Source organism: Balaenoptera acutorostrata, chromosome X, assembly GCF_949987535.1.
Source record: "Balaenoptera acutorostrata chromosome X, mBalAcu1.1, whole genome shotgun sequence".
In the NCBI taxonomy this organism is placed as follows: domain Eukaryota; kingdom Metazoa; phylum Chordata; class Mammalia; order Artiodactyla; family Balaenopteridae; genus Balaenoptera; species Balaenoptera acutorostrata.
This window is the reverse complement of record NC_080085.1, coordinates 117,097,430-117,169,518: the sequence shown is the minus strand read 5'-3', so window position 1 is coordinate 117,169,518 and position 72,089 is coordinate 117,097,430. Positions and strand designations below refer to the sequence as shown.

The 72,089-nt window shown below is 42.1% G+C and overlaps 1 protein-coding gene and 2 pseudogenes across 1 annotated transcript; 1 reads left to right on the top strand and 2 right to left on the bottom strand.

Annotated features, from left to right (window-relative positions):
- Positions 1 to 40,994: 40,994 nt before the first annotated feature.
- On the bottom strand, positions 40,995 to 43,347 carry LOC102997587 (transcription factor A, mitochondrial-like; annotated as a pseudogene).
- A 1,925-nt stretch (positions 43,348 to 45,272) lies between these two features.
- On the bottom strand, positions 45,273 to 46,332 carry LOC103011496 (protein N-terminal asparagine amidohydrolase-like; annotated as a pseudogene).
- Positions 46,333 to 50,157: 3,825 nt separating this feature from the next.
- MOSPD1 (motile sperm domain containing 1) lies at positions 50,158 to 71,167 on the top strand. The gene is made up of 6 exons (XM_007174507.2): positions 50,158 to 50,289; positions 61,917 to 62,171; positions 62,283 to 62,358; positions 63,829 to 64,046; positions 68,138 to 68,299; positions 70,731 to 71,167. Exons 2-6 carry the CDS (start codon positions 62,018 to 62,020, stop codon positions 70,760 to 70,762), a joined length of 642 nt encoding a protein of 213 aa, XP_007174569.1. The 5' UTR covers positions 50,158 to 50,289; positions 61,917 to 62,017; the 3' UTR covers positions 70,763 to 71,167.
- The last annotated feature ends 922 nt before the right edge of the window (positions 71,168 to 72,089 follow it).

The following is a 72,089-nucleotide window of genomic DNA, read 5'->3' as shown; positions in this document are numbered from 1 at the left end:
AATGTTTCTTTTCCATGAACCCATAACTTTGCCTTGACATTGCAGATCTGTCAAGAGGTGATCTGTTTCATTTTTCTTGAAGCTACCTTCTAACTTGCTTTGGTCAATGCGACATTGGCAAAAATAGTGCAGACAAAAGCTAGAAAAGTGCTTATGCATTGGGACCTGCACTCTTGCTAGTCTTGTAAACCTGCTGCCACCAGACTGGATGATGAGACACATGACCCAGTTATCCCTGTATCCCCAAATGGTAGCCAACCAACCCCTAGAAGTAGTGTCACCAACACTGCTAGCAGCAGTTGATGACAGACACATGAGAGTCCAGCTGACACAAGCAGAAGAATAGTTCAGCTGAGCCCAGCCCAAGTTGCCAACCCACAACAATTGTCCATTAAATAAATGGTGGTTGTTTTAAGGCTCTAAGTTTTGAGTGATTTGATCTTTGGTGGTAATTACTTGAATCATGGGGCCCCTAGGACTGAAAGAGAAGCATGACCCATTTAACCAAAAGAATTCTGGCAAACAGAAAGTTGGGTCACCATGATAGAGTGTCACAGCCCCTCAAGTTTTATATCCAGGGTCCCTAGGATGAAGGGGAGACTGGGAGCCTTGAGGAAGGATGCTATGGTAACACTGGCATTATGTACTGTAAATCTTCCTAGTTACCCCCCGAAGGACCCACAGCGGTTTCCCAAGGTAACTGTGCAGAGGAGAGATAAAAATCCCCACACTCTCCAGGGATTATTAGACAATGGCTCTGAGCCAACACTCATCCTGGGGATTCAGGGCACCACTGTTGCCCACAGTCAGAGTGAGGGCTAATGAATGTCAAGCGATAAGTGGAGTTCTGGCCTAAATCCAGCTCATGGTGGGCCAGGAGGGTATGCAAACCCACTCTCTGGTAATGTCCCCAGTTCCTGGGTTTAAAGTTGTAACAGGTAAAACCAGCAACTGGCAAAACACTTCTATTGGCTCCCTGACCTGTGGAGAAAGAATTTTTCTGTTAGGAAGAGCCAGGTGGAAACCTGGAACTTATCCTCCTTTCCAATTTTGTAGCAGTAACACCCAACATGAATATAGCACTTGTTACATGCCAGATACTCTTCCAAGCACTTTACATACATTAACACGTTATTCCTCAAAACAGCACTACAAAGTAGGTACTATCTTTTGTTTTGTTTTGTTTTTTAGGTATTATTTTTTTTATAATTTGTTTTTTTATTGAAGTATAGTTGATTTACAATATCGTGTTAGTTTCAAAGTAGGTACTATTATTGTACCCATTTTACAGAAAAGGAAATTAAGGCATTGAAAGCTTAAGTAGCTTGCCCAAGGTCACCAGTTAATAACTGGTAAACTGGAGCTTAAACCAGAAGCGGGCTCCAGAGTCCATGCTCTTAACCATTATATTGTACTGTCAAAATAGTAAACCAAAACCAATATTGCAGGCATGGGGGACTCACAGAAATTAGGACCACCATCAAGACTTTAAAATTCCAGGGTAGTGAACCCTATCACATCCCTGTTTGGCTAGTGAAGAATACAGAGGGCTCTTGAAATGGAAATGATATCTATGGATTGGCCTTGAACAGGTTCTGAAGGCACAAGTAAGGTACATGAGCAGTGGCTCATGCTTCCAGTGTGCCTACACCTGCCACTTTGCCTTCCCTTTGCCAATCCACACTTACGGTTTCATGGGGACCATTATGGACTAAATTGTGCCCCTCCCAAATTCATATGCTGAAGTCCTAACCCCCAGTATCACAGAATGTGACTGTACTTGGAGACAAGGCCTTTAAACAGGTAATTGAGGTTATACGAGGTCCTTGAGGTGGGCCCTAATCCAACATGACTGGTGTTCTTATAAGAAGAGGAGATTGGGACACAAATAGGCCCAGAGGGAAGACCATGTGAAGACACATTGAGAAGATGGCAGAAGAGAGGCCTTCAGAAGAAACCAACTCTGCTGATACCCTGATCTCTGACTTCTAGCCTCCAGAACTGTAAGGAAATAAATTTCTGTTGTTAAGGCCACCCAGTCTGTGGACAGAACCATTAGGACATATATAGATCTATATAAGAGAAGACTTATTATAGGAATTTTCTCACACAGTTATGGAGGCTGAGAAGTTCCACAGTCTGCTGTCAGTTAGCTGGAGAACCAGGAAAGCCAGTGGCAGAATTCAGTCCAAATCCAAAGGCCTGAGAACCAGGGGTGCTGGTGTGAATCCTGGAGTCCGAAGGCTAGGGACCAGCAGCTCCATCGAATGTTTGAGGGCAGGAAAAGATGGATGTCCCAGCTCAAGAAGAGAGATAATGCTCCCTTTGCCTTTTTGTTCCTTTCGGGCCCTCAAGGGATTGGCTGATGCCCACCCTCATTGGTGAGGGTGAATGTCTTTACTCAGTCAGGAATCTATTGAAGCACAGCTTTGCGTGACATAAGGGCATTAGCCGGAAGCATATTGCTGCGGCATCCCAGCCCCACACAGGAGTAGCCCAGAAAGACAGTGAAAAAGTAAAATCTTCCCTGAGAACATAATTTCAAGTGGTATATCTGGTTGTTCACTTTGCTTGGAAGGAGAAATTGCCTAAGGTATGGCTCTATACTGTCTGATGTTCAGGAACTTGGAAAGAAAAAAATTGTAGTACTGGTGACAAGAAGGTTTGGGAGAAGTCATATGTGGTTGGACCTCTAGGAATGGCCACAGAGTATGAATACATTTGTGTTCCATATAAATGCCCAACAGAGAACATCAACTGTGATGAAGGCTCCCAATAATCATGTGAACAAGATGACTTACCTAAGAATGTCAGCCAGCCCCACTCTGAAGCTTGCTCAGGGGCCCATGTGCGAAGTGGCCATGGTTGCAGGGACAGACGCTCTGCATGTCCCCTCACCAAGGCTGATGTAGCTATCAGAACTGTTGAATGTCCAACCCCGACCTGCCAATAGCAGAGGCCAATAACAAATTCCCAACACGCGCCATTTCCTTGGGGTGGGAGGGGACTCCAACCAGCCATCTGGTGGCAGGTTGATTACATTGGACCCCTTCCATCATGGAAGGGGCGGGAGTATGGACTTGCCTTCCCTAACTACAACACTTCAGCCAGAACCGCTTTCATGGGCATACTCACTATTATGATAGCCCACACACACTGCTTCTAAGGAACTCATTTTACAGCAAAAGGCAAGAAAGAGCTAAACAGAATTCACACTGGTCATACCTTATCCTCCATCATCTAGAATGGTGAATTGCCTATTCAGCGTCCATTTGCAAGTATTTTCTTCATGTCCCCTTGATTTTGGCCTCTGCTGATTTCAAGGTCTGATTATTAGTCTACCGGAAGAAACAACAATGATTCCATTGAATAGATTGTCGAGACCACAACCTAGCCATTTGAGCTACACGCGTCACCGGTCCAACAGGCAGAATATGGGTTTGATTGGTGTGATTGACCCTGATAATCAAGGGGATGTTTGGTTGCTCTTACACAATGCAGGCTGGGAGAATTAAGTCTGAGACTCTGGGGCTCCTCTTAACACTGCCATATTCAGTGGTCAAAGTTAATGAAAGATCACAGCAACATCACATAGGCAGGACCACTGAGGACTCAAACCTCTCAGTAATGAAACTTCACCTCAGCCTGCCAGGCAAAGAGAACTTGATAGCTGAGAAACTGGCTGAGGGCAAGAGAAAATGGAATGAGTAATGGAAGAAAGAAGTTACAAATACCAACTATGGCTTTGTGACTAGTTTCAGAAACAAAATGGAAGTAGCTGTTCATATTTTCTTTTTTCCTTATTTTTGGGTGTGTGTGTGTGTGTTTTGGTTATTACATGATTATGGTGAGCTTAAAGAGGAATGAACATGGGTCAACAATCCTAAATTTAGAGCTGGGTGTGGTAACTTGTAAGACTTTGGGCGTCCTCTTTAGGGGAGAAGTTGAGTGTGATTTGTTTTGTACAAGGCGTATGGAAATGGAATATCTTATTGTTGCTGTCGTTGTTATTTAGAACTTCAAGTGTGGAAAAAGATTGAATAGACACTCATCATTATTTAAGTCTAATCTGTTACTGAAAATATGTTGGATACCGCATTTTTGGATAGCAGAAGCCTATCTTTTATTAATTTAAGTGGGGAAAGTAATGTTTCTTAGCTCACCCAAACCAATTTTCCCAAATGTTACTAAAAGATTCTTTAAAAGTCTATATAATCCACCAAAGCTTTCTGTGTAATATGAAGCATTTATAACCCAACTATCTAGCTATTTAATATTTAAGGAACTCACTAGTTTATATGTTTGTGTGCAGTATGTGATGGATGATGCCATAAAGTATAGGATATGAATTACCCTCCGTTCCACATTGCAGGAAACACATTCTGTAATATAAAGAGAATCAAGTCTTATGCTTGCATTTTATCTATTTTACTTTTTAAATTATTACACTATAATGTTACAGTAATCAAACAGTGTGGTATTGAAGAAGAGATAAATACGCATATCAATGGAAGAGAAGAGAGCCCAGAAATAGGCCTACACACATACGGCTAACTGACTTTTACAAAGATGAAAAGGCAATTCAGTGGAGAAAGGACAACCTTTCAACAAATATGTTGAAACAATTGAACATCAATAGGCAAAATAAAAGAAAAATTGAATCTTGACTTAAAAATAATACTTTATTAAAAAAATAATCCAAACTGGATGATAAATCTAAATGTAAAACATAAAAGTATAAAAAATTTTAGAAGAAAGCACAGGAAAAAAATCTCTGTGACCTGGGATTAGGCAGAGAGTGATTAAGCATGACACAAAAGCACAGTCCATAAAACAATGGATGAATTGGACTTTATCAAAATTTAAAATGTGTGCTCTTTAAAAGTCACTGTTAAGGAAATGAAAAGACAAGGTACTGTCAAGAATTTGATAGGATATGAGATTTTACCATACTTAGAAGATAAAAAGTTAACCTGTTACAGTTTCGTGGATACTGGCAAAAGACTCCTGGGTTTGAGACAGGTGGCCTTATTACTCCTGGAAAAAGTCATAGGTAGAGGAGGTGATGCAAAGGCTCTGTCATGGATGTTGGGACACGCAGGGGGCTACGTTACAGGAGAGGGACAGTGGGCTTGGGGGATTCATTGCTTTTATAACAAGTAGAAACAAACCCTCTCTGTCTAGGGGAAGATGCCACCTCATTCCTCAAGGCTGTTTGCAGTGATGAAAACACAATCCCAAGAAATGGCCAGGTAAAGAGCAGTCAGGGTCTTCTAGTCTTGGCATGCCCATCAGAAAAATGTGCAAGGGCGTTAGTGGCCCATGGTGGTCCTCTCTCCCAACATTCCACCCTTCAGCCCAACACATTCTTGGCCAAATGTGAATTTTTGCATGAGTATGCCACTCTAATCTGACCCAGAGGGTCTGGGATCAAATCTGTTGAATTTGTCTCATAAACTATTTTCAAAAGAACTCCAAGCTGCAGGATGAGACCACCTCGCAGCAGTGACCTCATGCACCCCTCCCAGAGTCCCGGTCTCATCCAAATCTGAATAAGTCCTAGCGGGGAACACTAGGTCTTCTTTCAGACAGTAAGAATAGAGTCTCAGTCCAGACGATTATCCATAACACCCCACAAAAGGGAGTTTAGACATCCTGATGATCTTTGATATCATTGCCAATAATTATAAGGGGGAATAGATGGTCCAAAAAGCAGTCTCTATTCCCATTGGAGAGGGTCCATGGCTCATTTTCTCCCACATACAAACATATAACCCGAAGGAGAACAGTTCAGGATTTGTTGGCACCTTGACATTGGTTTGCTTACGCCACATGGGCAGCGTCACCAAGTATTTGCAGCCTCAGTCTTCATACATGGCATAACCCAAGGCCACTTGGATGTCAAGAGAAACATATGAATTGGAGCTAGATTGAAACAACATTGTACAGGATCATGTGTTTATACATGTTCACTTTCAGGCGCTGCCACTGATGGCATCAGGAATAACAAAATAGTTCTAGACCTGTCATAACCACGTGAGTTTTTCTGAATTCATAGCAGCTGCTGCCTGACTCAAGTGACAATGCTAGCTAGATCCAGGAGACAAAGACAACATTAATTGCCCTCCATCCTTGTACCCCCCAAGGTCTAAGGTGTTCTCTCCCAAAGTGCTGGGGATTGGTAATTTCCCTCCTCTGCCACATGATCGGCGTGTCCCATCCCAATACCTATAACTTCACCTTTTCTCCAATCACCCCTTGCTTGTATCCAGACCTTTCATCCTGATCATTGCACAGGAGGCAGTCAAGAGATCTCTTTCTGGGGATAGCTGCATTCAGTGACCAGACTGCCACACTAAGGTGTGTGGACCAAGCGGAAGTAGAGTCAGAAGTCGTTCCAATGCTTAACAATATCAGATACTAATGGATGGTAGGGTGTGTGGAATGTTCATCAAATACTTTGACTATTGGCCCATTACTCGGTAACATTTGAGAGAGAGAATAAAAAAGGATGCACCATTTGTCATGCTGCAGATGGGCTGGAGAACTGAAAACATGACACAGGTAAGACTCACAGAAGCCGTATGGTGTGGTTGGAGTCAGCTGATCAGACTGAAACAGCAACACATCAACTTAAAAAGTATCAAAAGTGCTGAGACCATTGGTAGCACTGAGGCGGACAGTCAAAGGTCTGAGGTAGACAATCTGTCAGGAGGGAGCAGGGCCAATGCCCCATGCCTTGGGGCCGCCATTGTTGCAAGACAAACAGGCCACCTGTTGGCAAGAGTCACAAGTCTGGCACATGGTAGTGGTTTCTGCAGCAGAAGCAGAGTCCTTTAGTTTGTGCCCAGTCCCCGATGCCAGATGTGTTACCATGTCTGGTGGCATTCTGGCAGTGCAGGCTTGATCAGCAGCTTGATTTTATTTAGTTGGTCTCTTCAAAGAACAGACTTTTACCGTGGGCGTCCCTGTGAGTGACCCAGGCAGTCCCATCAACACCCACAGTTTGTGTTTCCACAGTTTACGACCCCCAAAAGAGGGGGTAGTCTGCAGTCTTTCAACTGACAGATCCAATGGCCAGGCCATTGGCAACAGCCCCAGAGTCAGTAAAAGTATAACAAGTTTCATCAAGGGAAGGGTTGACCAGATTTATGAGAACAGCCTTGAATTCTGCCCATTGAGCACAAGTGTGATAGCACTGCAGTCAGGGCTGTTGATTTGGAGGAATTCTGACGTCATCTATACCGTAGAAACTTTGGACATCAGAGTATAAAGGCACTCACAGCAAATGCTGCACACACACACCCCCGCCGACACACACAGGTGTCAAACAGCAGGAGTTTGTCCCAGTAGCACCTTTCTACTTGTGTCAATGCCCTGAATGGAAGGAGCTCCTTTGAGTCTTTTTTTTTTGGCTGCCCCGCGCAGCATGTGGGATCTTAATTCCCCCACCAGGGATCAAACCCGCGCCCCCTACAGTGGAAGCACGGAGTCTTAACCACTGGACCGCCAGGGAGATAGGTCCCTCCTCTGACTCTATATGAGCATTTATTGTACAGTACAAGCATTTAACACATCAATTACCTTATACATTTTCTCATCAGTAGGTTGAATTGGCACAGAGGGCTCTAACTACAAGATCACTTGAACTGCTTTCCCTCGTCTAGAGTTTTACTCACGCTCTATCAGTTGAGTTTAGGTTCTTTTTGTTCACTCTGGGAGCACAGACCAGGTTGTTTAGCATCTGCACCGGGCAGCCCCAGGTGTGGGAGGAGGGAAGAGGGGGAGGGGATTGGAGGAGGCCAGCCTGAAGGGAATAGCTGGAGGTTTTTTCTCCTTTGCTTCCTAGTCCCAGGAGCTCTACCCTGGAGACCTCAAGGCCATTGGCCACCTGTGAGCCCAGCGCCCTCTCCAGCCGAAGGACTGGATAGGATGGTGACTTGGATGCTTGTTGCCAACAGTCATAAAAGTTTGAGTCCCTCCCCCTGCCAGTTCCCCTTTTTTGTTCTTTAAAGCAGCTGAAATCTGGGTAGAGGAGGAGGGAGGCGTCAGAGGGTGTGGAGGGAGAGAGCAGCTCTGCACCAGTGAACAAGGCTTTCCATTTCCTTTAATTTTGAGTAGCTGCCCACTTGGGCTCAACTGTTGAACCTTTAATGTTTTTCATCGCCTAACGCTGTACATCCTCATTTCTGACACTGTGTATTTCAGCCTCGGAGACCCTTTGACTCAGCAACCATATTCCCTTGAACTAGGGATCCAGGGCTGTCCCATTGTCATGATAATGTTATTGTCATGATAACAACCCTTCCTCTGCCCTCCCAGAGGAGAGGGATCAAGAACTGAGGTACCAAACTAGTAGAAGAGATTAGACTTGGGGTGGGGGGCGGGGGGCGGGGCCGTTGAAGGAAGGTGGTCGAAACGTACAAACTTGCAGTTATAAGATAAATAAGTACTAGGGATGTAATGTACAACATGATAAATAGAATCGACACTGCCGTACGTTATATATGAAAGTTGTTAAGACAGTAAATGTTAAGAGTTCTCACTACAAGGAAAAATATATTTTTTCTATTTCTTTAATTCTTGTATCTATATGAAATGACGGACGTTCGCTAAACTTATTGTGGTCATCATTTCATGACCTATGTAAGTCAAATCATTATGCTGTACACCTTAAACTTATACAGTGCTGTATGTCGATTATATCGCAATAAAACTGGGGGGAAAAAAGAACTAAGGTACCCAGCAGAGGAATTTTTGTGTTATAACTGAAAATGCCCTAGAGAATGGTGACTTCTGAAATGGATACTAAGTCACAAGAAAAGTAGGTGGTTGAGGGGAACTATTGCCTAGAAGCTAATAACCTGCATGTATGGATACCTTTCCCTTGAGATGGTAGCTATGGGGCCCCTGGCGGGGTAGGGGGTGGGGGAGGAAGAACTAAGGTACCAATCAGGTGGCTTGTTTCAATCTTGCCTCTCACCACTTAGTCTCTAATATCATTCATTAACTGGTAGGACAGTGAGGGATCCTTAACTCCTCACTTGCCCACCATTTGGGCAAGAGCATTCCCTACTGGATCTCAGGAAGTCTTCTCCTATTCTCTAGCCTGGCTTGTGTGGGCCCTTATCCTTTCTCTTCCGGAAATCCCTGTCTCTTTCAGCCTCCCCCCGCTTATCTCCAAAGCTGTCAAGCACTGTGCAGGATCTGAGGTTTTATCCTACTTACAAACCAACAAGTTAACCTGTTATTGTTTCATGGATGCTGGCAGAAGACACAAGGCTACAGAATCAGAGACAAGGCACATTATTATTCACTGTAAAAGTAGTAGCCAGAGTGTTTGTGTGATGCTTGTACCAGCCCCTTACACCCAAGTCCTGCGGTGCGATGTAAAGGGCCCATCATGGGTGCCTGCACACACAGTGGACTGTGTAACTGGAGGAGATGCTGAGTTTGGTGGACTCACTGCTTTCATAACAAGCAGAGGCGAGCCTGCTCTTCGCTGGGGTGACACAGCACACCCCTCAGGGTGAGAGATGGCTAGGGTAAAGCGTGGTTAGGGCCTCACCCAGCAAAGAATGTGCTGGGACACACAGGGCCTGTGGTGAATTGCCTCTCACAACAGATACAGACCAGGAGAAAATATTACAAATCACATATCTGGCAAAGGACTCATCCAGAATATTTATAAAGAACTCTCAAAACAACAGTACAATAACGCAATTTAAGCATGAGCAAAAGACTCAGATGCTTGACAAAAGGGAATATACAGATGGAAAATAAGCATGTGAAAAGATGTTCAACGTCTTTCCATGAGATGTTCAACAATTTCCATGCAAATTTAGACCACTATTAGACACCACTATGGAGAAGACGGTCGTCTTCTCATTGTAGCCTCACATGGCAGAGAGCAGAGAGGGAAAGCCAGGTCTCTCCTATCTTTTCTTATCATCTCATCAAGAGAGCTCCACTCTCATGACTTAATTACCCCCCAAAGGCCCCACCTCTTAATACCATACACAGGGGATTAGGGTTTCAACATGTACATTTTGGGGGGACACACACAGAGAAAAGTCCATAGCAGTACCTATTAGAGTGGCTAAAATTAAAAATACTGACACTACCAAATGCTGGTGAGGGTGTAGAACAACCAGAACTCTCATATATTGCTGGTGGGAATGCAAAATGGTACAGCCACTCTGGAAAACAGTTTGACAGTTTCTTATAGAGTTAACCATATACTTACCACATGACCCAGCAATCCCACTTCTAGGTATTTACCCAAGTGAATTGAAAACTTATGTTCCCACAAAAACTTGTACACAACACATATAGCAGCTCAATTCGTAATTGCCAGAAACAAGAAACAACCCAAATATCATTCAACCAGTAAATGGATAAGCAAACACTGGTATATTCATACACTGAAATACTAGTTAGCAATAAAAAGAAATGAACTATTGACATACTTAACAAGTTGGATGAACCTCAAAGGTGTGCTGAGTGAAAGAAACTAGTCCCAAAGGTTGCATACTATATGATTCCATTTGTATGACCTTCTTGAAAAGACAGAACTAGAGTTATGGAGAGATCAGTGGTTGCCAGAGTATAGTGGTGGGGGGAGGGTATCAGTATAAAGGGACTGCAGAAGGGAGTTTTTTGGGGAGTAATGGAACAATTGTGTAACAAGACTATTAAAATCCATAGAACTTTCTGCCCTCCTCCCCTTCTAAAGCCCCTACCTTTCCTAGCTTCCCTTGCTGCTAAGGCGTAGACATACAACTTAGCTTCTGCCAATCTGATGTCATTGTGTTCAGCTTTGATTGCTAAGTTGTCCCTTGCCTCTCCACTGGAGTTGGTCCAAGAAGACCAGCCTAGAGTCTGTTCCACTACCTTTTCCACAGATTTTCTAACATACCTAATACACCTATAATAAATTGTTGCTGATTTAAACTGGTTGAGTGGATTCTGTTGTGTAAAAGCAAGAATGCTAATTAACATATCTGTGTGTGACTGATGGTGCTATTCAATTCCAGACCAAGGCCTGCTTCTCGAACATACCATGTAACCATGATAATCAGTTACTAACCATGGCAAGCAACCATTTTCAGAGAGGAACAATTGGATGTCCTTTTAACATGGCCACAGGAGGAGCTGTGAGTCCTTCCATGGCCAAGTATTCCATAACAGTTCCTTGGCACTTGAAGTGGTAAAATACTGATTCTAAGTAGATTAGTCAATTGATTGCAAAAAAGGTCCCAACAATTCCTCCCATCACTAGATGTACAGCCCTTTGCACTGGGACTTTGCCAGTCTTTCCATCAAGAGGTGGAGTCTCTTTCTCCACCCTCTTGAGTCTGGGCTGGCCTGTGACTTGCTTTGACCTACAGAATGTGGTGGAGGGGATATTGTGGGATTTCTGAGCCTAGTCAAGGAGGCTCTTGGAACCTCGAGACCTCCGTATCTGGAGGCCTGGTAGCCTAAGTCTCCTGGGGAGCTCTGAAACATATAGACTCCTGAGCCACACTGCAGCCAGAGCTACTGAGCACGAAGTGAGGACAAGCATGTCCGCCCCTGCCCCTATCCCAAAAGTTAACCTGGAAAATATTGACTTGCTATCTGGATCTGACGCGAAGGACCGGTGGCTCTTGGCCAGAGCGAAGTCCCTGAGTGCCGTATCGGCATGTATTGGCAGTCCACAAGCCGTCCTCTGGACAGCAGGGCGCGGAGGTGGGTCTGGACTCTCTCCAACACACATCTCACAGGCTGCCCACTGCCATTTTCTGAATTCTTGCTCCCTGTCAAAGCTGTCTTGCAGGTTCATTCTCACCAGAACTCTGTTTTGTATGCGTGAGTAGACTAGAGCTGAGCGGAAAGGAAGAGTACACACGGTGAGCGGCCCAGGCCCTGCCCTCCCATCCCACAAGAGGCAGCCCCTCCCATCTCGGTCCACAAGATTCCCTCTGCTCTATCCTGTGGGCTTGTGATCGGCGTCACATCCCACTGAAGTCTCATGGTCTGCTGACAAAGGTTCTCTTCTTGACCATACTCTAGCCAGCCTCCTCTCAGGCTTCAACCTCGGTCTATAGAGACGTGAACAAACACTAACATAGTTTCTGATAGCTCAAGGTCTCCTCCCAACGATGACCTTAGTCCCCTTTAAAGTGTCTGTCTGAGAAAAGTCAAGGCTGCCAAAAGAATTTACTGTTTCTTCCAGGCAGCAACTGAGCATAGTGTCCCTGTCTCCCAGGCTCTGTGGGAGGGTAGGACCTAACGTTGACAGGCACCAGATAATAAACCCAGATGGGTTTCACACAGACCAACTACCCTCCCACAACTTCCCACGTTTTATAATTTTTTCTCTTCCCTGACTCTATTGAGCCTTCACTTACTCCCTTCCCTATTCCTTCATTTTCCTTTTAAAACACCCAATCACCTCCGTACAAATCAAAGTTCTTGCTGGACTATCTTCTCTGTTGCAATAGTATGTTACTGATTAAAATCTGTGCTAACCACTTTAGTGTCTGGGTTTGTTTATCTTTGACACTACCACCAACAACTACATGTACACAAATCTTCTAGACGGTACTGTGTCATTCAGATGGCATGTCCCAAAGGAAAAGGAGGAAAAATGACCGCACTTGCTGTATGAGTGGGGTGGGATTGTGGCCTCGTTTTCACTCCTCACCTTATACAACTATTTCCCTTGATGCCGCTTTGAAGCTGTTTTGCAGCAAATTAAAAAAATATATAGGTGTGAAAAAGCATGTCCTTCTCCACCAATACTTCCAGACCCAATACCCGTCTAGGGTGACAGAGCCTGTCCTAAACATGATGAATGTCGAAGGCGCTGTCTAGAAGATGGAGTTAACCCTACAGAGCTCACCTTGCCTCCTGCCTACTCAGGAATTCAGGGAAATAACAGTGACAGGAAAGGTTGTGGGCAAGGGATTTTGGAGGCCAAAGGCTTTCTCATTTCACGTTTTCCAAAATGAGACTGCGCACTGTCATTATAATTATAGATTTTCAGGCTTGAAGCCTCCTCCCTGTGACTCTGTGTAAGGATGATGGGAAGGTCCAGGGCTTCTGCTCAGGGACTTGGGATGATTGTTTCTGCCCTTATCATAAGTGATGGCTTACCTTGCTATACACGTGCGCACGCACGTGCACGTGTGCGTGTGTGTGTGTGTGTGTGTGAGCATGATGGGGAGAGCATGTGCCCATACTGGGCCTGCTGCATTGGTATCTGCTTTTGTGGTGAGATAGGGAACAGACAGGCCTCCTCCTAGTGCAAGGCTTTCTCAGCATTTCACAGTTGCCAGTCCAGAGAGAATGGCGGAGGCGTAGAGTTTGCTCTTTACAAGATGTAGGACATCGTCATTATGGCAGCAAGGAAAGGCAAGGGTTTCATCATGCAGATGGCCTCTTCTTCCTCTGGGGGATAGAGCGAGCCTATGGGACAGATTACCTTATTGGTGTTTGACCAGAAAATTACAGATAGGTTGATTAAGATTATATTTCTGGGAGAGGTTAAAACTACGATTCGATCAGGTATTAAATGTAGGTTTGGTATCATGAGCTTTTAGCATGAGTGATGCTGTTTGGGGCCTGTGGTTGTCTTTTTATCATCAGCTACCCTTTACCCCCAACCCCCCACCCCACCCCAGTTCACAAAAGAAGAAACGGTAGCTGATGAACATTTGGGGGGGGGGAAATGTTTAATTTCATCAGTAGCCAAAGAACATGCCCCTTACTGGCTATTACACACTGCCCTGTTTCTTTCCTCTCTGTAACACGTCATCCAACCCAGAACTGCTAGTTTATCAGTTTACTTTGTTCCTGGCATGCCCCATCTCCCTAGAACATGAGACTGGGGAGAGTGGAATGGTATCTGTCTTACTCCCTCCTGGGCTCTGAATGTACGGAATATGACAATGAATCAACGCTCAATAAATATTTCTTTTACGTTTGATTTTTGAAGAGGTACAATATAAAACAACTCAGAAGTAATATGTTGCCTGTCAAGTTGGCAAAGACTTCCAAAGATAGGAGCAGTGTTGCAAATGACAAGTCCAAAGCAGCATTCTCTGACACTTCCAGAGAGAGCGGACTTGTCTTTCTGGAAAGCAACTTGGCAATACGTATCCAAAACCTAAAAGGATTACATTGCTTTTGAGCCAGCAATTCCTCTTCTGGTCATTAAGCCCCTAAACTAAAGGGCTTATCTATGGTATTGAAGGGGAGCAGAGCTTGCCACCCCAAAATATGCCTCTTTGGCTTACTGATCATTTGGGGCTGATTATTTCTGAGAGGCTGCACAGAGAAGCTCTGAAAACCAAGTAGAAGTTACTCTTTTATAAGATACATTTACACTTCTAAGGGAAATCTCCATTTGTAAGGGTGTCTCCTGCTCTGTACCAGGAAGGGGTGGTGGTGAGGGGGGCAGGGATGACCTTATCCCCAGGAACTCTTATCAATGGAGAAAGCAGATTTAAATCTGCATCACAACCTTACCCTTGTTTACTGTGCTTTTCCTGGTCACTTCCCATAACTACCCCGACCCCCTAACATCTCCTTTTGTTTTTAGCTGGAGATGGTATTTAACGTGATAGCTTGGGCCGTTTGGGGGAGTTACTCAGTTTTCCTGGGTCTCTCCCCTGTATACAGGAGGTATCCATGTTATTGAACGTGTTTTTCTCCTGTGTATTTGTCTTTTATTACGGGGTTGGGTGGGGGAGGTCTCAGCCAAGAACCTAGACAGGTAGAGGGAAAATTATTGTTCCTCCCTTACTGTATGCACAGAAATTAAACCACAATGAAGTTTACTGTCCGTGTGTTTTGCAATATTTAAACATTAGAAAATAATGCCATAGAAGAATAAATAACACCTTGGAAAGATCTTTACGAGATTTTGTTACAAAGTAGAAACAAGATAGTATGTAGAGAAATACTACATTTAAAATTTATTTACATTTAAGTAGAGGGGAAAAATAATGTAAACAAAATGCCATCATGTTCTGAGGGATTATCTGATGTACAGGATATCAGATGATTTTTATTTTCTACTATTGATTTATCTGTATTTTCCAAATGTTCCCCACTTTTGTAATGAGGCAATTAGAATTTACTAGAGCATCTTTGCCCCCTGCTGGTTTATTCAGTAATGGCCCTTAGTCTGAGAGAGGATTGTCGTCCACTCAGATAGAAGAGCAGATACTACTGCAGGCTTTAATCCAAAGGCAGAACTTTCAATATTCCCAAATCCTTTGCTAGGACAAATGGTTGTGTCCTAGGGGAGCAATCTTGCGGAACTCTGCTACCTTTGACCATATGAGGACAATATGCTCTCTGCTGCCGTAAGACAGAGAAACAGCAACAGCAGGAAGAGGAAAATAGTTTCTGGGATCAGCAGGGCACTCGAGGCAGGGCCTCTGCCATCAGAGGGCTGAAGAGGGCAGGCGATTGGAGTTGGGGCGGCGGCCTTGGGGTTGGAGGAAAGAGGACCCACTGAAGTGGGAGTCCGGGGCAAAATGGATTTGGTGACTGTCTGCAGGGGATCAGTAAGAGGGTGGGCACGAAGAGCACACGGGGTGAGTGGGGGACGGTAGTGCAACCCCCAAGGGGACCAAAAGCAGCAAAGTACAGGGAAGGTAAGGAGCTCTGGTCTGGGCCAGTGGCTGCTGAATCCAGCCAGGCAGCCAAAGCCTTCTCCTAGACATGTCTTACCTCATCATGTTGTCAAGGGCCACCCACCACCCCCCCCTCCAAGTTCTTAGGGACCCATGGTTTCCTCTTTGAGGATCCCTGAGAGGCCCTAGAATTTTCCATAAATAGTGGTTTCCCAGTTGACCTGTCTTTATTCACTGAGTGTAACAGAGAATGGGCAGCACTGGGCCTGGGCTGGGCCTGGGGTTGAGACCGGGACTGCCCTTACCTTAGCTAGGAGGCTTGGATAGTTAGGGGTGTCAGGGGATAAATGCAAGGGCGGAAGGGGGAGAACCACTGACATAGGAGCACTTTCCCATGACTCGGGGTTTAATGTCCTGGCAAGGACCCACGGAGCCAGCGCTAACCTGCTGCTGGGATAGCTACTTGAGGCTGAGCGGGGGCACCAGCTTCTCTGGGAAGATCAACAGTGGTTGTCTTCTGTAGACCAGGATTGACAATAGGAGATGCTGTGGTAGAACTGGGCGCCCCAGTAGCAATGGAGATGATAGGATTTTGCGATGGCAGAAGGCAATGATGACGTTTAACTGACCTAGGCAAGACTGAAGTAATTACCATAATGGGCTGTGTTATCGTCTGAATTGTGTCCTCCCCCCTCAGATTCATATGTTGAAGCCTTAACCCTCAGTGTGATAGTATTTGGAGGTGGGGCCTTTGGGAGGTAATTAGGGTTAGATTAGGTCATGAAGGTAATGCCCTTATAAAAAGAGGAAGAGACAGGAGATTCCCCAGCTCCCTCAGCCAGGACCAAGAAAAGGCCATGGGAAGATATAAGGAGGGGGAGAGCCCTCACCAAGAACTTGGTTACGCCAGCACTCTGATCTTGGGCCTCCAGAACCATGAGAAATAAATGTTTGTTGCTTAAGTCACCCAGTCTTTGAGTCTGTTACAGCATCTTGGACTAAGACATATGTCAAAGACAGAAAGGTCATCACAAGTGAGTATCCAGAAGCCAGACATCCAGGTGAGGCAGTGTGTCAAAGTCAGTTAATCCCCAGGAGAGTAGAAGCAGACATAATTCCGGTCAATTTTGTTACCTAATAGTTGAAGCTCAACATATCCTTTTCTATCACCCATCTCTTGGTTCCCATCAATAGCAGAGTCCTGGACTGTACATACTTGAGTGTTGACCCCATTTGCGTTCCTTCTATTTTTACATGTTTTGGAATGAGGCTGTCTTCTAAGGTGACCCAACTAGCTAGAAAGCAGCATCATTTAATAAAACCACCTTGTTAATTTAAAATGCAAGGAGCTGGAGAAAACAGAGCACTTCAGAGGATTTGGATTGGCCAATATTTTCATCAAAGAAAAACAGATGATAAATAGCGGCTATACCATTTTTGCAAATTCATATCAACCTACCAAGGTTTCATTGTATTTCCTAACACCCACCTTTCAACACAGAAAAGCCTCAGGCCTAGTGAATCCTGAGGAGGCAATCTGAGCATTGCTTTAGCAGCACCCGTGAAACTGGACTGGATTAGAGGATGGTGTTGCTCCTGGTTTAAAATCTTCATAAATGAATGCTTGCTGTTTGCTGTTATTCATTACATGAATGCTCTTAAGAAAGGAATTTTAGTTTTGACATGAAGGGAATTCCTGTAGGTACCTTAGTAGCTCACAACCCATGCAGCAAGTATTTAGCAAGAAGCTAGGGTGGAGATTTCTTTCCCTGCTAGGGCTACAGTAACCATCTGTTTGAGATGATTGTTTTCTATCATTGAAGAAGAGGTTTTGTCCTGTACATAAACTGAGTAGCATATGATTGTTTTTAGCTGACCAGCTTATACTGAGTTATGCCCTCATACTGAGGCAGAAGCTTACTGGGAAGCATCTATGTCAGATCTCAGGGCAAGGTCCAGTTTCCCGCAGTGGGACCACACCAACTGAGGGGCCGAGTAGTGGAGCTGGAGTCTTCCCACGAGGAGCAGGGCCAGGCCCGGAGGGATGGAGACAACTGTGGAGCCCTAGACGAGGAGGCAGCTTTGTGTTTGGGTGTGTGGTCAGAGTAGGTTGAAGGGTTCCAACGTGAAGTGACAAGAAGAATATGGGTAGACTCTTAGAGCAAGAAGTGAACCAGAACCTCTGAAGGGTCATTCTGAGGAACCAAGGCCCTGGTAGCTGAAGTGTGGAGGATGGAGGGAAGGTCACCAAGTGGGAAGAATACAGAGACCTAGCACTTATATTGGACACCCTGGAGTCTCCACTGGAATCTCACTACTACATGATGATGTCTCTCCTCCCTCCCTGACACACACGTAGAAGGAAGCCAGATGTAGAGCAAGGAACATAGGTTTTAGAGTCAAGCAGACCTGGGTTCAAATCATGGTTCTGTCATTTTATTTACCTGCTGTGTGACCTCGGACACATCACTTGCCTTCTCTGATCTTCAATTCCCTCATTTATAAAACAGGAATAATAAGAGTAGTTATCATATAGGGTGTTTTTAAGATTAATGGGGACAGTGAGGTGTCATTAGGTGTCACTCATTAGGGGTATATACCTAAAATGGCTTCATTTTATTTCTTTCATATTTCCCGGTAAATATCTCAACTGCACTGTGGTCCTGATGGAGGCATAAGACCACACTCCGCTGAGGTGTGAAACTCTTTTCCCCCATAAGATGGTAGTTTTTGGTAAGACCATGGGCCCCAATCTTATCTATCATTTTGGGACAATTCCTGGGCTTGCAGACAAATGCCATATATATCTTACTCCTCAAGAATCAGGAAATTGAGGCTTTGGCCCCTTTTCCGCCTGGCAGTGCCCCAGGTCTCCATCTCTCCCGAAGTCCCTTCCTGTATGCCCTGGCAGCATCAGGCACAGTGCCAGCATGGGAGCATTGCAGCTTTCAGAGGAAGGATAGACACCCGTCTCCATCTTAGTAAGATGGTGGGTGACTTCCAATGACCCTTGTTTTTATGAGTGGATCTCTTAGACCTTCCCCTGTCTTGGCTTGGGGAAGGGAAACATTGCACAGTCCCTAACTAGACCTCTTCTATCAACTGGGCCCTGGGACGTAAAGCTGGTTTTCCTCCAGCCAGGTCTGTGGGCTGGTGGCTGGCCCTATTTGTTGCTGGTCCTCTGAATTTAGAATGTGGGGTATTGAGTGTCTTTTGCTTTAAGTTTTAGGCCCTTAGCTATGATTCCAAGAGAACAGGCAAACTACAGAGACAGAAATCAGATTAGTGGTTGCCAGGAGCTCAGGGTAGGGGTTAGGGGATTGACTGTGAAGGGATTTGCAGAAACTTTGGGGGGTGATGGAAAGGTTCCACATCTTATTCTGGTGGTGATTGTGTGATAAAACCCATTGAACTGTGCACCTCAAAAGGGTGAATTTTACTGAATTTAAATTATACCTCAATAAAAGGGGGGAAAAAACAGGGAACAGGAAAAAAAATCTCTTTGGGTAACTAAGAGTGTCGTATCGCTAGGTAAAGGGCCTGGCACATAGATTTCAATACCCCATAGCCACTGTTCCTGGCAAGGGCCAGAGCTCTGCGTGAGCCCCGTCAGCACTGCTGCTCAGCAAGCTATGAGTCTAGTCACCTCACTGCTACCTCTGCTGGGCTGTCCTGTCACCTGTGGCTGCTATTTGGCACCAGTAATACCCACACTGGTGATATTCCTATTTCTGTGGGCCTCAGGCCTGCTTCAGCATTCCTGCTCTGGTTCTCTGAAGGGGTAGAGCCGGGGTGGAGGTGGAGAATCCTTCCAGATGGGACCGAGTTCCTGACCACCGAGAAAACCTGCCCAGGACCTCCCAGGAGACTGGCTGGGCTGGTCCTTTGGGCTCTGCTCTCAGCACGGCCTTTCCTGATGGCCCTGCAGAGAGAGACCTCACCCTGAGCCCGACTCACTTATTCTCCTTCCCAGGAGCCCTGGTGTGGGCACAGAGGAGACAGTGAGATAAAGCAAGAGAAAGAAGCTTGTGTCTTGCTGGCTCCCGACCCAGGAGAGAAGCTGATAAGGCTTTACTTATGGAGGATGCCTCCTTTTTTCCATCAGCAACTTTGAAATATTTTTATTTAAATATCTCAAGCTCTTGAGGCTTGACAATTTAGAAAAGGAGGCCTTGCCCCAGGCTGTCGAATAGCAGTTACAGAGCAAATGAGTGACCATCTGGGGTGGGCAGGGGGGGTCTGTGAAATGAGATGTCAACTGGGGTCACCCTGTCATTTGAGATTCCCATAGAATTAGCTTAAAACCCTGTCCGGCATCCATAGGAGCCACTGCGTGTGTCTGCGCATTCTGAGGAGAACCTGCTTTTTTCCTAATCACACACCTCTGGCTCCGAGTTCTTGCTTGGGCTGAATCAGCTTAGTAAACAGAGGTTCTCACCATCTCACCCTCACTGACACTGTTCCCCACACCAGAGACTGGAGACCGGGAATGTTGAAATGAATAGCCCAGCCCTGGCTGCAATTTGCATCACCTGGGGAGCTTTTAAAACTCCCAATGCTGGGACTTCCCTGGTGGCACAGTGGTTAAGAATCCGCCTGCCAATGCAGGGGACACGGGTTCGAGCCCTGGTCCGGGAAGATCCCACATGCCGCGGAGCAACTAAGCCCATGTGCCGCAACTACTGAGACTGCGCTCTAGAGCCCGCGAGCCACAACTACTGAAGCCCACGCACTTAGAGCTCATGCTCCGCAACAAGAGAAGCCACCGCAATGAGAAGCCCACGCACTGCAATGAAGAGTAGCCCCCGCTCACTGTAACTAGAGAAAGCCTGCACGCAGCAACGAAAACCCAATGCAGCCAAAACTAACTAACTAACTAAATAAATTTGTTAAAAAAACAAAACAAAACAAAACTCCCAATGCCAAGGCCGCAACCCATGCTGATTACATCAGAATCTCTGGGGGTGTGGAACCCAGGCGTCAGTATTTTTTTTTTTTTTTTTTTGTTCTTTAAGCTTTACTGTGGAATGTTAATTTCAGTGACTTTTTTTTTTCTTATTTTTCAGCTCTTTTTTTTTTTTTTTCCACACGCACACACTGTATTTTATTTTTACAAGAGATAGATAGACTGACACCAAGCATTGTACATGGATGACCACAACAAAAGCAACAATGATTGCAATTACCAAACATGAAACACACTTATACTATGTCATAACATTGACATTCAGTCCAGTAATCCTCCACTGTAACAGCTCCTTTACTTTGCAGTGAAAATTGATTTGTATATTCTTTTCCTCTGAGTCCTTGTGGGATTTTTTTTTTTTTTTACTTCAGACAGAAAGTCACAAAAATTATACTCATCCTCATCAGTTCACTCAGTCCCATGTAATTAATTTCTTTTTTTTCATCTTGATCTTTTGTTAGCACTTTTATGAGTTCATCAGTTTTTCATTAGAGTTCTGAAAATGCTTATTCATTCAGTTCAGCAGTACAGTCAGTTACCAGAAACCTGTACTTGTCAGAGTCTTTTCCATGAATTTCTTGAAGATGAAACTCTTTTATAGGAACATATTTGCAAAATAGGCGTCAGTATTTTTAAAGCCTGTGTTGTGCAGCCAAAGTTGAGAAACAGTGCTTTCGAAGTTCAGACAGACCTGGCCCTGCCACTTCTGGGCTCATGGACCTTGAATAAATTACCTAAGCTTTATGAGTCTCAAGTTTCTTCATCTCTAAAAGAGTTTGTATGAAGAGGCCATGAGTTAATCCTGATAAAGCCTGGTGCCTTGTAGAGACTAAGCACCTAATAAATGGAAGCTGTTAATGTATTTTTTATAAGACAGTCTACTGCTGTTATTAATGGTGGATAAGAGCAATTTAACACCCTTAAAACCGCTAGCTTGGGAAACCGGTGCTCTGAATGGAGGAATAAGAGAAGATAAATTCTAGCCACAAATATTCATTGTGATTCTAACTCATGCTAAGCTTCGAGGGGACCCAGTGATGGTTTGATCTACGCTTTCCAGGGACTCACAAATCTAGTTGTGGGGAGACTAGATGTGTAGACAAAGAAGGAGGAAGTGAACTTTAACTTACGTTAGACAATGAATAGATTCAAACTCTGTGCTGGAGTGGCCAGGAGAGTTTTCACTGAGAAGGGTGTGGCTTTGAAATATGGGTAGGATGAGGGAGAGTGTCATCAGGGAGAGGAAATGGCTGAGTAGAGATTCAGTGGCTGGAATAAAGATAGGTGGACTGTTCTGAGTGAAGCAGAGGGTTTGTTATGGAAAGCACTGGGGGATAAATGTAGAAAAGCAGGTTTGGGAAGAACTTGAATCCCAGGTGAAAGGCTGTGGACTTGATCCTATAGGTTCTTAAGGAGTGTGTGTGTGTGTGTGTGTGTGTGTGTGTGTGTGTGTGGTGTGATGGAATCCTCTGAGCATTCAATGAAAAGCTACTTATATGGTGGGGGGGATCAAGGATGGTAATGAATCACATCCCTCCCTTATGGGATCTGAACCAACAGAGAAATATACATGTGAATCAGAATCAAAGTAGGAGCTCTGTTAATAATAAAGCTGTGTTGGAGAACATAGCATGGCCTTAAGGCCAAAATGGACTTCTTACTCCTTCCTCTAAAATTAGATGAATTTAGCCATCTAGTCACAAGCAGGAGAAGCCCTGACCTGGTTGCAGAAGCAGGAAGCAGAGAGAATATTTGCCACTTGTACAGAGAAATGTAGCAAGAGGTCAGGTCATTTATTTGCAGTACCTTGAACATATTAATCTCTGACCAGAATTGGAACCAATGGAAATCAGGCCATCATAAAATGGCAAATTTATAATTTCAGAAAGTTTATTGACTCTCTCGGAGTACATGGACCCCAGAATAAAGATCCCTGATATAGGCAATGATAAGTCACAGGTTTTTTTTTTGGTAAGGAAATGTAGTAGCAGATTTATTCATCATAGCCCCAAATTGGAAGCAACCAAAATGTCCTTCAACTTTTAAATGGTTGAACAAACTATGGTACATCCATACCATGGAATACTACTCAGCAGTAAGAAGGAATGAAAAATTGATACACAGCAACCTGAATGAATCTCCAGAGAATGATGCTGAGTGAGAAAAGCCAATCTCAAAAGGTAACACACTGTATGATTCCATTTATATAACATTTCTGAAATGACAAAATTATAGAGTTGGAGAATAGAACTGTGGTTGCCAAGGCTTAGGGATGTTGGAGCAGGGAAGGAAATGGCTTTGGCTATAAAAGGGTAGCACAAGGGATCTCTGTGATGGAACTGTTCTATATCTTGACTGTGGTGGTGGTCACATGAATCTACACATGTGACAACATTGCGTATAACTACACACACACACACACACACACACACACGAGTGCATGTAAAACTGGTGAAATCTTAATAAGGTCCGTGGATTGTATCAATGTTAATTTCCTGGTTGTGACAGTATTCTATAGTTAAGATGTGACCGTTGGAGGAACTGGTGAAGGGTGTATGGGAGCCTCTGTTTTATTTCTTACCGCATGTGAACCTACAATTAACTCAAAGTGAAAAGTTTTTTTAAAAAAAGCGAGTTTCACAGAGCATTGAGTGTAGTATGATTCTGTTTGTATTCATACCCTCAAAAGGATACATTCATATATATGTACTTATATAGGCATAAAAATATTTTGAGAAGGCCACACAGGATACAGTTAATAGTCGTAGTTTTGTGGGCCTGTGGTTAATAAGGAGACCTACTTTTCAGTGTACATCCTTTTATATGCTAAATTATTTTAACAATGTGCATATTTTCTTTTTAATTTTACAGGAAAATTAGTTGAAGCAAATAAATTGTTGTAGTCACTGGAATCAGATATGCCATGTTATCATTGGAGTCACTGGCATCTGATTCGTCTTCCTTTGCTGCACTCTGCACAGGAATGAACACTTGCATATACATAAAATGTTTCCGGAAAAAACTGTTCTCACTGGCCACCATTAAGGAATGGCGTGGTAAGGAAAATAATGTGGCCTCAAAGTTGTCCATGTCCTGATCCCCAGAACCTATGGATATGCTTTGGCACATGGCAAAGGAGAATTAAGATTGTAGATGGAATTACGGTTGCTTATCAGCTGACTTTAAGATGGGGAGATTATCCTGGATTATTCGGGCATGCCCAATGTAATCACAGAGTCCTTGTAAGTGAAAGAGGGAGGCAGGAGAGTAAGGGGTCAAGGTCAGAAGGAGACTTGAAGATGCTATACTGCTAGCTTTCAAGATGGAGGAAGAGGCATGAACCAAGGAATGCAAGTGGCCTGGAGCAGCAGAAAAGGCAAGTGAACAGATTCTCCCCTGGAGCCTCCAGAAGGAATGTAGCCCTGCTCGCCTTGATTTTAGCCCAGTGAGATCCATTTTGGACTTCTGACCTACAAAACTATAAGATGATAAATCTGTGTTGTTTGAAGCCACTAAATTTGTGGTAATTTGTGATAGCAGCAATAAGAGACATAAAAATGGCTATGAAGGTAAGAGAATACGCTGAAATATTTTTACTTTTCAATTGACACCCTTCTTTAAGAGAAAAAGAATCAAATCCATCAAGTTTAAGAGCTAAGTGGTGACCCTAGATAAATGGTTTTCATCAAAACTCTGGAGCCCAGAGGGAGAGAGAGGCTCTGAATGGATGGGGCTCTAGGCCCACTCAACCCTGTCAGAGCTGAAGCTTTCTCACTTGTATCTGTTATTTATATTGGGCTTTGGTGGCTGTATTAGTCAGGATTCTCCAGGGCAACAGAGAGAAGGAGAGGGAGAGGGAGAGAGAGAAAATGGATTTGAAAAACTCTCTTCTCCCCTTGCGTCTTTCTTGACTCTCACACAGAACCCTCATAACACTCTGATCACTCTAATACCAGATGTGTGGGGTTTTTTCCCTGCCAAGCCATTCTCTGTGACACCGGCTGGGTGTCCTACACTTTAACTCAATTCCCACACTATCTACCTGGAGACAGCGTCAGATCCCAAAGGTTAAGGGCTCAGTCCCACAAGACTGCCCTCCACTTCTGACCAATCGGCGGTAAATCTGAGTTTCCCATGAGCCCCTCCTCGGGTTCAATTAGTTTACTAGAGCAGCTCAGCGAACTCAGAGGAACGCTTACTTACATTTACCAGTTTATTGTAAAAGGATATGATAAAGGATACAGATGAACAGCCAGATGAAGAGATACACAGGGCAAGGTCTGGGAGGGTCCTGAGTGCAGGAGGAGTTTCTGTGCCCATGGAGTTGGGATGTGTCACCTTCCCAGAAAAAGCAACCAGAAAAGTGGGAAACTCAGATTTATAGATTTATAGCCAACTGGTGAGAAGCCCAAGTGACAACTTGGACTCACCATTGGCATCTGAAGTTTGAGGGGGGGGCAGCAGTCTTGTGGGACTGAGCCCTTAACCTGTGGGATCTGAACCTGTCTCCAGGTAGATAGTGTCAGAATTCAGTTAAATTGTAGGACACCCAGCTGGTGTCAGAGGATGGCTTGGTAGGGGAAAACCCCCACACATCTGGTATCAGGGTGATCAGAGTGTTACGAGGGTTCTGTGTGATAGTCAAGACCTCTGTCTCTGTCTCTCATTGTGATTTATAATATAAAATATCTATTTGGTCTTCCTCCCCAGTCTCTGACACAGGGCTCCTAAAACCCTTGCAAATCTCTAAGTGATAGGAACACTAGACGATCTTTTGTTCTAATGGGGGACTCTGGGTGGGCTCCTGGCTGGTTCCTGCATGGAGGGGGCTGGTCACCAGAAAGACCAAGGCATGAACAGAAGCTTGGAATTTCCAGCCCCGCCCTCCATTCTCCAGAGAAGGGTGAGAAGTAGAGTTAATAATTGATCAAGCCTACGTGACAAAACCTCCATAAAATCCCAATAGTAGGAGGTTCAGGGAGCTTCCAGGTTGGTGAACACATCAGAAAGTTCTTGGGTAAACGAAGATATGATTAGAAAGTACAGTGAATACGAAGTAGACAGCCCAGGAGCTAAATTAGATTCTCAGGAAGACAGAGAAGTATGCACTAGATTTCAACTTTAACATCAAGCTTGTAAAAGAGAAAAATATTTTCAGAGTGGTTTCCACAATTGTTCAGAAAATCCCTGCTTTTGCATTCAGTGTTAATGGGCTCCTGTAGGTAGTCTTCAGGTCTATAACTTGTTTCCAGATTTGGTGGCACAAACATCACTATGAAAAACAGCATCCCTCAAATTTGGAAGAACTCTTTGAAAGTTTTGCTCTTCATATCATAGGCAATAGTTAGACTTAGTAACTGATAAAATAAAGATTAGCCATTTATAAGGACTAGAATTATTCAGTTATTAAAGAGAATCCAGGGGCTTCCCTGGTGGTGCAGTGGTTAAGAATCCGTCTGCCAATGCAGGGGACACGGGTTTGAGCCCTGGTCTGGGAAGATCCCACATGCTGCAGAACAACTAAGCCTGTGCGCCACAACTACTGAGCCTGCGTGCCACAACTACTGAAGCCCGCGCGCCTAGAGCACGTGCTCTGCAACAAGAGAAGCCACCGCAATGAGAAGCCCACGCACCGCAACAGAGTAGCCCCCGCTCGCCGCAACCAGAGAAAAGCCCACGCGCAGCAACAAAGACCCAACACAGCCAAAAATAAAAGAAATAAAAATTAAAAAAATAAAGAGAATCCAGGAATATTTCAATTCATACAATTAAACCTGGACAGAATCTTAAGATATCATCTCAGTTTTAGGAAAAGAAAGCTGAGTAGGTGGGTTTTTCAAGGTCACCTAGAGCCGTAGTATGGAAAGTGGCCTCCAGATTTCTAACCCACTGCAGAATGGAAATCAATTTAAAGCTTGTGAACAAACCAAGTTATATGATTTTCGAAACTTTAGGCATTGCTTCAATTGAACAGTCTTTCACTAATAGCAAAAACAATAGCTACCTTACAAAATAACTTTTAAAAAAGAACCTATCCAAAGAGTTTTAGAGAAACATAAGCAATTTAGTTCAATTGCTGGCAGGGTGACAGGGAAGCCATTTTGGTCTTGACCAGGATTTAAACGCCTGTTCTCAAATAAATGTGCCCATTCCAAACGCCATTCAAGGGCTCTTAGACACGTTTCCATAGCGCTATGATGACCAATAAGAAGTCACACCTTGGGCTTCCCTGGTGGCGCAGTGGTTGAGAATCTGCCTGCCAATGCAGGGGACACGGGTTCGAGCCCTGGTCTGGGAGGATCCCACATGCCGCGGAGCAACTGGGCCCGTGAGCCACAACTACTGAGCCTGCGCGTCTGGAGCCTGTGCTCCGCAACAAGAGAGGCCGCGACAGTGAGAGGCCCGCGCACTGCGATGAAGAGTGGCCCCCGCTTGCCGCAACTAGAGAAAGCCCTCGCACAGAAACGAAGACCCAACACAGCCATAAATAATAAATAAAGAAATACAGTGTAAATGCTATGTAAATAGTTGTAACACACGGAAAATTCAAGTTTAAAAAAAACAAACAAACAGTAGTTTACTGAGCTCCTACACTGTGCGGACACTCAAAAAAAAAAAAAAAAAGAAGTCACATCTCAGTGCCTTTCACATTTGATGAGTGATGTCTGTAGCCTCACTGAAGTGAGGTCAACCTCTGGATCTGATGCTTGAGAGCTATTAAGACTTTGGACAGGTGACCTCTTTGAACTGTAAGATATTCAAGAAGTTGTAGCTATTTTTATTATTATTACTATTATTATAAATTCCCATTTAAAATGGGGATAATTAAGTACCTACTTCATAGGATTGTTACGGCGATTAAATGAAATAACGCACTTAGCACTTTGGCATATAGTAATTGCTCAGCAAATGGTAGTAGCTATTAATAGCAGTAGTGGTGTGACATCTAATGTGAAAGTGACATTATAAAGTCAAGTTGAAATCCCATTAAAATTATTCTCAAAAAGTCCTGCGAATATCCTGAAGTACACTATCCGTGCCTTTGCGTACATCCTGTCCAGCTGATTTCCTTCTGTCTCACGCTCATCCTGTGGCATCTACTCACTGAGTAGATTTTATTTTCCTGTATTGGGTGGGGAGGGAGGAGCAGCACATACACACAGTTGAATTGGCCTCAATTAAATGTGGTAGATGGGACATCACTGGTTTATTAGTCCTAGGAAGCTGGCTCTTTCCAGTGTTATCTCCTGTGAGCCCTACCCTTGGCTACTTTCTTGTTCTCTGAGCCGAAAGACATTAAAAGTTTTAAAAAGGCTGACCACATTAAAAGTTTTAAAAAGGCTGACCACGAGACTCCTTTCTATAGGAACTACAGAATTTTAGAGTTGCAAAGGGTCTTGAAGGTGCTGACCAATGCACTGGGTGGCAGAACGTGCCGCCAGATGTGACTGTGCTACTTACAAGCCTTCCATAAGCTCACAAGTGAAATGATGGCCGGTGCTGCCCGCCTCCCAAGGTAGTGAACAAGACTCCCCAAGATAGGATTTATCCCAATAAAGATATTAATAATAGCTAGCACTTACAGAAGGCTAAGTTATCTCATTTAATTCTTACAATATCCTTGAATGAGGTAGTGCCCAATTAACTGGGCATTACCCCCCCACACACCGGGTAGTGCCCAGGATAATTAATTATCCCCCATTAACTCATGGAGAGCCTGAGACACCAGAAGGTGTGTCAAAACACTTTGAAAACTCTGAAGTGCTCTGCAAGCGTAGGGGATGATGGAGATGAGGATGTCGAGGGATAGAAGTACAAATGTGACCTTGGCAAGTCACATCGCCGAATGGGGCTGAGTTTTCTTATCTGTAAAATGAGAAGGTTGAACTCTTTCAAGGTACATCCAAAACTTTAAGAGTCTAAATACAAAAGCTTGGAGCGAGGTCCATTGTCTACACACTAAAAGTAAATTATTTCAAGAACAAATTCTAATAAATTCACTTGTCATGCTCTCTATAGCAGCTCCATTCAGTTCACATGTTGAAGCCTGCATGACATTTCACCCACTGCCATATCGCCCCTTTCTTTTATGTTTATTTGACAAGCATGAATGCTTTGAAATGTTCTGAATATTTTCTCCTTAGAGCACAATTAAAGGACCAAGGAACATTCCCAGTAAAGCCTGCTTAGCACCGGATTATAATTTAATAATACATTCGTGGCTCCTTTGGTGTGCCTTACTGAAATGGCTTATGTGCATTTTTCTGGAAGGCCAACAGAATGCATTTATTTTCCCATGTTTTCATTGGAAATATAACATTATAGTTTTTCAGAGACAGAGAGAGAGAGAGAGAGAAGGAAGGAAGGAAGGAAAGAAGGAAGGAAGGAAGGATGGGAGGCTGGGAGAGAGAGACAGAGAGAGAGAAAGAGAGAGAGAGAGAGGGGGAGAGGGAAAACCTCTGCTCTAACCCAATTCCAATATTTTTCATTCCCAGATGCTTCCTTCAGTCCTTGTTCACTTGCTTCCAGATGTTTCCACAGTTCATCATTCATTCCACAGGTATTTATTATGCCATAGCATGTAGCAGGCACTCACTGTCCTAGGAACTGAGTTTACAGCAAAGACAAAGTCCCAGCCCTGGCTGCAAGCCTTGTGTACATGCACTTTGCACTTTTATTCCCCCTCACCTTTTTTTTTTTTTGGCTTAACATTATATCTTAAGCATTTTTCCATGTGTCTGCCCTGAAAGAATGAGGACAGAGAGAATAAAATCGGCTCTGTAGGTCAGAGGGAATTTAAGTTCATAAAAGATTTGTGCAGTGCTGCTGGGGAAGAGATTTGAAGATGAATTGAGGGGATTTGAAAGCACTCTCTAGATGATACTCGTACATTATGTCATTTACTTCCATCTTTACGACAACTCTGTGGGGTCGGAAATATTATTGTCTTATTCCCATTTTATGTATAAGGAAACTGAGGCTCAGCAAGGTTCTTACTGGCTCCAGATCACATAGCGTATAAATTGCAAAGCTGGAGCTGGAGTCCCAGTCTGCATCACCCTGAACATCTCCCTTCACTTTTGGGATGGAATGGGGCCTTCCAGTTCTTCCGTAAGGAACTTTGATTTGCTTCTGTGTTTTTTCTTTTTGAGGAAGGTAGGGAGTGGAAAATCATTCTGCACCACCTGTTGCTCAATTTCATAACCACTTCCAGGTTTGCAAGAAGACAGAAGTAGAGAGAAAGGAAGTAACGTGCAACCTAGAGGAACTGAAAGAAAACAGGAGCTCTTCCTTTCTTTTTCTCTTTTCTTGCCTCAAGTCCTGCCACTGCATCACTTTTGTTTGGAGAAACAACTGAGAAAATAGTATAAACAATCTACTAGCAATGGCATAAAACACAAATGACTAAGATATAGTAGCTAGACCGAATACTCAAGGGATGCCAAAGACCCACAGCTTTACTGCATACATGCAACAAGTGGGAGGCCAGGGTCACCTTGAACCTTTGAGATATCTCCAAGGTAATAACAGCAACAAAAACAAAATTCCAATACCAGGAATCCCTGGACAGTCATGCAGCTCTTTCCAGTCTTCAACTCCCTGTACAGCAGTTTCTCAAATATGAACAATGTGTGAACACTTTCTGCTGGGAAAGAAATTCCTTCAGACCCTCAGTGTTGATCTTTTATTATAATATTACTTAAATAGATGGTAACATAAAATGAGACATAAGCTCCTTATGCTTATAGCTAAACAACAATAAAACCAGATTGATTTTGTATATTAAATGCAAACAAAACTACAAAATCAAATTCAAATTTGAACATTAATTTCAAACATTCAAATCACAAACATTAATTTAATATGATGGTTGAGGTTGTTTTGCTGAAACTAAATCACTTTCCCCAATGTGAATACTGGTATGAGCATTATTAAAACACTTCCTCTGAAGTAACTATGATATTATCTACCTTCGTTTGGAACAAATACATCATTTATGCATTAGGTCTACCTCTGTTCTTTTCTCTTGGATCCAAAACAATTAAAAGAGTACTCTCTGTACTCTTATGATTGTAAATAGAAATGCAAATTCTGATGCTGAAATTGCATGACAGGATTTGGTTATAAGGTGGTCATCCACTTAATACAATTCTGGGAGACATCTTAGGGCCACACTTGGAAACACTAGAGATTGAGAGCATAAACTTTGGAGTCCAACAGATCTGAGTTTGTATCCTGGCTCTGGCTTTGCCAGTTTCTAGTTGGGCAAGTTATTTAACCTCAGGTTTCCTCCTCTATAAAATGGGGATGATAATAATAGTACTTTAATTTTGCCAGCAGAAGCAGGCACCATGACTCACTTTCTAGACATGCGTGATGTTTAAGCCTGAAACTGTAGAGAAACTTCAGAGCTCTTCTGTAACTTATTTCAGAGCTCCTCTGTAACTTGAGAACAACACAGAGTTGGGCAAGTTGAAGAAAAAAACATTTCTCTGGGCTCCCACCCTATCCTCCCAATATCTGCATGTGCTGTCCCAGGTTCATGTTTTAGAGTGGAAATGGAAAATATGATTGAGCCTAAAAAGGGAAACAACTGGCAATGCCAGTTAGACATTTGAGAATGAGTTGAACCCGTGCCACAAGACAGCTGTTTTTATCTGAAGCCCACCAATAAGGACTTGCTTTTTTGCTTCCTGGCCTGGCATGAATCCTTTGATTCCTGAGGCCCCCAAGGTTGAAAATAGCATAGCCACCTGCCAATGGTTGGTATATTTTTAGGACCAGCAGGATTGGAAACAGGGCTCTGTACGCCTGGAACTTGAGCCAGGCTGCTGGGTGGGTCTCTTACCTCCATTGGGTTGCTGGGTCCTGAGTTGCTGGATCAGATCCAGCAGCCACTCATCGAAGAAGAGAGAGAGTTCTGAGAGGAGCAGATTACAATAGTAAAAGGGGGAAGAATACAGGAGTAATGGGGTGAGTAGAAGGCCTTAGCTAGTGGATATTTGGATAAAGAATACAGGAGAATTGTGTAAATGCTAGGATCCCATAATAAGCAGAAATCACAGCACTAGACCCTTTCTTTATTAAAAGAAATGTAGATCAATTTAAAATTGATCTTATGGTCTCTTACCAATCTCTCAAACAAAAAGCCTAATACACTTGAAATTGTCACAAAATCGTGTATGCGTCAAATTATAACAGACGAATCCAAAGATTTTGTTCTCTCCACCCTCCTTATCCCCATCCCACTCAAGAGAAAAATCAGTTCTTCTTGTTCTTCTTGTCTCTCTGTGGGTCTCACTCTCCTGAGTGATTTATCAAAATCATTCTTCCAAACTAACACAACATTCCTCCTAAGCAAATACACACTTACAGAGAAAGAGGAAATGAATAGACGAGAGAGCAGAACTGAAGGACCTAACTTAATCCGGGAGATGGAAAACATTTCCCTAAGAAAAAAATAGGAATAAAGCTGACTGTATACAAATGCTCATAGCAGCTTTATTTGTAATAGCTGCAAACTATAAACAGCACAAAAGTCCATCAGCTGCTGAATGGATAAGCAAATTGTGGTATATACATACAATGGAATGCTACTCAGTAATAAAAGGCAATGAACCTTTGATACACATAACAATGTAGATGAATATCAAGATAATTATGCCGAGTCAAAAAAGCCAGACCAAAATTAAAAGGACATACTAAATGATTCCATTTATATAAAACTCTAAACATGCAAACTCTAGACATTAAATGTGTACAGCTTTTTGTGTGTCAATTGTACCTCAATAAAGTGCGAAAAATGCAAATGAATCTGTAGTGACTAAAAGCAGATCAGTGGTTGACTGAAGAGCAGGGTAAGGCGGGGAGGCAGGGATTAAACAAGGCCATGAGAAACCTTTGGGGGGCGTGATATACCTGTATATCTATGTATCTGTATATCTCTATATTATCTTGACTGGTGATGATTTCATGGGTGTACACATATGTCAAAACTTATCAAATTATACATTTTAAATATGTGTAGTTTGTTGTATATCCATTCTACTTCAGTTAATCTATATGAAAAATAGTTTCTAAAACTTAATTTGAGAACTGAAGAATGAATAGTGTGAAATTGTAGTGTTGACACGGGGGGAGGGGTAGTGGGCTGGGGAAGAGAGAACTCCAGGTAGAGAGAACAGTGCGCAGAGTTTCTGAGGGGGAAGGGTATGACATGTTTGAAGAGTTCAGAAAAGTCCTGTTTGGAAGGAGTTGAGAGATCCAAGGGAAAAGGGGCAGGAGACGAGGTCAGAGAGGGCAGCAGAGGCCAGATCGCGCTGGGCCTCACATTCATCTGTTCTTTCAGCAAATATTTGCTGAGTGCTTACTGTGTGCCAGGAGCTGTTCTAGGTGATTGGGATTATTTCAGTTCACTAGGGCTGCGATAGCAAAGCACCACAGACTCGGGGTGGGGGGCTTAAACAACAGAAATTTAATTTCTTACAGTTTTGGGGGCTAGAAGTTGGAAGTCAAGGTATCAGCAGGGTTGGTTTCTTCTGAGGCCTCACTCCTTGGCTTGTAGATGGCCCTCTTCTCCCTGTGTCTTTACATCATCTTCCCTCTGTATGTGTCTGTGTCCTAATTTCCTCTTCTTTGAGGGCACCAGTCATATTGGATTAGGGTCCACCCACCTGACTTCATTTTACCTTAATTAGCTCTTTAAAGGTCCTCCCTCCAAATACAGCCACGATCTGTGGTACGGGGGGTTAAGATTTCAACATATGGATTTTAGGGAGGACACAGTTCAGCCCATAACAGATATAGCTGTGCACAAAACAAAGATGCACGGTCTCGTGGAGGGGGTCTCATGCTAGAGGCGGGAGACAGAGAATAAACAATAGTCATAATAAAGTATATCAACTGTAAGAAGGTGGTAAGTGCTATCGAAAAAAAAAGTGGGGCAGGATAAGGGGATTGGGAATATGAACTGTGTGACAGAAGGTGGGAGTCGGGATGAAAGGAAAGAGGGAGGGTTAAAAGTTTTGTTCTTTAGCCTGGGGGCAGTGAAAAGCTCTTGAAGGGTTTTTTTTTTTTTTTTAATTTTTATTTATGGCTGTGTTGGGTCCTCGTCCCTGTGCGAGGGCTTTCTCCAGTTGCGGCAAGCGGGGACCACTCTTCATCGCGGTGCGCGGGCCTCTCACTATCGCGGCCTCTCCTGTTGCGGAGCACAGGCTCCAGACGCGCAGGCTCAGTAGTTGTGGCTCACGGGCCTAGTTGCTCCGCGGCATGTGGGATCTTCCCAGACCAGGGCTCGAACCCGTGTCCCCTGCATTGGCAGGCAGATTCTCAACCACTGCGCCACCAGGGAAGCCCCTCTTGAAGGGTTTTTAACAGAAGTGTGACATGATATTTGCTTTTGAAAAAGATCACTCTGTTTATGGAAAATAAAATAAAGGGTGGGGGAGGCAGGTAGGAGGATTTGGCAATAGTCCAGATACAAGGTCATACTGGCCTGAACTAAAGTGGTAAGTAGGGGGCTGGTATCATGTGGATAGACTGAAGGTATGCTAAGGAAATTGAATCAATAGCATTTGGTGACTGAATGTAGAAGGTGAGGAAAATGGACAGAACAAGGATGACTCCTAGGATTCTATCTTGCGTGGCAAGATGGATGATGGATAAGGAACACTAAAAGAGAACCTGGTTTGGGAGGGAAGATCATGAGTTTGATTTTGGATGCAGTGAGTGACATGCCCTGTGTAATTCCCAAGTGGAGTTATCCAGTGGTCAGTGAGATATGTGGGCCTGGAGGTTAGAGGAAGTGCACGGACTGGAGGTACAGATCTGGGAACCAGCAACGTATAAATGGTAGAAGCAAGGGGTGTAGATGAGATCAACAATGCCTGCAAGACTACGTTGTTTCTCTGGTCTGCTTGCTCTCCCACTTTCTGCAATGACAATTTCATGCTTTCTCCACCCTTTTCAAAACTTCTATCACTCCTACTCAACCAACACACAAACATACACCACCACCACCGCTGCCACCGCCATCATCATCAACGGAGACCTAGATCCCAATCTCTTCTCCTGAACCCCGCCCATTATTCCCCCTCCAGTTTCTTCTGTCACTCCTTCTTTATTTTCTCCATCCCATCATCTCTTACACATGCTCAAGCCTTTCCCATATTTAGAACAATTTTCCTTGATACCCACCTTCCCCTTCTAGCTATCCTTCTATCTTTTCCCCCCTCATTGTTAAACTTCTCCCAAGAGTTGTCTGTTCTCACTGCCTCCATTTTTTTAATTTCCCACTCACTTCTCAACTTACCTCAATCTGTATTCCACCCTCACCACCCACTGAAATCTTTTGAGAAGGTTGGCAGGACGTTCATGTTCCTAAACTTAATGGGCACTTTTTGATTTTCATCTTCCCTGATATCTCAGGAGCATTTGTTACACTTGACTGCAGTTGAAAACAAAGGTTGTTCTCTCTAAGTGCCAGGCTCATTTCGTTCATTTATGGAGAAAAATATCTGCCAACTACTAAGTTTAAATAACCATAGTTTGCCCATCATTCTTTCAAATAAAAATGGAGTCTCATGAAGAAAACAGCTAGTTCAGTTTGTAACTCAACTGGGCAAGTTAATTTTTTTGAGATGACCATCACACTTTTTTCTGCAGAAGTGCTTTATGCATACTTTCTATTTTGTCACACAGGATATTAACAAGACCTGTACTCAAGGGTTGAGATTGAATAAAATTAATACCTCTTACTGATTCCTCAGGTAAAATCGGATTTTACTTTGCTTTCTTCAAGCGTGTGGTGATGAGAAGTACAATGACTGTTAGTACAGTCTGATACCACTGGCTTGATTCATGCCAGTGCACCAGCAGTTTGACCTACCATTGCTTTTGCACCATCGGTGAAAATGTCCACACAGTTTAAAAAAAAAAAAAAAAAGGCTGCTGCCGCTGAGGATGATGATGTAAACAGTTTTGACCTTGTGGGACCTTGGAAAGGGACTTCCAGGGACCACAAATTGAAAAACATCCTTTTAGGTTAATCAGGATTTACCCTAAACTGGTGAATAGAGTCACATTCCCTGAGAGGTGGATAGTGGAAGAAAGTGGGGTTCTGGTAGCATGAAAGAGGAGCAGAATCAGTGTTGATACCATCCAAATGTCTCTTCAATGAACAAAAACAACAACAAAACACAGGTGTAGTAAAATCATTAAGTGAGAAATGGCATAATGGGAGGTGTAATCAGAAAGTAGAATTTTGGGCTTCCCTGGTGGCGCAGTGGTTGAGAATCTGCCTGCCAGTGCAGGGGACACGGGTTCGAGCCCTGGTCTGGGAAGATCCCACATGCCACGGAGCAACTGGGCCCGTGAGCCACAATTGCTGAGCCTGTGCGTCTGGAGCCTGTGCTCCGCAACGAGAGGCCGCGATAGTGAGGGACCCGCGCACGGCGATGAAGAGTGGTCCCCGCTTGCCACAACTAGAGAAAGCCCTCGCACAGAAATGAAGACCCAACACAGCCATAAATAAATAAAATAAATAAATAATAATAATAAAAAAAATAAAAAAATAAAAAAAAGAAAGTAGAATTTTGAGTTAGGTTAAATTTCTGCTGGTTACAAGGGTAATCTGAAGTGTAACTGTTGGAATGGGTGGCTGAGTGGAGGAGAGGGTCATTTGAAACAAGGAAGTCAAGGAATAAAATGGCCAGGGTAGTGGGTAGGTTGGCCATGTGGACCCTGAAATCCCCCAGGATGATGTCAGCAGGACTTGGGATAGAAAGGAAGGAGCCAGTTGCTGAAGTCTCCAGTGAATACAGAAGAGCGACCATAAGTTCAGTTGATAACAGGGACCAAGATGGGGAAGTGGTAGCACGCCCAAACAGTATGGACCTCAGAGGAGGGAATAATGACTTGAAAGTGGCATCCCCCAATGTGGAGGGCACTAACCTTACCTCCCAGACTACGGAATGTGGGGTGTTGAGAGATGAAGTAGGCACCATTCAAGAGGGCTGCAAAGGAAATGGTGTCCTGAGAGGAAAATCAGATTTCCATTAAGGTAAGAAGGTGGAAACAAAATGCTCAGAAAAGGCATTGAGGATATAAAGGCGTGTGATAGTTATGTAGCAGCCCTTCCAGAAAAGGCGTGATGGAATGTTTGGTTGCTGAGAGAAGAGGGGAACTTTGGGTAACAGGAGAGGAAACAGTATTATGGTAAAAAGTATACTTGGGAGATGGGAGATAGGGGAATATATGACTAGAGGGGCTTAGAGTTGGGAAAACACCTCTGAATGTAAGCCCATAAGCTACCCTAGATTTAGTCCTGCCGGCCTCTGGGAGGACCAGGCTTAGACTTTCAGAATTCAACTAAGGTTTGGAAAAAAAAAAAAAGGCCATGAGGTTATCAAGTCCTGAGGATACTAGGGATGGGATGGAGTGGGGTGGATAGGACCTGATGGTCTTATATTTTGTTAGACTAAAGGACACTTCAGGTAGTTTTTTTCAGAACAAAAGAATGTCTGCCTCAAAGAAGTCTGCAAATCCATACCTCTTAAGATATGGAAAATGCTTGCAGCTTTGAAATAAACTTTTTCAGTTTCTAACCATCCCATTCAAGTTATTTAAAATTGTAGGGGCTTCTACCAGAGCATCTGTTCAGTTACAAAGAATCATTATCAAGTGCTATAAACAGAACACAAATTTAGTTAAAAAAAAAAAGACTATATGATTACTATTATCAGTGGGACCAAAAAGAGCCAGGATCATTCTTGGTTTAAATATTTAAAGATACTGCTCCAAACAAAATAAAGGGGTTTGTTACCTTCTTAAATAACCTCTACAGTTTTAATCCGGTCTCTTGGTTTGTTGTGATGTATTGAGGCAATATGACTACAGCTAGTCACTTCCACTGGGGTCAATTTTACCTAAAAGGCTGCAGCACTGGTAGATGACTAAAGGTAAGGAAGTGGTTTGAGTTGCTGATGGGAAAATTGCCTTAGCAGTTTTTTCTTGCCTGTTTTCAGAGGCTTGCTAATGTTGCCACCAAAGAGTACCACTGGACCCCAAACTCCTTGGTTCTTTGCAATCATGGGCTCTCCATCACTGCTGAGAATATATAGTTACACAAGCTCCAGTATCCCAGCTTAAAAGTACCACTGGCCAATCAAAGTGTATTTTGATGACACAATCATTTGTAACAGTTTTTATTGGTTAAACATGGTTTTATTTGGGGGGTTTGCTTCAAATACTAGGAACTTGTTTGGGTGTGTGTAACCAGATTAAACTAGAATTGGCTTCTTAAACGTGGAGCTTGGGTGCTTTAAATTTTGTATTTCACTTATTTAGTAAAGTTACTGATTCTAAATATATATCTAGACTCTGATTTTACTCCAAATGTTAACATTAAAAATGCATTTTGTATAGTTATGTTGAGAACCTCAACGTTTATATAATCACTCCATTTTACAGATAAGAAAACTGAAACTAAGAGAGACAAACTTGCCCAAGGTCACATACAGCTGGTAAGTGTCAAAGATGAGGTGTGTTTTTTTTCCACTTGTAGTAATATCATTTTAATTCAGAAATTTAAATATACACATTCATAGCCAACTATTTAAAAAAGCATATGCCCTGTAAAAAAAAAAAGTGGCATTTCCAAAAAAGGAGTTAGCCAAAAGCAATAGCAAAATTACATGATTACAGTAGGCTGAATTTGCACATAATATCCCTTAAACATCAGAAAGTAAAATAATTACACACCGACCCCTGTCATCAAATTATTTCAAAAAATCTAATATTGGTATTCTAATGAACAAAAGTATAAACATCTCTTTATGACCAACTGCTCAGACAGCATACACACTGCTTTCATTTCCTCAGCATCCTTTCCCTTGGCACTATTCTTTAGCTCTTACAGCAATTACTTTGTTGGGTCAGTTTAAGAAAAGTCTAAAAAGTAAGGCTTTATATGACTGGCCATTGGTTATTGATGTAAGCTCTTATTCTTTATAATAGAATATTTGTGTATATTGTTAAACTGGATGGCATTTGATATATGGCATGCCAATCTTCAACATGTACTGAAGTTTATTAAGAAAGGTGTGAAATCAGATTATCTTAATATTTAAAGTATTAACAGTGAAATTATTTTAGAAACAAAGAAAAACAAATAAAATATTATCATAAAATGGTTTTGCTCTAGCTCCTTTCACCGTTTCATACTTTTCCTCCCTATATTAAGATGTAAATATTTAAGAACTTACCAGACACTGAACTTCCCAGTATATTCGGAAAGATAAGATTTGAATGTGTTTGGTACAAAATGATATAGGTACTTAAATGCTAAAAGAGCTCAGAAAGTAATTGCAAAGATGTGTTTTATACTACACTTGTCCTGCAGGTGTTTACATAACTCGTTTCTCTACCTCACCCACTCTATACTATTCATTACAAACACTGACTCCTATGTGCTCCCTGGGCTCATCTGAAGCACAGAACACAGTAAATTATTTGAGTGATTATTTTCTCCATTCTCCTGAGGATGATACAAAATCAGTACCATTCTAGATGCCATAGGGAATTGGGGCTTAATTCTCTCCTGGAAACCTAATTGAGAAAAGCTTGTGATAGACACTAGCACATGTCCTTTTCTACCCTAACCCTTCCTCCCCAAAATACTCTAGCCTCATGGTGCCTATTTACCGAATGGTAGACTTTGTCCTGTATTCCTATCCACAGAGGAAAGTTGTTTGAATAAACTCAGCTTCATATATTTAAATCTTAGGCTTCCTCTTAAGCTATATTTTTCTCTACAGTCTCTACCTTTGCCAAGTTTGGTATGTAACAAGCCATTTTTTCGTGCTTTTTACTTATTTTCTAACCACAAACTACAAAAATCTTCATTTGTTTCTGGAGATGTAGAATACACAGTTTTTGGCATAATATTTTGTATAATATAAAGTAAATATAAATTTTGAGTTAGCCTATTCCTGTGAACTGATGATGACAGTTGAATATTTTGCTCAAAAAGCTGGTGTGGATTTTGAAAACTTTGCTTGACTCTCCTAAGAGGATAAACAGATGCTAAAAGATGATAAGGTTTATATGCTAACTGGCAAATTCTTAAGATTTATTTTACTGAGCCGTAGCAAATAAGATCGTCTCACTCCACGGTATAGGGGTCAGTCTTTGCAGGCTATGCATCTCTGTAGCAACTAGTCAACTCTGTCACTGTTGTACAAAAGCAGCCATAAACAATGAGTATGGCCGTGTTCCAATAAAACTTTATTTATGGACACTGAATTTCATATTAATTTTCATGTGTCTTGAAATATTCTTTTTTTTTAACCATTTAAAATTGTAAACACAATTCTTAGCTCGCAAGGCCATGAAAAGCAGGCAGTGGGCTGGATTTGGCCAACAGGCCAGAGCTGGCTGTCCCTTATATAGGCTTTTATATGCTATGCAAAATGTTTAAAAACTACAGGTTCCAAGTCTAGAGACTTAGGAGACTTATGTTTTTTTAGATCTCTCATTTTAAAACTTATACCAAATAAGTTCTCTACTTTCTAGATAAATATACTCACATAAGAGAAAAAATAATTCAGAATACAAATTCCTACTTTAAAAAACAAACAAAAAAAACAACCCCAGAAAGCTGTAAAATGAATGTTTCACCTTAAAACATAATTAGGAAACACTTAAATTTTTATTCTATGCAATATAAAACAATATGCATAGATTTGGTACATAATTTTTTAGTTTTTAATTTAGGAAAAAAGATAATGAGGAAAAGGTTTAAAAATCTCTCTATCCCTTTTATAAAAATTGCAGCTGACACCAGAAATCCCTTGCATGTACAACCATCAACTCTGACTACAATATGAATTATACTTAGGATTTGGAATTTACCAACATGAGTTCTGGGTGCTCTTTTAAAAATGCACAATTATATCGTAGAACACTATGGCTTCTACAAACTTTGAGACACTTTTGAATAGGAAACTCCTGCCTCCATAATATAAGGAAACAAGAATATTCTTTCCATAGTCATAGAGTATAAAAAACTTCACAGTCTGATTTACCTTTATCAAAGGTAAAATGATTCACTGCTACATTTCATGGATTATTTTGATGCTCAGTAGTTCCTAAACACAAAATAAATTCCACATGAACTCTTATCAGTTTGGGTTTTCCAAAGCAAGACACCAATACAAAATGTATTGAATTGGCTGGCAGAAGTCCATGGACTACAGAAAAGGAATTAAATATAAACGTTTACCAACTTTATCCATTCTAATTTTACAACAGCTTTGAGTATTGAGACCTAATTGGTTTCTTGTGTCTATCCATTATAAACGTAACTCAGTCTTCTATATTTTTTTTTTCAGTCTTCTATTTTAATACTCCTCAGGGTCATTTTTTGCTGGGTATTTCATTGAGCATCGTATAAGATCATCTCTTCCAACTTCAACCACTTGTTCTTCTCAAGATTTCATTTCATTACAATAACGAACTTTTTCATCTTTAGCAAGTTGGGTATATACTTGCTTTAGAGAACTAGAGAGATTTTTCCAGTTTTCACTTACAGTTTTCAGCTTTACTTGTGATGTACCATCCTTAGGTTCCTAAAAGTGTTCAGCTATAAAAATGTTATAAGTTGAGCGAGGTCTTTTCGGCTTTCCAAGCATTGTTAACTCTCTCTTTTCTATGAACGCTTTCTTTGTTAAACGTTTCTGCATGATTTCTTTTTCCAAAGATACCATTTGACTTGGAGTTAGTTGTCCTTGAATTCTGTTTATCTCTTCTTTGTATGCCTGCCATTCTGCCCTGTAAGTATCTTTGTGTATCTTTTTCTCTGAATCAGGATGTTCCCTCCATAGCTCGGCGATTTTTTTAAAATAAATTTATTTATGTATTTATTTATTTATTTATTTTTGGCTGCATTGGGTCTTTGTTGCTGCGCGCGGGCTTTCTCTAGTTGTCGCGAGTGGGAGCTACTCTGTGTTGCGGTGGCTTCTCTTGTTGTGGAGCATGGGCTCTAGGCACGCGGGCTTCAATAGTTGTGGCACGCGGGCTCCAATAGTTGTGGCACGCGGGCTCAGTAGCTGTGCCTTGCGGGCTCTAGAGCGCAGGCTCAGTAGCTGTGGCGCACAGGGTTAGTTGCTCCACAGCATGTAGGATCTTCCCGGACCAGGGCTTGAACCCGTGTGCCCTGCATTGGCAGGCGGATTCTTAACCACTGCGCCACCAGGGAAGCCCCGATTTTTAAAATTAGTTCTGAATTTTTCGCATCTGGGTTCTGAGCTTTAATTATAGGTAGCTGTTCTTTAGAAAATCGAACGTATGAAGTCATAGGCTTCCTTGGATAACCACTCATGTTGGATGAAAAGCAACTTGGTACATTCGCAAAACTGAAGGGAGAGCGCAGTCGACGGCCACAGCCCGCGCAGAGGTCCGCTCCTGGCTTTCCCAGAGCACTCAGCACGCCCCACTGGCGCAATAGAACAACCCCAGCAATGACGACTTGAACCCGCGAGCAACCCTCCCGAATTTGCTGTCATGCCCGCCACTCAAAGATGAGGTTTTAACCCGGATTGGAATGCTTTTTATCCACGCTCTTAAACCACTGCGCTGCAGTACCGTACACCTGTCTTCTGCAGTGGACGTTTGGAAAATACTTAAAACTGGATTATAGGGTTGGTCACTTTTGAAGTACAAAATCACATGGGTTGATGTGAAGTATAATTATATACAAGCTACATCTTAAGTATGTGTTACTGCAGGATCTCCCTGCCGTGGCTTATCCGTCCCAGTCATTGAAATCATCTGCGCTTCTATGATGACATGTTCTCAGATGTGCTGTGGAGTGCGTGCTTACCTCAACATTGTTCTCAGTGTTAGTTCAGTCTGCCTTCCAAGTTTGCCGATAAAGTGAGTAGATAAGTAGGTGAGTGTTACAAGTTATACATCTTGGATGCTTAATGAAATTTTAGTGCCACCCTTTGGCATGTTCCCTCAACAGGGTGGCCCAAAAGTTTTAGTGCAGTTTTAAGCTTTAAATATAAATACATTTTCATTGAGCACCCACCAGATTACTAGACAGAAAATCCCAGATCACTCTACCATTTATGAGACAAGTCGAGGAGCTAAGCATTAAGGGTTGGGTCACGGGGAGTACAGGCTTTGGGATGGAACAGAGTGAAAGGGTGTAGACAAGAAAGCAGTCAGCTCCCCAGGACACGATGTAGGAGCTCCCCGACAACCTTGAGCATTTTCAGTCAAGTTACCAAATTTAGAAAATGTTGAGTATCTGGATTTCTTGTAGGAAATGGCAAAGCCTCTCTGGGTTAGACACAGGATAGCCAAAATGGCAGGCACAAGTGTCCGAGAGCATGGAGGCATTGAAGTGTGAGGATGTAAAAGCACAGAAATCCTCTGGAGAGTGCAGAGACATGGGCTAGAATTGGGGATGCCCCAAGCCAGTATCTGGGCTACACCATCATTAGTATGGACTCCCCTTGAATTTGTATAACAAAGTTGACCAGTCTCAGTGGCTCATGGCTTTTCTTTCTTTATCAGGTCTCAGATTCTTCATAGTAATAACTAACATGTACTGAGTGCCTTCCTTCTATGTTCTAGGCTCTTTACAAACATGCATTATTTCCTCTATCCAGGCTATCATCTGAAAGAAGGCTTCATAGCTGAAGGATCTGACCTCAGAGAAGTTAAGCAACTTACCCCAGTTTCCATAGCTCATGACTCCAGGCTTCTTCTAGTAAAGCACTCGGCCTCACATGTCTCATTCCACAGCTGCCTTCTATTTTCAAAAGGAATTCCTGACTTTTACCTCTTTCCCCTTAATACTATGTCTAAGACCATCTCCTTATCTTGGTCAATTTTTTCTGGCATAGTGAATAGAGAGTCTTGTGCAACTGTTGTAACCCAAGAGATGCAAAGAGTACAGGTACCCTGGTTGCCACAACAGAAGGTACGAACCATCCTTAGCTCTGCCCACAGGCTCACTAAGTCATAGGTTTCTCTTGGTATCACTGAGACCATCTCAAGCTCTTGGAGCATGGAAAATGCTCCTACTATTTAAAGAAGAAAACAAAATCATTCGTACATAGTATTGGCATCTAGTAGGTAATTCAATAAATGGTCTTGACTAATCAGTAATTTAGTAACTTTTATTTTTATAATGTGGGTTGTGGGGTGGAGGGGAGGAGAAACACAGAACAGTTTTTCTGTGGTTGATTCTATAAGTTTGGGTGGGGAATCAGGGCAGGAGAAAAATCTATTTCCTGCACCTTGAACAAAGATTTCTGGCCAGGCCTGCCGCAGACTCACTGCAGTCCATCCACCTTACTGTACAAATGGGTGAGTTTTGAGGCCCAGGCTGAAGAAAGGATTGGCCTGAGTTCGTACAGCTAGTTAGTGGGACAACGGAAGTCGGTCCCTACTTTTGCAAAAAAGTACTCTAGGCAGTTAAAATTCTCTTTCTGCCCTGCCACCGAATGCCTGCAATTGTGATCCTTATTGCTTAATTTTTTCCAAAATGAGCTATGGCAAGAACAGGAGAGGAGCTCTGGGCAAAGGTTTCCAAAATGGAACAGCAATGCAGTATAGCTGAACATGGCTGAACAATCTAGGGTGAACGGTATGGCCCTTAATGCCTTTGTGTGCCTGGATTTGCCACATGTCTGGATGGTCAGCGGATGAGAACGCAGCCGAAACCTTGTTCGTATTCAATCCTGTCTTGGCCACATCTTCCAGTCCCAGCGCTTGCCTCAAGGTATTGGGAGAACTAGGCCATATTCCCCACTCTTTTCAAAAGGCCCTTCTCGAACTCAGCTCAGGTCAAAAGGAGCACACGTACATCAGGGCTACGAGCAATGGGCTCTCCCTGAATCCCTGCCCCAGGATCACCAGCGCCAGTGCCTAGCAGCCTGCATCTCTCCCGAAGTAGCTAACGTGGGCGCTACCAAAAGGGAGACCATTTGGTCTTTGACAAACATTTGCCGACCCATGACTCTGTGCATGTCTCGAGGCTACGACATGAGGATACGGCGTTAAACTGTGGCTCCCCTCGGTGAGCTCCCAGTCAAGTCGGTGAAGCAGACATTAAACAATTTCATAGGTCAGCACGACAGAAGCAGCGACAATACATCAGGCACAGTGCCACAGCCCAGGGGGTGCGAAGGTGTTCAAGACCGAGTCCGGCTCTCGCCACCTCAGAGACAAACAGGAAAACAGTGACAATACCGTGTTTAACTGCTGGGAAAGAGGTCTGCTTGGGAAGCTGGGGGAACTCTGAAGAGAGGGGACTAAAGGGAGTTTTGGTCACAGCACTGAGAAAGTCCTGGAAAATCACCAACTGGATGGAGACAGTAATGGCTCCTGTTTTTGGCTTCCACTGGGAAATCAGATTAGCTGCCAGCCACAGAGCCTCAAGCCAGTTTCTGGGCTCTTGGAGCAAGGACAAGGAAACCCAGGGGAAGGTTTTGCTTTACTAGTTGTGGGCACAATTGTGACGCAAACTGAAGTTTTTCTGCCCTTCTGGAGCCTCCTCTCAGGATCTGTTCCAGTTTTGATTTCTCCTTATCTGAGAGGCCTTTCCCAGAAAGAATCCTAAATGAATTCATTCTTTTTTTTTTTTTTTTTTTTTGCCAAAATAAGATTTTATTTTAAAGTCATTTGAAAAACACGGAGCAAGGAAAGAGACCTAAGACTAAATGGATGTAGATTCCAAATTCATATTCTTTCCTACCTCCACCAGTGGTCTTTTGTCATGCCAAGAAGTTGCTTTCTTTGGTAATTCCTATTTATTTTTAGCTTCCTGGAGAAGAGATCTTTTCCCATAAGCCATCTTCATTTTTTTTGTAGAGTAGAGCCTTATTTCCAGGAAACAGCATGTTAGCTGGAGAAGGGTATTTCTTTAAAAACATCAAGGTAGATCTGATATGTTCAACAAAGTGGGGGGGCTCAGCCAGAGGTGACGTGGAAAGGTTCTCTAGTATTTGCTTATCATCTTGCTGCAACCAGAAATCCACATGGGGAAATGGCATCCAGGAATATGGTCCTATACGAAGCTGTTCTGTCTTTGCATCGTAAATACTAATCATTGGTCCTCCTGTTAAAGCTCGTGCGGCACGTAGCTCCTCCTCCGGACCTCGGTCTTGGAAGGAGGCTCTGTAGATCTCTGAGGTTTTGATGTTGACAGCAATGCCATAAATTACTGGAAAGTGGTTTTCATTTTCTTCCCGGTCATTTAATTCTGTCACACATAATGTCACCAAGTGAATGTCATCTTCCTGTCTGTCAAATTCACTAAGAAGCTGATGCGTCAGTTTTTGTGACAACTGCCTGTCATCACTGAAGCCGCCCACGAGGTGCACTTCCAGCCTTCCACATTGAGTGTAGTCGGACAAGGATTTTATGGAGTTCATGATCAAGGGGACCTCAGCTTTGGTGTCAGTTCCATCACAATGTGTCAAGCAGGTAGCCCCATTCCCTGTGTGCCTCAGGACCACAATGTGATAAGTGGTGGCATCATCAGAACCCAGAATGGAGATGGAGCCTCCAGAAGCGGGTGGGCTCGGACGAGGTCCCCAGCGGACTGCGGCAGCCTCACTCGCCGCCCCTCCACGAGTAGCGGCATCGCGGAGGCGGCCGCCCCGGCAGGCCCAGGGAGGCGGCGGCCTCCTCAGCCGCGGGCCGCCCGCCGCCCCTGCCCCCGCCCTCGCCCTCCTAAATGAATTCATTCTGATCTGTGAATAACTGGTAAGAGCAGTGTCTCCCAGGTTTCTCTGAGGATTAGAATCACCTGGTGTCGTTCCTAATTAGACTGTTGATCTTGTTTTTCTCCTGGTGCGATATTGTGATTTATAATAAGAAATATATATTTGGTTTTCCTCCCCATTTCTGGCACAGAGCTCCTAAAACTCTTGAAATATCCAAAGTGATGAGAGCAATAAAGGTGTCTGGATATTCTTAACAAACCCCTTTCAACCACATCTGAGTTTATGTTAATGCAGTGACTTCTGGAAAACCCCTAAGGATGGGGACCTCCAGAGGGGAGAGGGGCTGCAGGTTGAATCAGTCACCAGTGGCCAATAATTTAGTCAATCATGCCTATGTAATGAAGCCTCTATAAAGACCCAAAAGGACAGGGTTTGGAGGACCCTCAGGTTGGTGAACCAGAATGCTTCCGTGTGCTACCATGCTGGGCCCCAAACTCCACAAGGACAGAAGCCCTTTTGTTCAAGACCTCGCCCTATGTATCTCCTCATCTGGCCATTGGTTCATATTCTTTAATATCCTTTGTAATAAATCAGTAATCTAGTGAGTACACTGGTTTCCTGAGTTCTGTGAGCTGCTCTAGCAAATTGATCGAACCCAAAGGAGGGGGTCATGGGGACCTCTGATTTATAGCCAATTGGTCAGAAGTACAGGTGATAACCTGGACTTGTGATTGATATCTGAAGTGGAGGGCAGTCTTGTGGGACTGAGCCCTTAACCTGTGGGATCAGACACTATCTCCGGGTAGATAGTGTCAGAGTGGAGTTCAATTGTGGGTAGACAGTGCCAGAGTGGAGTTGAATTATAGGACACCCAGCCGGTGTCAGACAGTTGGTCAGTGGTGTGGAAAAGCCCACACTTTAGAATTGTTGGAGCAGAATCTTACCTGGAAATTTTTATTCAATAAGTCTGGGTAGGTTCTGGAAATCTGTTTTTTTTTTCAGGTACAAATATTATATGAAAGCAGGGACTATTTATTCTCTGAAAATGGGCAACTCTCCTTAAAATTTTCTGCTCGTTTTCTACACCTTCATGAAGTTGCAGGCTTTGTAAAATGAACAGGCTAATGCAGCTGGGCTCACAAATCAGACATACACGTGCTGAAGCCCCAGCGAAGTCTGAACTAGAAGAAAAGATACTTTCTGAAGTGCATAGCAAAGGGGATCAGAAAATTGTCCAAGCTCTGAATGTCAGAATAGTTCTGAATTCGTGGCTTTCTTTTGTGGACATCATGGAAATCTGTTTTTAACAAGGGCTCTGTGAACAAAGAAGAACAAAGAGCGTTGCTCACCACCCAGTTCCACAAGGGTTAAGGTGTAACCCACTGCATTTGCTGACGGACAGTGTACGCTGAGAGGAATTCAGGATGAAAAACAGGATGAGGCACTCTGTGCTTTGGACAAGCAGGCCCCATGGATAGTTAGATGCCTATCTCAGGAAGAATTTCAATGACCCCAGATTCTTGCATCTTCTAATACGTAGGAAAGCACAGTTAAAATCATTAACTTGAGGTATCTGTTCTTTGTGAATAGCAATAATCTTTTACCAAGAATGTATGCTTGACTGCGCACATTTCCTAGCCAAAAGTCGTGGATAAACTGGTTTCTCCCCTACCTCTTTGGAGCAGTTTCCTCAGAGCTAACTGAATGGCTGCCTCCTGGGCTATAGTCCTCAGCAAGACCCCAAATAAAACTTAAACTCACAACTCTTATATTGTGTGTCTTTCTTTAAGTCAACAGTTACAGGTAATTCTTCAGGCAAATTTGGGAAACCATGATTTAAAGCATTATCCCCAGGGATTCACAATAAAGGCTTTGATTTCTAATCAAAATAACCCAGACTTAGTGAATAAAAATCTCAAACACACATACCTAAGTGGTAGAGTGTAAATGTTTTAAAAACGTAATAATAAAACAGACCTTACACTGGAAAAGCATCCTACAGTTACATTTTCACATATACTATAAATATTACTACATCAGAACCTCCTAACAGCCCAGTAAACTCGGTAGGACAAGGATTCTTGTCCCCATTTTACGGATGAGGAAACTGCGCCAGAGTGTATCTTGTAATGTAATTGGAGAGCAAACAAATACGCATTAAATGGTGCAAGAACAACACAAAGCAAGATGCCTACTTTTGTAAAAGGATACCTTATAACACGGTTTACAAGGTCTGAAGGGATGTGGGTGGAGCCCAAGGGTAGCCTGAAGCAAATAGGAGTCTGAAGCTTCCCAAAAGTAGGAGATACATCTGCATTTGGAAACTCAGTAATTTTCTATGGCACCGTGAAATCTTTCTACACTGGATTGTCATGTGAACTATACCAGTAATATCTTCCACAACCACATATTGTACCACAGACCAGTCTGACTTGCAAGGGAAGTACAAGCTTTGGTCCTTTTGCAATGCTCTGCTGACTAACCAGTTTGTGTTTCATGTGGCTGGGTCAAGATGGAGATGTCCTAGTGAAGGGAAGGTGGTGATTATACGAGGCTTTGCCTAGGATTCTTTCTGGACCTACTTAGGGCTTCAGATGCAGTGAAGTTGAAGGATTTCATTCATTTCATCCAATTGTATGTCTCTTCTGGATCAGGCATTCTGCTGCCAGCTATGGGTGGGTTTTGAGAAATTCTTAGCCCAGGCAGGAGAGAAAGGAAGACATATACATGACTAGTGATTACCTAAGTCAGGAAGAATTGCAAAGCAGAAAAAGTAACATTCTGTGATAGTGGAGCAGGAGTTAATGGTTCTCATGGACGATCCTGGAGGGTTTACAGGAGGAAGTGACATTTCCACTGGGCCTTGAAAGACAGAAGGGCATTATAAACTGTGGGAATCTGTGAGCAAAGGCATCCGAAGCCTGAGCCCAAGGGAGATCTACTGGCAGCCCATTGCTCGGGTGGGACAACTGGGGGAAATTCTTTGGGCCTTATACTTGTGGGGAGGGGACGTGGAGTGGCTGTACCTTACTCTCCTTAATGGACATGATTCAAATTTAATTTTGAAAATTCTCTTTAATGATACTCAAGGGGCCTATGAGCATTACTGACAGTGTGGCCTCCTCTCAAGGGGGAGTATTTTGGGCAGCCAGCGCTAGTTGAGTTGTCCCAGGCCCCACTGTCTTCCATGGATGGCCAGTTGATGGGCTCAAGTGTTGGGTTATCAGAAAAGGATTGCAGAGGACCTCATATAAAATGCTAAGGGGTTGTAGATACTGCTGAGACAGTGAAAGGTTTTAAGCAGAAGAGTAACTTGTCACGTATACATCTTAAATCTCTCTGGTTGCCGTCTGGGAGATGGTTTAGACAAAGACAAGAGTGGAAGGAGAGAGTCCAATCGGGAGGCTACTGCAACAGTCCAAGCAAAAAATCATGGGGCCTAAACAGAGCCTGTAGCACTGAGGATGGCGTGGAGAAAGAGGTGGTTAATAAGACATCTCAGAGGCAGAATCAACTAGCCTCTGTCCTCATTCTGTGTGTGTGTGTGTGTGTGTGTGTGTGTGTGTGTGTGTGTGTGTAGGGGAATAAGACGAGGGAGGAGTCAAGAGTCACTGCCTAACAAGTGCAATGAGAGATGATCCTCTGTAAGAGTCCCCTTTCTCCTTCCTCAAGGGGCGGCAGGAAGCGAGAGGAGGGGCAGGTCAGAGACAGCAGGGAGAAATCCAGAGGCCAGGTGGCAGTAAGGAAACCCCGCCCCCGGATCCGGCCCCGCCTCCGACTCCACCTCTTCTCCCTCTTCCCACCCACCCCGCAACCGCAGCTCATCCTCCAGGGCGGAGAGAGGTGGCATTTGAGTCCTCCGGTATCCCAGCAGGCAATGCAGCCTAGAGATGCTGACAAAGGACTGGAGGGAGCAGTCGCAGCTGCTTTCCGAGGACCCGGTGTTGCCGAGGTGAGAGTCCCCCACCGTCCCGTCACCCACTTCCTCCGACTTCGGGAAGACGTGGAAGTTACGTTGCCAAGAGACCCCGCGGAAAGAAAGAGCTGTACCCAAACCCCGAGCTTGGCTCTGTGACTGACAGCCGGGCTCCGTGGCGCCGGGACGCGGGTGGGAGGTGGGGGGAAGGCAGATGGAGTCCTTTCTGCCCCATCTCTGACTGTCAGTTGCCCCGCCGCCCGCGGATCTCCGCCCCCGGGTGGGGCTGGCGCGTGTGTGTTTCGCTTTTGCCCGGGCGGAGGCAGCTGGCTCTGGATCCTCCCGGTGCCTGCCCGGCAGAGTTCGGTTGCCCCGGGGATGCGACTCCAGGGACGACTCTTTGGCGGATGTTTCGAGGAGGGCTGGGGGAGGGAGGTGGACTCCCTGTTCGGGATGACACCGTCCTCGTCCTTCCTCCACTCCAGCGGGTCCCCGCGGCGAGCAATGGGAAGGAAATCGGCGGGGCTGGAGCGAGGCGTCCCGGGATGGCTGGAGGGCGACGAAAGCAGGGTGGAGAGGCTGGGAGTGAGAGCAAACGCCTTCTTGAAATGATTGGCGGGGGATGTAAGGGGTACGTGGCCTGTGTCTTCCCCCTTCCTAGACCTCCGCACGGATCCTGATGGTTGCACCAGCTGCTGGGCTGTAAACAGGCTCACATGACCGGTTTCACATGGAGCCGGCCGGTGTGGGGACGAGGGCTGGAAAGGCTGGGCCCCGGGCTGGTGGAGCTGAAGTCCTAGGATGGATCGTTTGAGACTCCCTCCTCAGCCTTCCAGCCCTTCGTCAGTGCTCTGTGGTGTCCCCTCTGGGTAAAGTAACTGACATCTGTCCTCTCCGGACTGAAGTAGCATTTCTGCCCCAGTAGAATCGAAGAGACCTCACTTCGGGGAGCGAGAGGGAAAATGTTAAGTGAAAAGGGTCCCGGATTTTTTTTTACATTTGAGGGAACTAAGAGAAGGACGGAAACCTGAAAAATTGGGTCCTTTGGATCTTGCCTAAAAAGCAGTCCTGTACTTTCGGAATGCATTGTGTTCTTAATTTGAATTCCAGACAAAAATCTACTTCTTCAGGCAGGGCGCACATGGGATTTAATATAGTCTTGATGGTGAAAATCTTGTTCACTTGTTTCCTCTAAGTGCTGGGAAATCTCTGCCGAGAAAATATCATATACAGGATATTGAATAGGGAGTGGACACCAACTTTTAGATTACACGTATATTTGGTTATAAAGCAGTGGGAAGTTTGGAAAACAGGAAACGGGGCCACATGTGCCTTTCAAGTTGTTCACGTCTACATATCCAAACAGGATTCGAGATTAAACTAGTTTCTGAAGCATTTCTAGAACTCTCAAAATAAGAGGTTTACTCAAATACCAGGATATTTGAAAATTTGGAATTCCCTTTATTTGGATTCCCTCTATTTATAGAATATAATTAAATGTAATGGACAATATTCAGTACAGAGTTACCATGTTATAGGCAAAGATAGAAAATAGAACAAATAGATTATAACATAATGCATGTTTCTCCCCTTAAATTGTTCATGCACATTTTCTTCCTAAATTTTTTATTTTCAATTTTTTTTCTCATGGACCTTTTACATATAACTCCAATTTCTGAAAAGCAGAAAACAAGAAACCGCAAGAAAAGCTTCCCATTCCTCTAATAGCCCAATGAAGTAATTTGTTATTCTTTTTCTGATTTTAAAAAGTTTAAGATGGAAAATAATTTAAAATCTTGTCTGAAACTTAGATTATTAGTGTTCTGAATCTTGTTTTGCCACCTTGTAGCATTCTGGAGAATCTTGCCCTACAATAAATAGATTAAGTGATTTACTCTTTGAGGCCCTCCATTTCCTCATGTGTAATATGAAAGTTTTGTTTTAATCTCCAGAGCCCCTAATAGCTCTCAAATTCCATAAAATGGTGTCGTTTTTGATTGGGCACTATTCTTGGATAAAATAAGCTGGTCAAATAAGGCAAGATGTTGGTATCCACTAAAAGGAACATGCAGTAAGTAACAAGAAGTACCCAGAATCCTAATAGAAACAGGAACTGCATTCTGCAAAATTCTCATTAGGTTAATTAACTGTATAGGTTGACCTGTACCTGTCTCTCCTCCTCTCTATCAGGGAATTGAAGATTGCCTCCGCTAAACATTAGAAATAACAGTTCCATCTGACTTTCTTGATCTTCAGGGCATAGTACAAAGTCTTATTCTTTCACTCATTCCAGCTTCTTCCTGAATTAAGTGGGCTATGTGATCAGTGATGAAATTAGAATAAAAAGACAGCTCTAGCAGGGTCTTACCTTGGCAATACCTTGATTAGATCACCAGAACCAGTATCTGGTTTTCAGCTTTTCAGGGTTCAAAATTACATTTTGCCAGCACATCTAGAAACTATCAGTCAGTCTCAGGGATTGATCCATACTAACCAAACGCACAAGAGATTTCTATGTTAATATGAATACCAGTTTATTAATAAAGGGAGACGTAGAACTGCCAAGCAGACCAGAGATTCATGTACAAGCCAGGGCACCCTTTGGTCTTGACACTGTGGGAACACATAGAAATTGCTCTTGACCTCCCCTTTTTTCTAGGGTCTGCATGGACCACTTCTTAAAACACTTAATAGCTGATACAGTTGACAAAATTATAGCTTGCTTTTATATAAAAACCATTTTGGTTATACCTTTGTATGGATATACCCTAGTCACCTGATTGAACTTGAGCCACTGGAAAAACATCTCTGAAATCTGTTTCCTCTCCATTCCTCCTGCCTTAGTGTAGGCCCTCATGTCTCCGTGCCACATTCATTCAATATTTATTTATTTTTTTACTGTAACTACTTTGGAGTCAGGCCCTGTGCTTGACTGGTCAATGGCAACCAGTTTCCTACTTCAGATCATATCCAGTCAATTCCCTGCTTAAAATCCTTCTGAGGTTTCCCTTGGCCTGCAGCAGTGCTTCTCAAAGCATAGTGCGCACCAGAATCATTTGGAGGGCTTATTAAAACACAGGTGGCTGGGCCCCAACCCCAGAATTTCTGATTCAGTAGGTCTGGGGGGAACCCAAGAATCTGCATTTCTAGCAAGTTTGCAGGTGAAGCTGCTGCTGCTAGTCTGGTATGACATTTTGAGAAACACTGGCATCCAGAATCAAGTCTAAAGCTCTCAAACTTGGCTTACAAGATTTTTCACCATCTGCCTCCAGCTTACCTTTCCAGCCTTCTCTCTTGCCGCTCCCCCATACGTGCTATTTTTTAACCACAAGCAATGCCAAAGCTCATTTTAAGAGTCCCTTTCATGCCTCCACACATACTCTTCCCTGGAATTCACCCCCCTCTCCCTCCACTCCTACTGCAAACCCCTATTTAAGGCAGACTGTCACTTTCTTTATGCTCCCAGAGCATTTTGTATCTATCAGCATTTTAACACTTGTCACATCTTATCCTAATTACTATGTATATCCGTTTTTCCTGCTAGACTCATTTTGGAGGGCTGAGACCATGATTTCATCTTTTCTCCATATGCTTTAGCACAGTGCCTGGTATATAATAAGTGCTCAGTAAATGTTTGTTGAAATAATTTGTGATTCTGTAACTTCTGAGAGTGCTCTATGTAGCAACATATGTATTTCCTATAATGAATTAATATAGATTTTCAGAATTGCACATACATCATGAAATAACTGAAGACATTGGGATAGTGTAAAACAAGGGTTGGAAAGAACTAGTTTGAAAGAAATGTTTTAAAAAAGACATTATTGGAGGGCATCCTTATTTCTTTTATTTATTTATTTATTTATTTATTTATTGGTCACGCTGCGTGGCATGCGGGATCTTAGTTCCCCAACCAGGGATTAAACCCATGTCCCCTGCCGTAGAAGCTCGGAGTCCTAACCACTGGACCGCCAGGGAATTCCCCATCCTTATTTCTTTTAAACCTTAACAGGTACACTACTTAAGTTTTACATCTTAAATACGTAATAGCCTAGCACTACATATCATTGATAGCAGTCAATCTCATTAGTAAGATATCAAATTATACAAAAAACCCTCGAAATTGTATAAAAACAAAATTGCCTAATATGGAGCAGTGAACCATTTGAAAATATAGCGTGAACATTAGAACATCGCTTGTGAAAGAGCCGATTTTAGGAACAGACCAGCCATTAAAAAGCCTGATAGACGATACTGGAAACTCAGAGATGAGGAGAGCTGACTTTATGAAATGGGAAGGAAAGAGAGGTTTTAATACCAGTGAGAGTAAAGCAAAAGAACATACTGCTCTTCACTATTTACTATGCAGTTGCCATTGGCAAGGACTGCACCAAGTATGGAGGAAAGAGATAGCCCCTGTGCCCAGATAAAAGGGAGCTGGGCCTGGAGGTGGAGCTGGGAACCCTAATCAGTAAACACAAGAGCCAGGCACAGGTAGTAAGTAGCTGGTGCACTGTAGCCAAGCAGATGGGTCACTAGTTTCTGGGAGAGGCTGTACTTCAAATCATCCTTAACTGTTTCAAACTTTGAACCACTTCGGTGCAAGAATCCCCAAGGATCACTTATTTCATTTTTCTTACAGCCTCCTCTCCCCCAGATAAGGGCGGGGCGGGGCGGGGGTGGAGGGCAAATGACCATATGGTTTGCAAGGGGTTTCTATGCTCTTTAAGTCTCCAGGTTTTGAACCTTTGGGGATAAAAGATCTCGAAACTCCCCTGTTTATCTCAGAGCCTTATCTTTCCCTTCCTCTGGTCCATCCAAAGTGAGGAAGACAGAGAAAATGATCACACTTGGGGTATTGGTCTCTCTGGACTGATGGTGGAAAGTGTGGGTGAGGATTTCAGTGTGTTGAGGCTTTTTTTTTTTTTTTTTTTTTTGGTGGGAGAGTAGTTTGCAGACTGGTCACAAGGTGGTGTGCACACATAAGGTTTTCGCTCAAGTTTCATTCATGTTTGCATTTCTGTGCTTTGGGATCAGAGGAAAAGGATGAGGCAGTCTCCTGTACCACCAGCTCCCAGCGGTTCTGTCTCCCTGTTAAGTCAGGGGTATGTCAGAGCCTCAGATTTCTAAACCCTGCTGGCCCAGTTGGGCACGAGGAGGCAGGGAAGATGAGGAGAGGGAAGTGGGAGGGAGGGAGGAGGGGAGAGGCAGCTGGGAGTGTCGATGCTCTCCGTTCTCCTCTGACTGCAGCCCATGGCAAGCAGCCACCAGAGTTACGGTTCCTCTAATTGGGATCGGTTGCCTGTCTTTCGTGGATGAAGGGTGTTCAGCTATGGGGAAGGGGAATGTTCCTTGATGGAGGAGACAGTTATTAGTGGATACCTGTAGATTAACTGCTAAGTTCAGTATCTTCTTTTTTTTTTTAAACCCAGATTTATAGAATTGCCGTTACATGATGCTATCTTTTATTTTTAATTTAATTTAATTTTATTTATTTATTTTTGTCTGTGTTGGGTCTTCATTTCTGTGCGAGGGCTTTCTCTAGTTGCGGCAAGCGGGGGCCACTCTTCATCGCGGTGTGCGGGCCTCTCACTATCGCGGCCTCTCTTGTTGCGGAGCACAGGCTCCAGACGCGCAGGCTCGGTAATTGTGGCTCACGGGCCCAGTTGCTCCGCGGCATGTGGGATCTTCCCAGACCAGGGCTCGAACCCGTGTCCCCTGCATTAGCAGGCAGACTCCCAACCACTGTGCCACCAGGGAAGCCCAAAGTTCAGTATCTTCTAAGTGCCTAACACTGAGCTTGAGTCTTTGGATGCAAAAAACAAACAAAACAGAACAAACAAAAACCCCACAGAAAAACAATACAGCATTATGACTGAAATCTGGGGAGTCACAATTTGTCCACACAAAACAAATGTCAAAGTATTCACTCTATCCAGTAAGTACATTAAAAAACAATGTAATAAAATTAGTGAAATGCTTGTAGATCAGAACAGTAGCAGAAGGCCATAAAGAGGGGACATTTGTTCTAGGCTTCGAAGAATGTGTAAAATTTTGGTGTCCAGAGAGGAAGAATAAAATAAACCTTGGTTATTATCACCCTAATGAATAGTTACTGACAGCCATAGCTCTGCTTTCACAATCAGGAAAAGAAAGCGTGCGCAACTTAGTAAGTGAAATTGTCTCTCAATTTTTTTTCTTGATAAAACTGAAAAGGAAACACATGCATCAAGACTTGAATTTTGGATCATCCTTTGGGAACTCTTCTCTTCTGGAAAAGCGGGGGAATTTCCTAGAGATGAGGGCATGTGTTGCCATCAGCATCAGGGAAGCAGGGTTTTTTTGTGTTTTTTTTAAATATTTATTTATTTATTTATTTACGGCTGCGCTGGGTCCTCATTGCTGCATGTGGGCCCTTTCCAGTTGCCGCGAGCGGGGGCCGCTGTCTCCTGCGGTGCGCGAGCTTCTCATTGCGGTGGCCCCTCCCGTTGCAGAGCACGGGCTCCAGGTGCGCGGGCCTCAGTAATTGTGGCACGTGGGCTCTAGAGCGCAGGCTCAGTAGTTGTGGCGCACGGGCCGAGCCGCTCCGCGGCATGTGGGATCTTCCCGGACCAAGGCTCGAACCCGTGCCCCCTGCATTGGCAGGCGGACTCCCAACCACTGCGCCACCAGGGAAGTCCCTGAAGCAGGGTTTTTGAACTGAGATGCAGAGGAGATGATTATCGTGTAGGGAAGTGCGAGTCTGGAGACCAGAGTTCTGCCACCAGTATCCTGTGCAACCTTGGGTAAGACCCTTAACCATCCTGGGCCTGTTTTCGTTGTTGGTAAAATAAGAAGGGTTAGGAGCTGACATCCTTTGACTCTGTGTGTGCTTGACTTTGGAAAGCAACCTTATTAACTGATTCACAGTGAGGTTTTACCGGCTTAGTGTATAATCTCTCCCCAGAATTTTTGCACTCTATCATTTTGCAATATTGACTAGAGCAAAGAGAAAGTGTTAGTCTCCGGAAAACCATCAATTAAAGGCAGGTATCCATCATGTTTGTTGGCAGAGTCTGTATTATTGCACTGGTGACCTGGTGCTAATTTCTCCCTAATCTCCTCTGGTTAGAGTTTGGGAGGCAATTTATATCTTAGCCAAGATAAGTGAGAAATGGGAACACAAATTCGAAAAGAGATAGTAAACTGCTCAAAAATGATTCAACACTTTTAAGATGGTGACTAGGGGACAGACAGCCTATTCACAATTCATGGGAAAATATTCAACTCATAAAGAGAAAGCTTCAAAATTCAAAAATAAGAATTGCTACTAAGCTATCATTTAAAGCTAGTAAAATTTCTACTCTGACCTATGCCAACTAACTTCCTGAGGTTAGAAGCAAGAGTTTAGCACTTGTTCTGTGTGTTTAATTTGGACTCCCCAGCCAGCTTTATAAACCATCTCATACTCCTTTGTAAGAAAGTGTTACATTTTCCTAAGTTTTCAAGTCATCTTAAATAAATCTTGGTTCTTCCCATTGTAATGAGTTTCTGTTGCATATAAAATTATTTTAAATAATTAAAAAATCATTCTATTTAACACATAGTTTAAGGTTTTCAATGTTATTAAAAGATCATAAATGGAAAATGTAATCAACAGATTTTTCACACATTGTTTCTAAATTCCTTCTTATGTTTCAAAACTGGCACCTTTTTGGAACTTCCCTGGCCTTGCAGTGGTAAACACTCTGTGCTTCCACTGCAGGGGGTATGCATGCCATGTGGCACAGCCAAAAAAATAAAATAAAAATAAAAGTTAAAAAAAAACCTGGGACCCTTTTCAAATTAGCCTCTAGTAGAGTTGTTGTTTGAGTCAACTTTTTTTTTTTTAGTTTTGAATTAGGTCTTCATGGGGTTCAGAACTCAAAAGATTTAAAAGGGTATCCAGAGAAAACTCCCCTCTCACCCCTGTCCCCAGCCATTCAGTTTGTCTTTCCAGGGGCAGCCCTGGCTGTCCTTCCAAAGATATTTTACCCATACCCAAGAAAATAGGTTTACATAGTCTTTTATCTTCCTTTTCTACACAAATGGTAGCATACCCTACTCTCTGCATTGCACCTTGCTTTTCTCACTTAATACTGCATTTGAAGATCAGTCCATATCCACACCACACAGAGAGCTTCCCCTTTCTTCTTGACAGATAGCTGGTATCCCAACGAATGGCTATATCATACTTTACTTAATGAATCCCCTATTAATGGCCAGTTGGGCCGTTTCCAATCTTTTGCTATTGACAACAACAACTAGCTCTTACTGCGCGCCACGCTTCGTTCTATGTGCCTCACATAAATTATTTTATTAATCCTCAGTGCTGCAAAAAAAAAAAAAAGCCCTGTCACATATATGATTTCACACAAGGGGAATATTTATGCCTGAGAAATTCCTAGAAGTAGAACGTCTAGATCTGAGGGTTAGGTGCATTCAATTTTGGCAGGTATAGTGGTTGTACCAACTTATATTTATATCCCCGCCAGCAGTGTAAGAACATGCCTGATTGCTCCCACCATGTACTATCAAACTTTTTGATTTTTGCCAATCTGACAGGTAAAAACATGTATTTCAAGTATAGCTTTAGTTTGTATTTCTCTTGTGAGTGAGGTTACACATCCTTTTGTAAGTTTAAAAACAATTTGTATGTCCTTTTCTATAAAATATTATAGTGTTTGCTCATTTTTATATTGAGTTGTCTTTTTTAATGATTTGGAGGTCCTCTATATATAGTAGGGCAATTAGACATTGCCTATGATATGAACTGAAAATGTTTTTTTGGCTTTACTTATAAAATTTTTTTGCCATGCAGAACTTTAAAAGTTTTTATATAGTTGAATTTATTAATAGTTTTTGGTTCCTGGTTGTTAGAAAGCCTAAGATTATTAAAAAGATTTTCCATGGTTTCTAGTGCTTTTATGCTTTTGGTTTTTTTATACATTTAAAGCTTTGATCCATTTGGAATTTACCATAATAAAATTCTGGAATTTTATAAGGAGTGAGGGATAAACTCAATTGTGTTTGTAGATGGATACCTGGTTTTATCAACATTTATTGACTGAACTATCTTCCATGAATTAGAGATGCCACCTTTTTAAAAAAAATTTTTTTTAAATTTATTTTTGTCTGCGTTGGGTCTTCGTTGCTGCGCGCGGGCTTTCTCTAGTTGTGGCGAGCGGGGGCAACTCGTTGGTGCAGTGCGTGGGCTTCTCATTGCGGTGGCTTCTCTTGTTGCGGAGCACGGGCTCTAGGCGTGCGGGCTTCAGTAGTGGTAGCTCGCGGACTCTAGAGCGCAGGCTCAGTAGTTGTGGCGCACGGGCTTAGCTGCTCCGCGGCATGTGGGATCTTCCCGGACCAGGGATCAAACCCGTGTCCCCTGTATTGGCAGGCAGATTTTTAACCACTGCGCCACCAGGGAAGCCTGAGATGTCACCTTTTATCATAAGCTAAATTCTCAGCGTAACTGAGTTTTAGAATAAGATGTTGAATATTATTTAGTGATGCCAAATTTGGATGTTCTATTCCTGGTAGCCAAGCTTACTAAGAAAGTAATTGTAGAGCTTATCATTTTCTATTGAAAAAAATAACATGCCAAACTTCTGAGAGGACATTATCCAAATAGAAATATGTATGGCTCTTAGGAAAGAAAAGAAATTCATGGCAAATAAAAACTCAGAATTAAAATGATTTAATCAGATGCTTTTCAGAATAACCTTAGTTTTATTTTATTGAAATGGCCAGTTAGTTTGGTATAGTGGAAAGAATACTGGACTAGGAGAGGCCTGCTGGCATTTTTTTATCTCCCTTGGTCTCTTCCTAATTTAGTAATAACAACAAATACTTAGAACAGCGCCTTGCCTATAACCAGTGCTAAAGGCTTTACATAGATCAGTTCATTCAGTATACGTAATTAATAAAGAATTTGTAATCTGTTGTGAATTAAACAAATGTAAAATATTATTACTAATAAATATGTCTATAGGCGCTTTCAGCTTAGTCAAAAAAAACCAAAAAACAAAAAACAACCTAACACTGTTATGGGCTACATGCATGCTGTAAAGTATACAAATAGAAAGTGGAATCTGGGGCAGCCTGTGGATGATGACCTTACCAAGGTTCTCCCTTACCTTCACATTCCTGTGTCTTCACTTATGCTGATCCCCAGGTCTCAATGCCCTCCCTACCTACTTCCCCCAGCACAGAAGCTCGTATCCTTTTCTTTAAGGGCCACCCCAAATGTTGTCTCCTGGCCTCTCTTCCAGGTAGAATTATTCATGCAGTCTTCTAATTCCCTAGCGCTTTATATACAACGGTATGCATTATAATCAAGGTAGCTTAAATATTTATTTTGTCTCCTCAATTATACTTGAGTTTCTGGAGGGCAGAGTTTCTGGAGGGCAGGGCCTGTGCATTATTCATTTTTGTATCTCTGTGCAGCTCTTGACATAGTTCCTGGCCTATAATGTTCAGCTGAGAGAAAAGAATAAAAATTTGCATACATGATTATACAGTATCCTATTTGATAAAAGTGGGCAAGGCCTCAATCAGAATCTGAGCCCTGATAGCTGGTAAAAACCAAACAATGGTACCTCAGAAACTAACACAACATTGCAAAGCAGTCATACCACAATAATAATAAAAAAAACAACCAAACAATGTAATCATTTGTTATATTTCTCTCTGAGTGTATGAGAACCTGAGTGCAAAGTATTAAATGGATTTTGGCCTACTGTATTTTATAGGTGTGATCTACAGGGTGAAAATCAGACATTTTCTGTGACTGTATGTTTTAGCTTTCTCATTTTATTTTAAAAAGCCACACTTAGGATGCTAGCTAAATAAGAATGTTGTTGATCAAAATTAGATTAGGAGATAAATACAGAAACATTACTTATCAGACAGGCTACAACTCTCTGGAACATATTCAACAACCCCAGAAGAAATCCAAAAAGGTCTCTGAAGTTGGAAGAAAATAGCTCTCATGAAGTCTGTGTACTTGATGTAGGAGGGGAGGCACGGTGCCACTTGCATGCCAAGGCCTGCTTACTGACTTTGAATTTTCATGGAAAACTCCAAGGACTGCTTAGCAAGTTTGGATATGCGTCTTCTTTTCAAGACATTTTTCCTTGTCTTGGGTTTTGGTAGAAAAAAAGATTAAGAGAACTCTTCCACCCATGCTGCCAGAAGGCACTAACTAAAGCATTGTTGAAATGAGTGTTAAAAAAGTGAGTCTCGTGTTTTTCCTTTGTAAATCATGGACGCTTACTTTGTTTTATATTTTTTTTCATCTTTAAGAATTCTGATTGGCTCACATAAAATCAGTTGTGACAGATTAAAACTTTTTTTTTTAATCTGAGGTTTTAAATGAGTGACATCCTTTTGATCTCACCTTTTTGAGGGTGATTAATTTTAAGTAGGAAGCCTTCTTTATCATAGGTTGATATCCTGAATGTGAAAGGAGCAAGTGTAAGTTTCTTTGCATAGTTTGGTAGAAGCTGTATAAGTAAGCCAAGCGGAAAAGTCAAAAGCATGTTTAAATGATCTGGGGACTGTTCTAATGCATGCTAACCATGCTAGTCATAGCTAACTCATGATAACAGGTATCACTCAGCTTGCTTTTTCTCTTCTCTTTCCAGATTGCCAAAATGCTTTGGAGTTTTTAAGTGATTTTAAGAAAAGCCCAAAATAGATTTGAGACTGTAAAAACTGAAGCCGCAGCAAGGGGGATTCAGTGCCAATGCATCAACAAAAAAGACAGCCAGAGTTAGTGGAAGGAAATCTTCCTGTCTTTGTGTTTCCCACAGAGCTGATATTTTACGCAGATGACCAGTCAACACATAAGCAAGTGTTGACGCTGTATAATCCCTATGAGTTTGCCTTAAAGTTCAAAGGTGAGTCTCCTAGGTGTGTTTTCTGGATTTTCACTACTCCCTACTAATTTTTGACTTGTAGAAACTAATTTTTTAAAAAACACTAATGGCCATTGTGACTTTTTCTTTCAGTTTTGTGTACTACTCCAAATAAGTATGTTGTCGCTGACGCTGCAGGTGCAGTAAAGCCTCAGTGTTGTGTGGATATGTAAGTCACAACCACTTCCTGGTAACATGTTTTCAGTGTGTTCATATTTATGTGTTTAACTTGAAAAAGATCTTTTCTTGAAGCTGCTCCCACATAGGCCTTCATTATATTTTGAATTTTTGCTGAGAGTTTGTCTCGCAACATACTTTTTAAGAAGTTTCTAAGAAATTCTAAACAGGTTGGCCAAACAATAATGCATTATGTTGGAGCTGATGTGTTTGTTAATATTTCCACGAACACTTCCTCACTGTTGTGCTTTTATTCATAGCAGGGAGATTTATGGAGGCAACATTCTAACTTATTCCTTTAAATTTCTCTAGCTATAAGAGGGAATTTAGCCCTCTTTGGAACATCTTGCTGTTATAGTGTCATTTGTGGAGCTACTATGCTCTCAGAACAATGGTCATATAAATTCATCTGAAATGATTCAGCTAATAAAACTGAAAGTCTATACAAACAGGAAGCGAGTGTATAACTACTCATCTGTAAAAGGTTATCTGAGCTCTTCCAGATAACTTCGTCTTAGAGTGTCAGATAAATGATTGTTTGTTCAAGCTGTTCATATTTAATTTTCACTTTAGAACTAGTGGTGACCAGATGGATCCAATGACCAGCCCTTAATTTAAGCTACCAAGTAAACTGTATTTGTTTAAATCTTCCGTTGAGAATGAGAAGCAGAAGTCTTTTCTCTTGCATACATTTTCATCACCTCAGAGCCATAAAATGGTGTATCTTTGAGGACGTGTTTTTGCACATTTCTTTTGATTTTCGTTCAGTACGTAATAAGCACGGACTATTGCAAAGAAATATAGTCTCTTGCCTAATCAATGTGTTACCTTTGACCCAGTTGTTCTGTGTTCTCTATTAAGAACGAAGTAAAATAAATGGCACTGCAGATAACTTGCATAAAATTATAGTACTTTATATACTCTTTCCAGAGAAATACGGAAATGCATTGTAAGCCTTCTGTTGCATTGGTCTTACTGTGTTACCTACTTACTCAATTGCTTATTTTTGCCTTCGTGCATGGACTTCAATTTTAAGTGTAGGTGAGGTTTGTTATTTTGTTACTTGAACAATAAATAAGTGGCAATAGGAATTTATGAGACTTTTGTGGGGAAGAAACAATTTCACATATCCTGTTTAGTGAATATTGCTGTACACAGATAGCCAGGAAAAAATGTCATTGCTAAAAGGAATTTTCTTTACCTATCATTCTTTTCTTTACCTATCATTCTTTTACTTTTCTTTACTTATCATTCTTAAGATGACTCTTATTCATCAAATATTTCAGAATTACCCATTTCTTTTTGGGTTATACTGTGATTTTTTTTTTTTAAAGTATCACTAGCAAATTTCTGTATTTGAGTATTTGGTTATAGTCAGTTAATATGTATGAAATCTCTTGCTGAATTCTGCTTGACAAGCCCCCAGAAACCTAAACAGCATGTTCTTTTTTAATGTTTCCAGTGTGATTCGTCATAGAGATGTTCGATCCTGTCACTATGGTGTGATAGACAAATTCCGTCTCCAAGTTTCCGAGCAAAGCCAGAGGAAGGCTTTAGGAAGGAAAGAGGTCGTGGCTACTCTTCTCCCGTCGGCAAAAGAACAACAAAAGGAAGAAGAGGAAAAAAGAATAAAGGAACATTTAACTGAAAGTTTATTTTTTGAGCAGTCGTTTCAACCAGGTAGTCTGGATTGTTTTTAAAACCCTTTTGAGGTCTTACACATTTCTTACTTTAAGAGAATCAGGGAGCAAAGAATAATTACTAGAACAATAACCTGCCACTCTAAACCTAGTCGACTACTTCAAAAGTGAACGTAGAGATCAGGTACCTAGAATCGAACAAGAGGCCTAGAGCTGGCCTTTCAGCGGAGAGAAGGGCTCCCACTAGATGAGGCTGTAAGGAGAGGGCAGTCGTTGCCAGAGCCTTTTCAATCTATAAAACCTGAGACTGCAGGCACTGTACTTTATAATGCTAGCACAATTTGGCAATTCTATACTTTTGTTTCTGTGACTTTCCTATATCCTTTCTCATTTAATTAATTCGAAGAAGGAGAGAGATTGTGTTTGGCAATAGGCCAAGCTTGGTGCGGCTGTTCATATTATTTTGAAAAAAAAATCTCATTAAAGTTGAAGTTAATTAAACTAAGTAGATTATAATATCCCCTGTGGGCTATTAATTGAATCCCTCTCCATTCCTCATTTCCTTCCAGCTTAGATATTCAGGAGTGTTATGATATATTCTTTCAACATCGACACTATCCTCATATTCAACTCTTGGACGTCATTCCGCCTCCCTCTGAACTTCTCATTATCTCCCTCCAACCCTATTATAAGGGGAGGAAGATAAAGTTTTCCATAGAAAAGCATGGAAACTTTTTGACCGTGATATATGAATGTGATAGCAGCTGTCCTTGAAATGGCAACATTATATATGAGGGATTAAAAACCATCTACTTGTCATTACATTAATTCATAGATCTCTATCAGTTTGTTCATCTTAGAATGTTTATCTCGACAAGACAGGGAGTAATGCCTCTTTGATTTACTGGAGCCAAGTGTCTTCTCATTCCATGCAAGGAGTGCCCAGATTTTCTGGTGATACCAAGGCTAGGAACTAGGTAGTAACTAGTAGATTGTTTTCTTCTCAGCAACTATTATTAACCGACAGGACCAGTTTTTCATGTTTCGAAGCTGAAAGAGAATCTCTGTCAAATGTCACTTCGATGTCCAATCAATACTGTGAAGTTGACTTATAAATAGATATGAAATGCAAGATTCCTCTTTTAAAATGCCTCCTGTAGAACAAGAAAGGCCATTTGAGCATTTGGTTTGGGGTGTTAATTTTATAATTTAAAGTAAAGTGGTCGTTGCAGATCATTTTGGTATTTAACAGACTGGTTTAATGCCGAACAATAATAAGGGTTAAAAGTTTACAGTTTTATATATATATATTTTTCTTTTATTTTTAAATTGTTGGAATTCAAGCGAAAATCATCCTAAAATACAAATGTGTATTAATTGAGCATTTTATTCTTATTTTATTTTTATAACGAACCTTTGTATCTGAAGTACATTAGAGAATTCTTCTCATTGTAAAATTGGAGTAGGTAGATGAATAGAATAGGTGGTATTGGCATAGCACATGGTGGTCTCTGTTTTGGGAAAAAAAAAAAGCACCACACACCTCTCTAAGCCATCCTGGTCAGGAAGCTCAAGGAAAGCAGACACCTTATTTGTCTTGTTCATCATTATGTTCACCCTATTTGTCTTGTTCATCAAGTTCATCACTTGTTCAGCACAGTGCCCGGCATACAGTAGTTACACAGGAAATATGTGTGCGGGCCTCACTTGGAAGGCTGGACTTCTCAGCTGGTAGGGTCGGCTGGACTGGTTTTCTTTGTCTTACAAAGTTTCCACGGTTCCCGCTAGTCTCTAGAGCAAGGGCGACAGCACACGGTAGAGCTCCCCGCTCCCCGCAGGTACAACAATGTTGTGAGGGTCTCTCTGTGAGTTTAGCTGGAAAAATCGTTGGAGGCTGTATCGTGAAAGATTTGGATTTTAAAATGTGGTGAAAGGCAGTACAAATGAGAAATTTCTTCTCAAGTTATGTATTATATAAAAAGACATATAGTAGTAACAAATTTAAAAAAGCAACCAGCACCTATAATCCCACACACTTAACAGATCTGCTTACATGTGTTCCACGTTACTTTCTAGACCTCGTCTATGTGCATAAATACAATTTATATATTTATATATATATATATATTCTTTTTTTTTCATTTAGCAGAAATTGAAGAGAAACCCACAAAGCATACTTTCACAAAATATCAAAACCCAGGTCATTAAAAAGTTATTTTAAAAAGATTCAGCTGAATCTTAGAGGGTTTGTCTTAATTACATTATTAATGAACTGCTATGTCTATGCCAGGTTTGAGCCAGTGCTCTCTGGCTTAAGAAAACTACGTTCTTATTATGGTTTATAATAATAAAGAATTGAGACTGACCTAAAAGTCATTTAGGGGATTGATTAAATTACGAATATTCATAAGATGGAATGTCAGGCAGACATTTACAAGGATTTGATAGAATGGTAGATAGTTATATATTGACATAGAAAGAGGTTCAAATATATTTCCAAGTGAAAGAAAAAAAGTTATAGAACAGTATGTATAATATGGTCTCATTTAAGTAAAAAATCATTTTACGTGTTTATATGGGCATTTATAAAATCTGAAAGGATCTATACCAAGCTGTTAACAGTGTTATCTCTAGGAGGATGGGATTACAGAGGAACCTTTATGTTTTCTATATCTCTAAAATTTTTACAACCCTGTAGTATCAGAAAAACTTTCCACTTTGAAAAATGTCAAGCATTTATGTGAATGTTTTTGGAATTTCTTTAAATAGTAAAAATTCCTTGAAATAATCTTTACTGTGGGTTTGCATTGAACAGTGTAGTTGTCATAAATATTTTCCTTGAAAACCTACCTTTGCAACAAATATAAATATAAAAGTACTACATTCATTAGCAAAAGACAGACTTGTTTTTAGGCATTTATGCTGTTGTTTCATCTCAAGCAATAATCACTATAAGATTTGAATTTGTTTTCACCTGTCTGTCTTTGGTGAGGCTCAATTAAACTTCACACAACAGCTATGGTATTAATAATTTAGAAAAGCTGCATCTAATAATAAAATGAACAGCATTATTTCATTAATAAAACACAAAGATTGTGTTGCTGTTGGCTATTCCTTTTAATGAAAGGAAGGGTCGTGGGAAAAGCCATATGACAGAAAATGCTGGTGGGTTTCTTAAAAATATGGGTATGAATATTGTACACACACAACCAGAACTGTAGAATAGCAGGCTGATAATAAATATTTTTAAATTTTATTTTATGGTGGTAAGAACACAACATGATATCTACTCTTTTAACAAATGTTTGTGTACAATATAGTATTGGTAACTATAGGCACAATGCTGTACAGCTGATCTCTAGAACTTATTCATCTTGTGTAATTGAGATTTTTATGCCCATTGATTAGCAACCCAGCCCCTGGCAACCACCATTCTGCTCTCTGATTCTATGACTTTGACTATTTTAGATTCCTCATATAAACGGAATCATGCAGTATTTGTCCTTCTGTGACAGATTTATTTCATTTAGCATAATATTTGCCTGACATTGTTTCTGCTACTTTCTTACTTCTATGCTATAAATGGGGGTAGAGTGGAGGGCAAGAATTTTCATAGGCAGCTTTAGTCACATTAAGGTAGAACCTTTTTGCCGCCTTAACACTTTCAAAAATGATAGCAGGATGCTGCAGGTATTAGGACCAAACCTGCCTCGAGACCTACCAAAGATACTCCCAGAAGGTAGTGGAGCTCTACTGCAGTAGAGTACACACAAGCAATGCACTGGGGGTACGGGAAGAAAATGCCAGAACTTCAATTCCTATCTATTTGTAGCCCATTCTCTGCACAGATAATACATGCTTGAACACTTTCTACGAATTCCGGTGGGGTAGTGGGGAAAGGATGATACCCACTGTTCTCTTCAGTAGGAACTCACTACCTCACATTCCATCCTGTAATGGGCTTCCAGACAAGTCCAACAGATAAGGCCCCACGAAATGGGAAAGATGGGGAAAGAATCAGAGAAGTTAGACAAAACCAGAATCCTGGTGAGGGGTGGCCAGTCTGTGTGAATGAAATTTTGTCTTAAGTTGTTTTTAGAAGCAAGCTCAGGGATTTTTATCTTTTTACAGAAAACAGAACTGTCTCCTCAGGACCTAGTTTACTAACTGTCTTCCTGGGAGTGGTGTGTATTGCAGCTCTGATGCTTCCCACGCTGGGGGATGTGGAATCGCTGGTGCCTCTCTACCTCCACTTAAGTGTCAATCAAAAATTAGTGGCTGCTTATATCTTAGGTAAGTGTTTTAAAGATGCATTGGGGGCATATGTGTAGGCAATTTGTTTTCTTGAAAAGAATAATACATTGTTCTTTTATTTATTCCATTCTTTCTTCAAAAAATCTCTTCTGGACTAAATTGTGTCCTAAATACTCGCAAAATACATTTGTAAAAACATGAGAATTGGGCTTCCCTGGTGGCGCAGTGGTTGAGAATCTGCCTGCTAATGCAGGGGACACGGGTTCGAGCCCTGGTTTGGGAAGATCCCACATGCCGCGGAGCAACTGGGCCCGTGAGACACAACTACTGAGCCTGCGCGTCTGGAGCCTGTGCTCCGCAACAAGAGAGGCCGCGATAATGAGAGGCCCGCGCACCGCGATGAAGAGTGGCCCCCGCTTGCCGCAACTAGAGAAAGCCCTCGCACAGAAATGAAGACCCAACACAGCCATAAATAAATAAATAAACAAATGTGGGGTTTAAAAAAAATTTTTTTTAAAAACCAAAAAAACAAAAAACCATGAGAATTATGGAAACACTAGCATTAAACTTCAGTAAGCCAAGGATTCCTAACCTGAATCAAGGCCCAGAATCTTTAAATGGCTTGCCCGAGGTCTATAGATTACAGTTGATTCTCTTCTTAAAAAAGTTATTTAAAATTTTAATACAGTTTTTAAAGGTTACTTTCCATTTACAGTTATTACAAAATATTGGCTCTATTCCCTGTGTTGTCCAATATATCCCTGAGCCTATCTTACACCCAATAGTTTATACTTCCCACTGCCCCACCCCTATTCTGTCCCTCCCTGTGTAGGCAGTTTTTATGGCCTGGAGGTGGTAGTGCTGGCCTTGATGTGTGTGTGGGGTGATGGTGGTGGCTTGACTTTTTTTTTAAAGAAAAACAGATTGCTTCAAAAGCACGTTGAGGTAAAGTGCATTTTAAGATTTAATTGTTGGCTCACATTTAGTTCTTTTCAGCTTGTTTATCTAGTACCTAATACTGTATTTTTCAGTTATTTTCCTTTTGCTGATTTACAATGGTATAAAACATGTATAAAATGTAAAATGCATACATTCCATGATACGGCATTTTTACTTCTAGGAATTGATCCTAGGGAAACATACAAAGCGCATACAGTGATAAAGATGGACAGGGCAGTCTTGTTTAATGTTGTGACCCTTTCTCTTTAAACCAGTTCCCTTGTTTCCTGTTGAATCATTCTTTCAGTCATCCTGGCTTGAAATCTTATAGTTAATTAGTTCAAATGAACAAACATTCATTCAGTACCTACCATGTGTCAAGGATTAGGGTTCTGGTGATGAATGACTCTCCTCATCGTCTCCTCTCACCTCTTCTGAGGTGCCAACCCTTTTCAGTATTCTCTCTCAGAATTCCTTGGTGTGCTCCCTTTTTTAAAATTTCCAAATTGTCTTCTAAGTTGTCTCCGACTTCTGTCTGTGTCCCTCCTATTCCTGTTCCTCCCCTTTACCCTCATTATCTCCCCCCACAAATCATCCATCACATTACTGTCAGGTTGATTTCCATCCTGTGTTGATTTCACCACCACCACTCCCTACTCAACAACCTTCAGTGATTCCCCATAATCCATAGAATGAAGTATAACTCCGTAGTTTGGCATTGAAGACTCTCCACACTCTTGAGTCCTCTCTGAGTTACTCTTGCCTCGCTGCTTCCCTATGTAAATTCTTGATTAGAGTGCGTTAGATTATTTACTGATCCCCAAAAAGCTCATCTGGAGCCCCGGTCCTACCTCCATGCCCTTGTTCTTGCCATTCGCTCACCTGAAATGCCTGCCAACCATACTGTTCTATATCTTTCCTGTCCATCTTTTAGGCTTACTTCAGCTTGACCTTTTGGGGCATCTTCTCTGACTGCTCCAGTCCTATGTGATTATTTTCCTTTTCTGTACTTTATCACTCACTTTTTAAAAACCACTCATTTAGGACTGAGGATATTCTTATATTATTAAATTTTTTTATGGTTTTATGTATGGAGTCTCTTCAAAAGAAACAAGCTAAGCAGAAATACTATGCTTCTGTCTCTTTGTGGCCTTAGGGCCCTGGGATACAAACAGGCTTGCATTGTTTTTGTTGATGAAATTAGCAGGCTTTACTGACACTTTAAAATGCCATGTCTGCTATTATTATAGTTGATGTGACTGGATAAAGCGAGAGATATATTTGATGGTTAAAAAATTAGCTACGGCCAGACATTAGTGATTGTATTAAATCTATCCAATGACTGCCTATTGCTGTAAATTGGATTTCTTCTGTATAGTATCAGCTAAATTCAAGTTGATTTTGAGTTCTTGGTAGAGTGCCTGCCTATGTGCTGTGTTTTGTTTGCTCATTGAGGTGTAAGCAATTATTTATTGAATGGAAGATTTTGTAAAATGCATGTCCTTAACTGTTCTCCAATTTTTTCTTTCAGGTCTTATCACAATGGCTATACTTAGAACATGAGCAAGGAATTCACTTGACTTCTGAAGTAAATTTATCTTGAAAATATGAATGTGGACTGCCTTTTATCTCTATTTCATCCCATTAACATGCTACAAACTATTGATTGATTTACAATCATTGCAAATGTATAATATATATTTTAAATTACTCTATAATTTTATTCCAAGGACTCCAGCACATTATGTTACAGACAGCAAGGAAGCTTCTGAGTGACACTGAGGAAATTTTTTGAAGAAATTCTTTTTATATCTAAGCCTACCGTGCAAAAGACTTTAATTAAGACATTTGTTATTTTCTCATCTTTTTTCTAATTCACTTTGATTGTTGAGGTCATGTGTCCTTCAAAGTTAAAGGCCTAAAAGAGCTAACTGACCAGCCTGAAAATAAAATTACATTTATTTCCTAGCTACGAACATCAATGTTACTATATAAATTATGCCTTGTCCTCTATCATTATATACAGTCGCCATGGTGTTTCTAAAATAAGAGTTTTACAGTTAATAGAGAAGGTACAGTTAATGTACCTTTATATATAAATGTACCTGTACCTAATACAGTTAATGTAGAAGGTAAAAAAATGAAAAAGCATAAAGTACTGAGGGATCATGTTTATCTTAGGGTCTCCCAGAAGACAGGACATATTTAATTCATCTGGTGAACTACAGGATAGGTTGTGGTCCAGCCACCAAGAAGTAGGGTGACCATTCTGTTTGGTCTAAGAATTCTGAAGGAAGGTAGGCGTTTGTTTAGTTAGTTGGTACACCTGGCTTTACCTCTGGATAATGCTTTATGTTAACAGGAGGAAAAATCACTTTATCTTTTCTCCCCAGCCCTTTGCCTGACTGTAAGCTACTGGCCCAGATTGGGACTACCAATGCCAGGTGGTTTATGTGGAGATGATTTTTCACCTTTAAACTCTAAGCCAAGTATAAAAAATCCTTAATATCTGTCTATTTTTTAATCAGTCACTGAGACATTTTTTAAGTTTGTATTTATTATTAAAACAACTTTACCAAAAAAAGTCCCCAAAGCACAACTATGTACATTTCTTTATAGCCTCTTCTGATCTCTAACATATATATGCGGTTTTAACTGTTATTATTATAGTATCTGATCTTTTGACTTAGGATTTTTATCTGAGAGCACAATGTATTGAGTCTCTTGAAAATCATCTTCCAGATCTTTTTACAGAATGATCTTATGCACTGCTACTGTAGTATTCTCAAGGGATATATGTAAACACGAGATGTATGCCTGAGGTTGGGTTTTGCAGGAAACAGTACTTTGCTTCTAAAGTAAAAGCTTTTACTTATACTCTTTCATAGAA

Coding starts and splice junctions, on each gene's coding strand:
- MOSPD1 (XM_007174507.2), top strand. CDS start 62,018: ATGCATCAACAAAAAAGACAGCCAGAGTTAGTGGAAGGAAATCTTCCT. Junction 62,172..62,282: donor GTTTGCCTTAAAGTTCAAAG/GTGAGTCTCCTA, acceptor TTTTTCTTTCAG/TTTTGTGTACTACTCCAAAT. Junction 64,047..68,137: donor TGAGCAGTCGTTTCAACCAG/GTAGTCTGGATT, acceptor ATCTTTTTACAG/AAAACAGAACTGTCTCCTCA.